Source organism: Podarcis raffonei, chromosome 1 (assembly GCF_027172205.1).
Source record: "Podarcis raffonei isolate rPodRaf1 chromosome 1, rPodRaf1.pri, whole genome shotgun sequence".
NCBI lineage: Eukaryota > Metazoa > Chordata > Lepidosauria > Squamata > Lacertidae > Podarcis > Podarcis raffonei.
Genome location: NC_070602.1, coordinates 83,695,389 through 83,756,336, shown reverse-complemented (window position 1 = coordinate 83,756,336; position 60,948 = coordinate 83,695,389). Strand labels below are relative to the sequence as shown.

Sequence of the window (60,948 nt, the reverse complement as noted above, 5' to 3'; positions counted from 1 at the left end):
TACCTTAGTCTACACTTTCCAATAAAGTTTAGAATTTCCTCCTGCCCTGCTGCTCCAAAGTGCAGAGGTCACTGACAGGTAGGTGGCCCCACCCACCTGTCAAATTTGGCCCTCCAGGAGTGGGAAGATAAGAATCTGGCCCGCCAGCCAGAAAATGTTTCCCACCCCTGCTTTGAACTGTGGAGCAAAAGCTTCATAAACAGAACAAAACCTCTTTTGTTTTTCTTGAATTTCATGACAGCAGCCTGAATATAGACACCTTTAACTTGCTCAGCAATTTGGATCCACAACACATAAGATCGTTTTGGATTGCAGGTCTATGGATTTATCCTCTGAGCCTTTCAAGAGAATATTTGGTCCAGTTGTGACCACTACTACACTACTTCCTATTGATTGAATTGTACTTCCTGTGTCCCATTCTGTGACAGTTAGCTCATTACAACTCTAGATTATGCCCGTGCTTCTTTTGGGAGCTGTTGTCTCTGTGAATAATTTCCTGTACTATTGGGTTTATTACAACATGGTAGAGGTCTGCACATCTAAAGGAAATTAAAATATTGATTTGTATTTTTGTTGTAAATATGGCTTGAGCAAGTACAGGAGACTAAAATGTCTACCTACTTTTTATGCAGACAGCAACACTTAAACAACATGTGTCTAATAAATAATACGGCTATTTCATCCTCAACACAGCGTTTTATTGGAGGAATTTAATGACAAACAATTTATAGTTGGGTAGAAGATAAACAAAAAAGTTGATTTAAATATGATCTTCATGATTTAATGTATCTTAAGTGTACTCCTCACCATCTGTATGAACAAACTTGAACACCATAAGATTTTCCTGGACTGTGCTTATATGTTACATTGAAAAGATAATTCGCACTCTAATACCATTAATCAGTCATATGTGGGGAGGGCTGGATTAGGGATTTTGTTGTAGTAGTTTGTGTTGTATATTTAAAAAACACACTAATTCAAACATTAAAAGAGGAAGTAAATATGTTGATTAAAATGCACCACCTGCTTTTCCATTTCTACTATTCTGCCTTGAAATCCTTGTACATCAATCAGTTTCTCACATGTCTGCAGCTATTTGCTCTGCCTGTTGGACTACAGTTCTGCAGAAGGCTTCAAATTGTTCTGAGGGGGATAATCAAATAGCCCTCTTTCTTTGTTTTGCAGCAACCATGTCTGTGGTCTTTAGCATCTTCTTCAATAACAGCCAAGAGCCTTGTGGCACCTTAAAGACTCACATTTGCATTATGACACAAGCTTTCGTGGAATAGTCACTAGCAGTGCTTCCTGGAGGGACGCAGGGGTATGCATACCCCTAAACATTTTGTGAATCTAAGTTTGACCTCATTGAAGGGCAGTATTTCAATATGAGTAGGAAAAGGAGAGTACCCCTAAAGCATTTTTTAAGAAAAAAAATTACTGTTCACTAGAGAACACTTCATGAGATACATGTAAGCGTTACCCTAAGTTGCAGTTTCCTTCTGAATCTTGGAGAAGCTGGGTTAAACTTATTTTGAAGCAATTTTTAAATTTCTCCACCTCTTTGTTTCTGCATAGGTTCTCCTCCCAGGTTTTCTGAACTGAGAGCTTGATTTGGTGTCTCACACGAACACCTTTATGCGCATCCCATGAAGACTGGTTCATTAGGGCAGATGAGGCACTGTGGTTGTAAAGATTGCCTGTTCATAGAAAAAGGAAAATGCAGCTATTTTAAAACTAATGCTATCACACAAGCTGGCCTGCTCATGTTGAGAAATACAAAAACTTCAGTCCCTTCAGTTTCAGGAGAGGAGAAATTGGAGGCAGATTTTCTTAAACGAGAGAGATGAATGTCAGCCCACACACAATGCGTATTTGGGGTGGGGTGGGGGGCACACACAAAAAGAAACCAAGAACTAGCCTGAAGAAAGAGAACCACTCAGGGCCCTAGGCTCCACTCCAATGAACCCAGGTTGGAACCCTACTCCTTTTGTCTGCCTCAGTTGTTATCAATCAATTTCTCTCCAAGCGCACAATAATTCCCCTTTGTTGAGCAAAATCTCCCCTCCTCCTTACATCTGAATGATCATAGCTAGTTTTAAATACTGGAAATGCAAGATAGGCATAAAAAGGGCAGAGCCATAGCTGGGGGTGGGGTGGGGTTAGCCAGGTTTTTTGTCCCAGGTGAAACCTCCAGAGGGGCACCATTGAGGCTCCCAGCTTGTGATGTGTGTACACAAATGCACATCAGATGTGTGTATGCCAAACTGGGTCTTTGATCTGGGTGAAAATGAGCCTAGTTTCACCCCTGAAAAGGGATTACCGGTATTTAGCACTCTAGCTGGATCCACAACTAATACTGAGCTGTCCAGAGTGGCTGGGGAAACCCTGCCAGATGGGTGGGGTATAAAAAATTATTATTTTTTATTATTATTATTATTATTATTATTATTATTATTATTATTATTATTATTATTACCTGCTGATCTCTGCATTGCTCAAATCTGAATAGAACCTGTGTGTGTGTGTGTGTGTGTGTGTGTGAGAGAGAGAGAGAGAGAGAGAGGGAGGGAGGGAGGGAGGTAGAGAAGGGAAACATAATAAAGTATACTTTTGAAGCCACTACAGCAAGGATGGGGTAACCTGTGACCAGATATTGTTAGGCTCCTATTCCCCATCAGCCCCAGCCAGCGTGCCCAGCGGTAGTGGATAACAGGAGTGCAAAAAACTAGGAGACCACAAGTTCCCTAGGCCTACTGAAGTCGCGAGCAATGCAGCACTCTTAAACCGGCAAGGAGACTGGGAACAAAGCACAGTCATGGTAAGTAGGAGTTCAGTTTTCCATCTGCAGTCACTGGAGAGCAACTCTTCCCACACACCACCTGTCGACGCTGGAAAGGGAGAATTGCCTTACAACAAGCAGCCTGCCTAGAGATTTCCAGGAGCTGTTGTCTGCTCAGCTCACTCACTCGCTAACGCAAGCAAAAGCGGGCTAAAAAGCAGGGCAAGTAACTTGGGAACCCACTTCCCCTTTAAATAAACAGGTCTGTGAAGAGGGAGGGGAACTCCCTTTTCATGCCGCACGGACAGCTCTAGTGCCTGTAGTTAAACTGGTTTGAGGGATCCCTCTTGTGCTTCCTCCAGCCCTTAAGCAGGGCGCATTGCGTCAGAGAGAGAGAGGATTCCCGCCTGGGATCACAGCGTCTAGCAGTCGCTTGCCGCATCTGAGGCACATTATGAGAGCCGAAACTGGCGGGTTAAAATAGGCACCACGTGGGGGCGGCAGTGAGTTACCGACGTTGCCGCCGGCGCTTCCCAGCGCGTTTGGGCGAAGCTGCTACAGTATATAGTACTAGAGCAGCGCGCTCGGACCTTTCTTGCCTTCAGCGAGCCGCCGTAGCCGGGCTTGAGCACACTGCCTCTCGGGCTGCCAGCCTCAGTCGCGCGGGCTGAGCGGCTCTGTGGGATCATGGCGGCCGCCGCTTCTACCCAGCCCGTCGCCGACAGGAGACGCTACCGGCGGGGCAGCACGGAAGCGGGCCGGGAGAGGCTGGAGGACGACGGAGTTCGGACCCTCACTTCAGCTGAGCAGGTGGGGCTGGGAGCCGCCCCCTCTTTCCAGGGAGAGGGACTACAACTCCCAGGGTACACTTCGCGGGCGTGTGGCTTCAGGGGTCCGGTTTGCTTCTCTGCACGGGCGGAGAGAGAACGATGCCCCGGTGGCCGCCCTGTAGATCCATTGTGTTCAGCACAGTGAGAATCTCCAGGGTTGCGGGGTGGGGCTTTTTTGAGGTATATTATCTTGTTAGATTTGGTTTAGCCTCTACTTCTCCATGTGCCGCCTTAAGTCCATTTCAGGTAGTCCATTGCCCATGGAAGCTGATTCATTAATATGCTTAAGACGCTTCTGTTTTTTGCCATTTGTCTGCTTCCCATCACACACGATGGAGTTCCTTGTCTGCACACGTTGGAGAACCGCTTTGCACCTCCTCTTTTGTTGTTTGAAACCTTGTTAGAGAGTAACTGTTTGTGGGGAAACAGGAGAAAAACGGGGGTGTGCTGCTGGTGTTCCTCGCAGTTTGTGAATTTCGACCCCACTTCAAAACTCACCCTACCTTTGGGGAATCTGTAGATTGGGACAAATGGAGATTCAGAGTGGTTTTAATAGTGGTGTTTCCCCATCTCCATCAGCCAAACTTCCCCACTTCCAGCTCACACCTATTTGTGGTTATAATAGGCACACATCCTATTCATATCCAGAGTTTACTGTATCCCTGCAACTTTCAAGTCTGCCTCTTTGTATGGTAACAGAAGTGGTCTTAGAAAAATATATTACTGTACCTATTTTTTAAAAAATACAAGCAAGGTAACAATGGTTATAAAGAGTGCTGGGTTCAAATGATAAGGGGTTGCATCCCACACCAGTTCCCTTTCCACTAGCTGCTATCTCTCACCACCCTTCTTACCCAATTCTGTCATGGACACTTTTATCAGGTTCCCCAATCGTGCAGACAGATCAAGTAATCACAACTAGAATCCCTTTGTGGTTCTTTCCTACGTAAGGTCAGAGACTGAATTGAGAGGTGCACAGTGACAATGATGTGTCCTCCTACACAGTTTGGTGTTCCAGTACTTAAATTTAGAAATTCATTGGTAGTGAAGAACACTGAATTTCTAAATTTAAGTACTGGAACATCAAGCTGTGTAGGAGGACATTGCTTCCATAACCTTAAACAAAAAAGTTGTGAGGACTGATACATTTGGAACCAGGCAAAGCTTTAACATCTTTGGAGATAAAAGGGCTAGAATGTTAGTTCTTCCCAAGCTTTTCTATCTATTCCTTTAACAATTCAGGCATAAGTATTTTTGAGGAAAAGAGAAGTGGGTATTTTATACAACATCAATATTATAAGCCTTAGTGATTAAACATTTATTCCTGCCAGTGCCTAATTACTGTGATGCTTAGTAACTTTATGCCTTTATAAAACCTGTTTGAAATTTGCATGGTAAGCAGTTCCTGACTCGCCTGGCTTCAGGTTTGATTACGGAGCATTGTTTGCAATGTTCAGGGGGAAGGTAGCCTTGGAACTACGTGACCTTTGAAAAGTCAGTGTCATACTGTGGAGGATGATGCTTCTAAAACAGCAGATAATGGGAAGGCATCATCCTGATGTACATGTTTTGAGTGCTCATGAACAACAAGAGGTGAAGAGGCTTGAACTCACGGAGGAGCAAGGACATAGGCTTGGAATTCAGAGGTTGGGGGCAGAAGGGCTGCAATAAACTATCAGGACTCTGAGAAAAGGACTCTTTGGTGATCAACAAGTTACAAGGCTCCATAGGATAACAGTTCAAAGCATGCTAGCCCCACGTCCTCCATTATATAATATGGTGTGTGTGTTTTTTTAAACACTGAACTAAATGTAAGGCTACATCTTTCTCAATATATAGTGGAACATTCAGCAGTTTTGTTGTATGTATGTTGCTGCTGTAGTATTGTATTGAGGAACTGTGTTTAAGAAAGGGCAAGCAACAGACATAGCTGATTCACCAACAAACAAACATGGCTACCCCTGTGGAATCAATCAAAGGCATCCTTTCAATCACATCACAATTTTGTTGTGTTAGTAAAATGTGTGGAGCAATTTACTGATATATTTTAAGCATTCAAGTTACCTGCTGAAAGGTCTCTGTAATTCAGTGATTATATCCTGTGGTTTGTTCTCTGTGGAAGACATCTTAATTATTGACCAGGAGGGGATAAAGGGGGGTTGAGCTTTAGTTAGTAGGGCATATCCATGACATATACAAGTTCTTCTCAGTTTCTGGAATTAATCAGTGAGAGGAAAGACCTCTTCCTGCCCTAAGGGCTGACTGTTCTTCAATGCTGGTTGGACAGCCATCTGACTTTGTGTAAGGTGACCCATATTTCTAAGTGGAAAATGTGATAGGTATTGCTAGACCTGCTTCCTATGGTGATTGTGTGGTAAGACCTGCATATAATTTCCCTCAGAAATATAGATGGCAAAATGGTAGTAATCCAGTAGATTTTTATGTTCTTATGCTGTACACCACCTTGTTGCATATATTTTATGTAGTATTCAGCTCACAATATTCACCAAGTCCACTGGTAGACAGGACAATTAAAAGTATTCCAAAGCTGCAAGTCTCAAACCACTTGTTCTGTTAACTTCATTAGGCTAAAGCCTGTCATTCATATTTCTGACATAATACCACTGGTTTTTTAATTGTCCAAAAGTTGGATGGGCGTGACCAGGTATGCCCCTTCATAAGAATTGAGTTCTTTGGCTCAGGAAGACAGGCTATAGAAGACAGAGATTTAACAAACTTACTTGTGTAAAATCAGAGCATAAATGGATAAGTAGTGTTGGATAGACACGGCTGAGAAGAGCACTAATAGTTATGATTTTCCTTTGGTTTGCTTGGTTGTGTAAAAGAATTATGCAGTAAATCATTTCCAGTTAAATCATGTAAATGACTATCCTAGAGTTTATAGGACTTAAATTATCCTTCTACTGGTTTTAATTAAGTCCTGTTAGTCATGGAAATACTTCATTCTTTGAAGTTCAACTGGCGGGACAATGAACAAATTATGATTATTTATAAATCTTGCTTAACCGATAGTGTTTGACCATCTTTTTCTTGATGGTCATGGTTTCTATAGCTCCAAAGCTGAGCCAAAGGAACTTATGTAAAGTTACTCAGTTGCTTAGTTCATTTGACCCCTTCCCTTCCAAATAGTACTCAATCCTTGAGAGAAGCTCTGAAATTGAGGGGAAGCCAACTGCCTTTCCTAAGGTTCTGGAAAGAAATTTGCTAAAGTCAAAGCATATGTGGCTGGCAAAATAGTTCTTTGTATTAGAAACTGAATGCATTTGATGTGCTATACTAGGCTGCGTTCAGACCATACATTTAAGGCACATGAGTTCCTCCAAATAATCCTGTGAACTGTAGTTAAAAGTGCTGTGAATTGTAGCTCCATGAGAGGTAAATCAGAGTTCCTAGGATTCTTTGCGGAGATGTCATTTGCTTTAAACGTATTGTGTGGATGTAGTCTTGGATTTTGTGGCCTGCTTCTGATTTTAGTTGCACTTGCCGCTTTCCACTGTTCAGACCAAAGCAGCTGAAATTACAGTCATCCAGTAAACATGATTACTAGTTGGACTTTCTTCCTTGCTGGAGGCCCGAGACATCTCTGAGGGGTGATTGCTGCTTATTATCTCTCCCTAGAATCTGACCTTTAATGGAGAAGGCAGCACTTTTCAAATCTGAGACAGTGAGAAAACATTAGATACCAGGGCAAAAGAGCAGGAAAGTGTCAATTGAGGCTTTGTGGCCCCAATTAAGGTGAGCTGTGGAATAAGGATGTGAATGCCAATGTGGATTTCTTTGTTCATGTAGCCATTGAGTAGGAATACAGCATGAGCTGGTCAGAGACCTCACAGATTTCCCTGTTCTGTTGCTGAGCATTTAGTGCCAGCTTAGCCTGGCTGCTTTGATGCTATAGGCAAATTATTAAAACTAAGCGCGTTCATGCACACACCTTGCACTGATTCTGCAACTCCTAGTTCCTAGAACCTTTCCTCACCTATTACACCCAACCTTATGATGCGTTGAGCTTCTTCTTCTCTGTCTCCCCTTGCTATTTCCCCTCCGCCTCTCTCAGTGAGCCTGGTTTCCAATGACTTCCACTCCCCCATGCATGCTTCATAGCCCTTCCCTTTCTTTTGTTGGGAGCTGGAGGAGCAGCAGCCTCTTAAGAGAAGAGGGAGAAATCTGGAACCCTGTGGTTGTGTTTAAATACCCTGCTGCCATGCTTCTCTCCTTCTTGCACTTCTTCCCCATTGTCCGTCTTTTATTAAGCAATTCATTTATTATATTTCTATGCCTCTTTTCACTCATACAAATCACAAAGCGGCTTACAAATACAGTGGTACCTCGGTTTTTGAACGTCTCCGTTGACGAACATTTCGGTTTACAAATGCCATAAACCTTGAAGTAATTGCTTCGGTTTTCGAACACGCCTCAGAAGTCGAACATGCCATGCGGCTTCTGCTGAGTGCAAGAGCCTGAGGCCTAGCTGTCAGCTGTTGCATCCTCGGTTTTCGAACGTTTCAGAACTTGAACAGTCTTCCAGAACAGATTACATTCGAAAACTGAGGTACCACTGTAATAGCATAGTAAAACATCCCAATTACAACATAAATCATACAAAATAATTTAACAAATCATCAGTAAAACAACCACCTTGTATGAAACACTATTAACAAAGCGACTTAAAAAATAGGCTAAACAGCACAACCACAAGAAAAGTTATATTATAAGATTCACAAAGCATTGCAGCACTCACAATCCACAACTCAATGTGAACATTAACAAACTAACAACAAAAAACAAAACTAAGCACTGTTGAATTCACACACACTCTATCTCTATCCCCATGACTCAGACTTCCACTCATCAGAAGACGCATACACATCATGCCCGTGGCAGCAACTGCATTCTGAAGGCTTTTAGGGCTCTGAGGGTTGGAGGGTGGCGCAAGGCAGGTGGAAGAAGTCCTTGCCTTGTCAGCATAAAGTCCCATCACCTTTAAGATGCTCCTTACTGAAGTGGTGGTGTCTCACAAATAATATATCAATTCATGATGTCACTGTGTTGGCAGACAGTTATGGCAAAAGTAGCGGGAAAACTAAGCCAGAGCTTAGCTTAATATATATTAGCATGGCAGCAGTAAGTTATTAGCCTGCAAGTTTCTCATTCCATGGCGAAACACCCTCCCCTCACTGTTGCCAGTTACTCTCTCTTTCTCCATACATATATAGATGGAACAATGTGCTAAAAATGACTCCGTTCTATCCAAATGGAGTGCCTCACAACAAGATTTTGCAAGTGTTGTGTCCTCTGCTGCCTAAATATATATGTGATCTAATCTAATGTTTCCTATCATACCAACTATTGATTTTGCTCCCATGCATTCTGTTTGATGGTACGTTTCACTGAGGAGATGGGTGGAGGTCTTCATTATGTGTCTTGATTCTAGCTATGTGCTCTTACAGGTGCTAAAACCCTCAGTGATTCTTGGAAAGTGCTTGTGGTCAACTCTCCCCCCCCCCAAAGGATCAGCCTCGGTTGTGCATACTGTACAGTGCTACATGGGTGGGATGTCCTGGGAGCAGAAGAGCCTTTTTGATGGTGTGCTGCATCACTGAACCACAGGCACATAGGAAGTTACCTTAGACCAGGTCAAACCACTGACCCATCTATCGCAGTGCTGCCCATCTTAATTTTGGACTAGAAGATGCCAGGGATTGAACTTGGGACATTCTGCCTTTCTTCTGTGGCCTTTCCTCATGGGCAGCAATTGTGTAATGTGATATACTAAAGGAGCTATAGCTTGTTATTTGTTACCATCCACTTCTTTTACGAGCCTCTGTGTTGTTGTTTTTAAACTGGAACAGCAGCAGCCCTCTTGAACTCTGACACCCTTTTAACAATTTCTCACAGCTGCCGTAGACACTTTTCTTCTTGGCATGCCATGCCATATTGCTCCATTTGTGCTGTGATGGTTCTTTCTTAATAGTGCTGTCTTCTGAGTGCAGAGGGGTTCTTGCATTCTGATTTTTTACCTGTTACGTTTTTATGTTTAAGAAAATATTTTGCTTTCCTGTTACATATGCTGCATTAAATGGGTCCATCTCCAATGTTTTATTTTGATATTTTTAAATGTTTTGTCTCGCATGTTAATTTACATAGTAAATTGCTTTGAGACCTTTGAAAAAAATGGTGTAGAAATTATTTTAATAATAATAGTAATAGTAAATGCTAGTATATAGTGTTCTCTGCATCCTCCCCACCCATAGTTATTGTACCTCTTCTTTGTCTCTTTAACTTGTTGCAGACAAAAGTAGAAGATATAGTCCAAGAGGTCTTTGATGCTTATAAGACAAATCATCATGACGCGCAGTAAGTTATGGTATCCATGCAATTTCTACTCACTCCATATTCTTGTTTGACTGCTGATTTATATACCCCATCCCACATTGTTCAGGAGAGCCCTCAACTTTCTGGAGAGGCTTTTGGGGAATGGGGTGTATGTGCAGGTAGCTGCAATAGTGAGGAAGTACTAGATTACTTTCTTGTGAACTGCCTTCCTTTCTCTTAGGATTCAAGCAATGCCTCTATACAGAGTTGTGGTACACTCATGTTTACAACACTTTAGATGGTTCTGGTCATTCCATCACAAAATGGATAGTGCTGAGCTGGCCCCCATGCCTGCTGGTTAGCATTGGAAGGAAAGCCTCGACTGGCACCAATGGGAGCTTTTCTTCCAATAGGGTTCTTCCAAATATGGATAGGGTTGCCATATTTCAAAATCCAGACAGAAAAGTTGTTGAGCTTTTTTTTTTTAGTTTTGCCCAAAGTTGAGCTTTTTTTGGCATATAACAAAAAAGTTTTCCAGACATATGGCAACCCTACCCACAGCAGATGCAGGGGCCTGATCCCCTTGCCAGGGGTCCAGTCCAAATTGGCTCCTTGCTCCTGCTGTTTACCTAATAAAAAATAAATAAAAACCACACAATTGCTGTTGTGTGAATGATGTCACTTCTAGTTTGGCCTTTAATTTTGAAAAAGATGCCTCGAGGGACATGATCACAGGTTTATAAAATTATGAACAGTGGCTTCCTCTCTCTTCTCATCTTTGCTCAAATGTCTTGCGTGTTCTCCCTGGTCCTCTCTGCTCCCATCTTTGTCAGCTCTTCCTGGGGGCCTTTACTCTACAGGTATCATTCTTCTAGGAATAATTTATTTTTATTTTTTTTAAAGATATTTATTGAGTTTTTCCACCTTTATACATTAAAAATTCAAAAAGAAAAAACAAAAAAGTTAAAAACACATAAAGTTTATAATCCTTATTTTCAATAACATATTTCCCTGACTTCCCCACACCTCCCCTTCTTATATTCCAATTCAAATTGTTAATTCAACAAGTTCTTGTCCCCAATTTTTGACCTTTTTATATTTAATTCATTTAAAAAACAAACAAACCAATTTTAACTTATAAACATCAGTATTTAAACATCAGTGCTCATTCTTAAAACTTTTTTCTAAAGTCGACCCAAATTCCCTTCCACGAATTCCCCAATTTTCATACTAGTAACAAAACAAAATAAAAAAAACAGATTATTATTCTGCACCCTTTGGATTCCCAACCCCCCCCTTTCCCGGTTTCAATCCCCAACAAATGTCCATCAGTCTTAGTCTACTATCAGCCTGGAGACCTCACGTCCCAGGCTCTTAATTCTCTCTCAATTCCTCTCTGCCGGTTTTTTTGGTAGTCCTTAATATTAAACACCAGATCTCGGAGAAGCTCTGTCCCAATAGGGTCCATATTTCTTCCAGTCAGACCTCCATACTTAAAAGTGGAGTCTGAATCTTGTTTCTTACGCCTTTTAAGTCCAAATGTCCCAAAAGCTCCAACTTTCACCTTAATCAAATTTGTAATCCGTAGGTCTTCAGATCTCCACATAAGGAGATCTCTCCATTCTTCAATCTTCAATTCAAAACAGATTTTCATCATCCAGTACTTATTTTCCTTTGTAGCCATCGTGTCAGGCCTCTGGCTCTCCTTTGTCATCTGCAACATTACATCTCCTCCTTCCTTTTCCTCAGAAACAACATATATCTCTTTCTCCACACTCTCAAATCTTTCAAGTTTCTCTTCTTGTCCAACTGCATGGACTTCATGAGTCAAGTCCTTATCAAATTCAATGGATTTGTTTACTGTTAAGTCCAGAGTTGCAACATTTGTAGCCAAAACATCAATTTGGCCTTGTAACTTTCCCAAGAGAAGAAACACTCTGTCCAATTTAGCTTGAATTTTTCCTCCTTCAGCCATTCTTGTAATGTCCCAAAATCCCCTCTAGAAGGATTTTGGTTACTTTATCTTCCTTCCAGTTCAAATCCAATAATCAAGTTAGTTTGTATCAGTTCTTCCTTGTTTTCAACAAAATGTAACCAAATTGTAGCAAATATATCCAGCAGAGATAGCAGAAACAAAGTTCTCTTTTTCCTTCTTGACAGCTAATTTGACAGCTGTCAAACTCTTCTATATCTCCTCAACAGGCTCTCTCACGGATCACTCCCGGGTCCGGGGGGGGGTGGCACTTCAGCTCTCAAAATTAGCTCTTATCCTCCAGTGAAATTACGTATACTGCCAAATCGTGAAATTAATGTCTTTTACCCAATAAAGAAGAAGAAATTCTCTCGACCTTAGTTAGCTAGTCCTTGCTTTAGATTATTTATAAGACGGGGAGACGGACTTCCTGTTTGCGCCTTCCCCGATCGTGCCTAATTCAAAAAAAAATTTTTCTTTACAAATCCAATTTCCGTATTACTCACGGGTTGTTGCTTTTAGAGTCCAATTGTTCACAACAAGAAGTCAGCGCTCTCCGACCATGGCATGCGGCTTCACTCCGCAGGAGAAGCAGTCGACTCTCAGCACCGCGCCGCTCACCCCGTCCCCCGTTCCAAAGCCTTTAAAAAGGCTCCTTCGCGGGTCGGGGGGCGCAAATGGTGCCCGCCGAGTCACCAGGTTCACAGGCTTCAGCGCCTGTGATTTCTGAGGGTCCCCGCGTCGCCGCAGCGGCAAGACCCGGATCCTGCGGAGCCGATTCCCTCCGGAGCTCGGAGGGAATCCGCCATTAGCCGATGGCGCTAACCCGGAAGTCCCTTCTAGGAATAATTTAAGAATACTTCCTCTGTCAATCCCATCTGCACTGTTTCCCTCCTGTCTCTCTCTGCACTATTACCATATGGACTTCAGATGAGATGCCCACTATCCTGGATGGTTTTAAAGGAGGGTTAAACAAACACACATGGCTGTAGAGCACTTACGTGGCTTTATGACTCTCTGATCATTTGTATGTCTTTTGGTCTATCCTTCAGGTTTGTTTTGCAGCGAGAGAAACACTTCCACTACCTGAAGAGAGGGCTGAGACAACTGACAGATGCTTATGAGGTAATCCCTTCTGGCTGAAGGAGTTTGTACTGTTTCCTTCCTGCTTATATTCTGTTAGTGGAAGAATATTTGATGGTGGTTTAACATGATTATGGCTCATTATCCTCCTTGCTTTTTCTACAGCTGAGGTTTCTTTAACTTTTCTCTGGAATCTGAGGTATCAAGGGACTTCCTTTTCCTGTCTCACTGAGGGGCACTTTTGTAGGCCATAGAAACACTGGCTGTGTTCCCGTTGACCTTGCTAAATCCATTATCTAGGAGCCACTTCAGTTGTAGTGCTGGCTCCTCTGGGGTTGAAAGCTAAATATTTGTTACCCGTGTCTTTTGCTCTGTCCATTTGGTGATTAATAAAAAGAGGTTCTCATGTTAGCTTGGGATTGTGCGAATAATGAAGCTATTCTTAAAGAGGTATGTAAATTCCCCTCATAAATTGGTGTCCTTTATCCTTCTAAACCTCTTACTTTCCAGTTCTGATTCGCCTTCTTTGCCCTCCTTTTGTTGGGGTGTAACAAATGCAGCTGTGTCAGTCATGGATTTTAACAGCTGTCGTTTTCTCTTCCAAGTGTCTAGATGCCAGCCGCCCATGGTTGTGCTACTGGATCTTGCACAGCCTTGAACTCCTTGAGGAACCCATCCCAGAATCTGTAACTTCAGAGTAAGATTTGTTTTATATTTCACTTCCGTTCCTGCAAAACACTTTGCCATTTATTCCGAGCATTGTCATTACATAACTGCTGTGAGTCGTTGTTGAGAAGCTCAGAAATTATGCAGGCGGCTTCTGTTGATGTCTCAGAAACCAAAGATGATCTTTGGGCAGAGCTTTGAATTATGTGTTTTCAGAGTTTCTCTTTTGTTAGCAAGCTATTTAGCAAAGTTGCCTTTCTAGACATTTGGAGGTAAATTCAGAACTCAAAATTTAGAGAAATAAGGACTAAATATAACCTGAAAAACTTTCTGCTCAACTTTGGCTTATAAATTATAGGAGAAATTAACTTCCAGAAGTTTTCCTTATCTTTGCACAGTGTGTGCCTCTCTGGGCTAACCTCCCAATGTCCCTGCATGATGCATAAGAGCATTTTTTGAAATACAACAGTGCATTGTCTTTGCTCCAACAATGACCTCTCAATAGCTTTTTCCTCCAGTAGAAGCTTTTGGTGCATCTTGTGATCAGCAAAGATGGTGGTGGTAAGAGATCAGCTTCAGCCACTAGGAGAAAGAAACCCATTCCCTGTAGGGTTTGAAAATCTGTGTCTGCAGAAAGGGTTGTGGTGGTTAGGAGAGAGAAGTTTTTTTTGCATTTGAAAGAAGTATGGGTTGCAAATTGTTTTTCAAAGAAGAGAAGTTTTGCAATTTGTAAGGAGAAAGAGGGAAAATTAGTAAGCTTGAGTTGCTTTCACCCAGGAAGAATTGGGTTGAGCAGAATTTGAGTTGCAAAATTTTGGGAAATGTTGAAAAGAACCTTGTTTTTGTGAAAAAAAAATTTTTTTTGGGGGGGAAATTGTAATATTTGTAATACTTTTTAACACCCTTTACAGATTTCAAGTCGCTTTGTTACTTTAGGAACATACAATGTGTTCTGTATAACTTGGTTATACATTAAATTATCCTGATTGATGTTTCAAAAGTTCAGATCCGTATCCGGGAGCTACTGTTGCTGCGAAATATAACCATTAGGGAAAGGAGTTTCGTTCCTTTAACCAGCATGTCCAGAAGGCACTCTGGATGCTGCTTTGCAGTGTTGTTGCCACCTACAACAAGATTTGTTGTAGATGAGTAGATTTGCACTTTGTGTGGCCTGCCCCCCCTTGGTCTGGGGCTGGATGTGTTGCATTTCAATGTGTGACTACTGCAGTTGCATTGCAAACATTTCCATATACACATATATTGTGTGTACATTGATCTTAAATTAAAAGACTTGTTGTGTGTGGGGGGGGTTGTTCTCAGTGTTTCTTGTTTCTTAATAAGTAAAATGTAAATTACAGGAGGTCATTAAAATGATGCCCCAAATCAATATTTTAAGGGTGGGAAGAGACAAACCCTTCTTTGATCGCAAAGACCTTCCATGTACACAGCTTCTGTCCCAAAATAGATCAGGGGGAGAGCCTGGGAAAGGGCGCCTGCAACAGACCTTTGTGTATATTGGGATTAAAACAATAACAAACAATGGAATAGCATGGCAAAAACGGAGGAGAATGCTTGTTCTGCTGTTGAGATTCAGCTAGATGGCTCTGGTGAGAGAGAACCTTCCATAGAGTCCAGGGGATCCTTCGTTTGAGTGCAAGGCCTTCCTCGCTTTCTGCTGATATTTTCCTCTCCCGCTGCAGTTCTCCTGTACCTCATCCCATTTGTGATTATTGGGTGTAACTTCTGGTGTGTTGGGGGATGTATGTGGACACGGCTGCCAAGGGAAGTGCGAGAGCCTCATTATTTGACTGGAGTCCAGCTTCTCCAGATCCAACCCAATTCATTTAGTGTCCGAGTTGTACATTTGCTTCAATTTCCCCCTTCCTTCTGCGCAATGTGGCAATGGACTGTAGTGCCACTGGCGCGGTCAAACACTGCTGCTAGTATAAGAGGTGCAGTCCTTATTTCTTAGCCCGGGAAGGCCCAGTGCTGCTTGTTTTGTGTTTAAATGCTTCTTACTTATAAAAACTAAGCTTGTCCTTGGTCTTTCCTCTGTGCTTAGTGTGTGCCAGTTCCTGAGCCGCTGTCAGAGCCCCAGCGGAGGCTTTGGAGGGGGACCAAACCAGTACCCACATCTTGCTCCAACGTACGCAGCCGTCAATGCTCTCTGCATTATTGGGACTGAAGAGGCATACAGTGTTATCAACAGGTAAAATCGTAGGAGGGACCCCCTCCCCTCTGCTCAGATCCAAGATATTAGGTGAAGCCTGAAGCATTCTTGACCAATGTCTGCCAGTACAGTCCCCCTCTTCAGCCTTCCTACTTGCTAAAGAAGAAAGGTTAGCTGGTAAGCTGGGCTGGTGGCCCTTTCCCAACACAGCCTTTGCCACAATGTGCTGCTTGGTGTCTACATCCACCACACTGCCTCCCGTCCACTTGTTGGTAGCTTCCTTTGCTTGGAATCAAGGAGAGCAAAGCTCTTCTTGGTGCTTAGGCCTCTCTTGCACTCCAGGGCTACAGAAGGGTTAGCTCCATATTTAGAAAAAATGAATCTAGGTGGTTAGTCCGGGTTCATATTTTTAACCAGGGTTCTGCGGAACCTTTGGAGTCCACTTTCATTGCTAGGCATTCCAACGTACACGTGAGGCACATCACTTTCCCATCCTGCACCAGCCAGGCGTCCCCACTCAAAGAGTGGGAGTGACCACAAGTCACACACAGCCTGATCTAGTCCCATAGTGCATCATGTGACACCAGTGGTGAAATGGTCAAAATCAGTCTCTCTCTGGGAGCTGTGGGTCCAAACAGGCAGGTTGTGTGAGATGATGTATTTCTTTTATTTAGGCTTGTACAGCAGGGCAATGGAGTAGCAGGTTTTACCTTAACATGAAAACACCGTGGTGGGGACAAAGTCAGAAGAAGTTGTGGAACCTGCCTTTTTGGAGGGAAAGTTGGCGGGGGGCTCTTATTGGTAGGGAGAGGGGGCTGGGTTGCCATAGGATATCATGACATGTTGGAGGGGTTCCTCAGCCAGCGAAGAACTGAAAATGATCCTGAAGCGCATTTTCACTCATGTGGGTTGACTCTTCCAGCATCTCAGTTGTTTCCCCCCTCTTAATAGTGATTAATGTTCTCTATTGTTTTTTCAGAGAGAAGCTTCTGGACTATTTGTATTCCCTGAAGCAGCCTGATGGCTCCTTCATCATGCACATAGGGGGAGAGGTGGATGTCAGGTGTGTTGGAAATGTTTCAAGTATTTCTTTCATGCGATGCTCAGCAGCAGCTTTGGGTTCTGATGAAAGTTTTGTAGCAATGGTGTTCGTAGAGAGTTTTGTCTTAGCACAGCAAGCATTAATCCTGTTTTGTAATAGTGTAGCTAAACTTCAGTGGAGGAATAAGAACCTGGCTTCTAATGTTAGGAAGATTATGGGAGCCATTATTTGCTTCTTTCAGCTGTAAGTGATGTTAAATATTCCTGGCTTGTCCCTCTAGGGGGCAGGAAAAGGCAGTCCTTGGCTGCAGTTCAAGAGAAGTGCTTGCATGTGGAAAGAATGGCAGACATGGCCAGAGTTTATTTTGATGCAGCAGATTCTAAAGCTGAAGAAGAAAAAAAATTTCAACTTGTACAGTGGCTTGCTGTGACAAACCATTTTAAATGAAGCTCTGGCTCTTCTTTCAGGGAAGAATGTAACCTTTATTTTTCTTCCCCTGGGATTTCAATGAATAATGTTGTGAGCAAGGCTTTTTCTGTCTTAATTAACAATATTGAAATCTGCTCAGTATCTTTGCGTGGCTACTAATATAAATCTAGGATACCGGTCCCTTGGCGCATCAAGGAAGGAAAGAAATGGATGCACTGGGGTAAACTCTTCTGAATTTAGCTCCTGGTGTAGCTTCCATTCTAATAGCCTCATCCAGAGTAATTTTATTTTAAAACAAACAAAACATGGTCTCTCTCTCTCTCTTTCTCTCCCTCCCTCGCCTCCCACCCTCACCAACAAGCTGATTGAGTACATTGAGCAAATGCCTTCTCAGGGTTGCTCAGATATTAAAACCAAGTCTGGAGTATACAATGGCTTACCATATTTTTTGCCCTATAGGACGCACTTTTTCCCCTCCAAAAATGACGGGGAAATGTGTGTGTGTCCTATGGGGCGAATGCAGGTGCGCACCGACCCCTCTCGCTCTCCAGGCTTCAGGAAGCTATCCGCAAGCCTTGGGAGCCCGACGGGAGTTCCTGCCGGGCTCCCAAGGCTTGCGGACAGCAGCCTGCAGCCCGAACCCCGGGGAACGCAGCGGGGCGCGCCCCAGGCTTCAGGCAGATATCTGCAAGCCTGGAGAGCCCGGCGGGAGTTCTCGCCGGGCTCCCTAGGCTTGCAGATCGCAGCCTGTTCTGGGGGCTGGGGTTGGGGAAAGCTCGGGCTGGGCAGTGCGCCCCGGGCTTCAGGCAGATATCCCCAAGCCTGGAGAGCCCACGGGAGTTCCCGCCGGGCTCCCAAGGCTTGCGGATAGCAGCCTGTTCTGGGGGCTGGGGTCGGGGGAAGCTCGGGCTTCCCTCGCCCCAGCCCTGCAAGCTCCGCAACCTCGCCTTCGCTCCCGGACCCCCAGCCCCAAGGCTAAAAACAAAGCCAGGACAGCTAGCAGGATCCATCCCGCTCGCTGTCATGGCTTCTTTGCTCTTTGGGGCTTGGGGGAAAAATAATTTCCCCCCCTTTATTCCCCCCCTTTATTCCCCCCCTCAAAAATAAGTGTGCCCTATGGGCCGGTGCGCCCTATAGGGCGAAAAATACGGTAACTTCCAAGTACTCTCTTTGTGGGTGGATTGTGCAGTTTAATATGACTGGTGTCTCCCTGACAGCAGTAGCTCGGCTTGCATCATTCTTCAGCCATGTGTAGAAGTTAAATAGTCTCATATTTAAATCTCAGGAGTGCGTATTGTGCTGCATCAGTGGCCTCGCTTACCAACATCATCACACCAACTCTCTTTGAAGGGACAGCAGACTGGATAGCAAGGTAGGAAAACACTTAGCTCTTGTTTGGCCTTGGACACCCAGTGCTTCTTTGGTTGCCAAGTTTGAGTGTAGTTACCTGCCCAGCAGCAGGAGTCTAGAGAACGAGCAGGAAGATAATTGTTGTATTGCGGACAAGAAAACATATCCTGTTTTTTTCTTCTTCCTGTTTTTGTGTTTTGCTTTTTGAATTAGATGTCAGAACTGGGAGGGTGGGATCGGTGGCGTCCCTGGCATGGAGGCCCACGGAGGGTACACTTTCTGTGGACTGGCAGCACTGGTCATTCTGAAAAGTGAGCACGTCTTGAATCTGAAAAGCTTATTGGTAAGTAACCATTTGCCAGCCTGGTTCTAATTCTCTCTGTGCTGCTGTTTCAACATTCACTATGGCTCAGATCCAGAGCTCCCATGAGCAGACCACTGTTCATGGGTGGAGAAGTGAGTTTTAGCATTCCCCGTAAAGCTGCTCCAGAGCGTCAGGGGACCCTTCAGAGCAGAACTGCGGGTGGCACAGAGTAACCAGTGAAAATCCCTTGCCGCCTCTTCTACAAACGAAGGAACCCTTTTCCTTTGTGGAAGAGGCACTCTAAATGGAGCCTTATCAGTGCAGAAGGCACTGTCATAGCCATCACAATGCCAAAACATAGGATCCCACTGAATTTCAGTATCTGGGATTGGGATTCTCCTTTTGCCCTGCCCCTTCCATTCTTATGCCCTCCTTAAAAGTGTCTGTCTGTACATTCACAGTACATACAGTGGTACCTCGGGTTACATACGCTTCAGGTTACAGACTCCGCTAACCCAGAAATAGTACCTCAGGTTAAGAACTTTGCTTCAGGATGAGAACAGAAATCGTGCTCTGGTGGTGCGGCAGCAGCAGGAGGCCCCATTAGCTAAAGTGGTGCTTCAGGTTAAGAACAGTTTCAGGTTAAGAACGGACCTCCGGAATGAATTAAGTACTTAACCCAAGGTACCACTGTATTCATAATCATTCCCTTGCGCTCTGAATTAATTGATTAAAAGGAAACATGTACCATTTCTAACATTATTTCATAATATCGTGAAACCCCATTTTGTCTGTAACTGTGTTTAAACACGGGCACCCCCCACTGATGCATGATTAGCTGGCATGTAACCGTGCATACGTGCAGCACCGGGAAATAAAGAAATAATTTGATTCAAACCTGAAATGGCAGGATCTCAGGGCCATTCATAAGATAGAAACATGATCTCTTGATGTTCACCACCATGCAGTAATTTTTCATTTCCAGTTTTATTGGTTTGCTTCGTTGCTTGTTTCCTCGTTTAGTTTAATTATCAAAAACCCCTTCCTATTTTCCGTGGCAACCTGGGTATGTTAGATTTTGCTGCAGGAAGCACATGGAGCATGAAGGGGACAGGGGGACGGGTGTGTGCCCTCAGACTGTGCTAGGGGACTGCAGTTGTCTGTGGCTCCCTCCATTGATATACCCGCTGGGTGTAGCAGGCCCTGTGGCTGCACTGAGCAATAGTGATGTTTGCTTTCTCTTCCTGCTAGCACTGGGTTACAAGCCGCCAGATGCGTTTTGAAGGAGGGTTTCAGGGCCGTTGTAACAAGCTGGTAGATGGCTGCTACTCATTCTGGCAGGCTGGCTTGCTGCCTCTCTTACATCGAGCCCTGCATGCCAAAGGTGAGTCTGAGCACTGCAAGCTTGTCCACCATTCCCCAGGTATGCTGCCCCTCTCACTTGCTTCCTCTCACCCCCAAACTAGATGTGGAGTGTTTCGTTTGAGGAGCCTAGTGTGAGCAAAAGACATGAGGACACAAGATGTGCTTCACTGCAGCATTTGTATTCTCTGTCCTTGTGGAAACTAAAAAAAACAACACACCTTTCTTTCAATGTTACAGTAGAACCGGCATCAACATGTCATAGGATTGAAAATAACAAAGCTGTTGGGGGACCCATGAAAAATGTCATTGTATCAAAGAGTGCCAGCGCCATTCTTCCTCAGTATTTGCCCTCCACTCCCCCCCCAATGTCCCTCATTCACCTGCTTTTTCCATGCTTACCTCCCTGCACTTTCACAGCCAAACTTTCCAACTCCCCTTCACTTAACTGCTGCCCTTGCAGAGATTTTGCGAAGCTGATGGGCAGCTGATGTGACAGTCACACTCTGAGAGGAAAAAGGGACCCAAGCAATAGCTGCACTTTAATGCACAACCATCACCCTAAACTGGGGTGGGTTTTTTTGGGGAGGGGGGTTCCTGGGAGGGTGATTTATGAGCAAAAGGGGTGGATGCCCTCCTTTCTTGCCTCTCTCTCCACTAGATGCAAGAGGGCAATATAATAGGTAAGATATATAACACATAACAACACATAACACATAATATATAATATATATATTATAATGCACAGTTGCTCCACAGAACTCTCTGCTTACAGATGTATCAGGGTATAATTTAATTTTAAAAGGACCTACTCATCTATGGAAAAATAGGGCTGTGGTTAGTTACTAAGCAGTATAGTCATGGCATCCATACATACAAGGAAATCTCCAACGCTTTCCTCGCTTATTGAACATACAGTGCTAGCTTGATGCTCTGTGATTTTAAAACTTCCTGAAATCTCTGGATGTGGCCAGTGTCAGAGGACCAATCTGAAGCGATGTGGGGCATGATGGTTTGTTTATAAGCATATCTGCACAGGGTTACCGGTTCCTTTGGCATACCAGCCCAGCATGTACCTAAATATCCCTGTTGTGCTAACACTGTAGGAGTTGGCAACGGTTTAAAAGTGACAATAGCAGGGAGCAGGGGTTATGTTGCTTTTAAAAGCAAAATGAAAGCACACTCTGCAGCCTTCTGTCGGACCTCAGAGATGGAATACTAGCCAGATGAACCATTTTGCACCGATGTAGGAGACAGTTTCAACACGCAGAGAGGAGAGTTCTATTCGCAGGATGCAGTGAATTTCTATTATTAGGTTAACTGCCTCAGATGAACTCTGTCAGCACATGCTCCTTGCATGCTTCCCTTCCACCTTTCCTTGTCCCATCCCCTGCACAAGCTGCTGCTTGTTATCTGCTTGCTGTCCTTGCTTTCATTAGATTAAGGAACAAGGAAATGACTGCCCGATAGCAAAAATGGGAGGCTTCTGTGAGGACAAGGCCCGGAAGTGGGTGGCCATAGCTCCGCCCTTGCGAAGCGGAAGAAGTGAGGGAGGGAGGGAGTGCAGTCTTCCTTTTGGTGTCTTCCTATTGGCCTGCTCTTTCTCCAGTGGAAGTGTTAGCTTCTTACTGGGGTTTTTGTTCCTTTTAGGTGACTCTGCCCTCAGTATGACACACTGGATGTTTGACCAGGAAGCGCTTCAAGAGTACATCCTACTATGCTGCCAGTGCCCTGCAGGGGGCCTCTTGGACAAGCCGGGCAAGTGAGTGTTGGTCACCCCAACTGAGAAAATTTCAACTTGTGGCTCAAGCATACAGAAGGAATACCCATGACTGGGATTAAATTTACAAGCAGTTTTTTAAACAACAGAAGTACAGGGGTACCTTGGTTCCCAAACTCAATCTGTTCTGGAAGTCCTTTCGACTTCCAAAACATTCGCAAACCAAGGAGCGGCTTCTGATTGGCTGATTGGCCCCGGAAACAATGCCGACAGCTGAAATGGATGTTCGGCTTCCAAAAAAAGTTCACACGCCGGAACACTTACTTCCAGGTTTGCGGCGTTTGGGAGCCAATTTGTTTGGGAGCCAAGCCGTTCAGGAACAAAGTACCACTGTACTATAAGGTGAAAGAATATCACAAAGAAGACGACTACGGGAAACTAATCTGGCACCCAACTTGGGGCTTTGCGTACCCTGCACTGAAACAAATGGAGATTTTGCCCCAGAGGGTGGCTAAGTGGAACAGTTGGGCTTCCAGTTTCTCACTCACCTCAACCTTGTGTATGTTTCTACCGCCAGGTTCCGGGATTTTTACCATACCTGCTATTGTCTCAGTGGGCTGTCGATAGCACAGCATTTTGGCAGCGGGGACCTTCTCCATGAAGTAGTGCTAGGAGTGCCAGAGAACCGCCTGGTAAGCTGTGCCAGAATGTGGCTGTGTGTGTGCATGTGTTTTGTGTGTGTCTTAGGAATGAACCCAAGTGAATGTGACACAGACCAGGAAGGTGCCACTCCGATCCATCCCAAGTCTGTTCTATCACATTTCCCATATTTCATCAATTTTTTTTTAAGGAAATCTAATGAAAATTGCATTTATCTACATATTTAAATATGGAAATTGCCACAAAATTTGTTATTTCTGACCATATTTTCTCTCAAAATGCACACCTTTGAACAATTTTCTCCTAAAACACAAATGCTTTTATATTTCTTATTAAGCAGAGACGTGCATAACAAAACTGGGAGAACTGCTGAATCCAAAGGATAACTATGTTCTGATCTGCATCTTAGTCCAAGTGGTGCAGAACAAGTTAGTTCTGCAGTTAGTGATGCAGAACAAGTTAGTTTAGAACAAGTGTGTTACAGCGGTGAATTGATTTCACTTTTTTGCCATCTCACTGTGCACTGGTAATGGCAGCCTTCATTGGCGCCATGCCTTGGCATGAAGGCTGCTTTCAGACACTCTGGCTAGTGAGATAGGGCAGGGACTCTGAATCCCCTCCCTTCCCTTTTCACAGCCATGTTAAAAAGGTCTTCGGACAGGGCTGCCCTTGCTACTGAGGAAGGCAGGTGGTGACATTCCACAGCCAACAGGCCTCAAGATCCTGTTGCCTCTGCACCTTCATAGGCCTGCTTCTTAAAGATTAGGGTAGAAACATCTCAGATTTGGTGTGTGGTAGTTTCGGGTTTCCTTTATATTTTAACTCTTCTCATCAGGAAAGTGTGCCAGAAATTTGGCATAAACCTTCCCTCTCTGTGACAGCCCCTGCTCCATAGCCAAAGGCAGAAAAGGATACCACACAGCAGTTAGATTGTGAACCACCCTGAGACCTCCGGGTATAGGGCAGTATATAAATTCAATAAATAATAATAATCAGGCAGGACCAGAAATGGTGTTTACAGGGTGTGTGGGTGGTGGATTTGAGCAGCGCACTTGCCACACCAAATAGTTTGTTGTTGTTGCAAGTTGCATGGGGGCTATGGATGCTTAATTTCATAGGGTTTGAGATAACAGGGCTTGACGGGTTAGGAGGAAGGAGTGAGGTTTGGGATAGAGAGCAATGTGTATAAGGTAGAATAGGAAGTATAATGAAAGAGGGGTGCTTGCTGAGGCTCTTGTGTCTTTCTGCGTAGGCATTGTGAGCTCCAGATATGATTTCCTTTGGTCTGTGAGCTTTCAACAGGCATAGCCTTCCCGTTCTCTTCTATGACCCTCCCTCCCAAGCCAGATTCTCCTGCTGTGTGGTATGCGTCAAGTATGATTACAGCCTTCAACTATGAACTTTGCTTCTCATTGTGCATTCCTTATTCCTCTCATGGGGACATGTCCCTCTTGCACTGGGATCATTTCGAAGAGAAGCATTTTCTTGTGAGATTGCCCCAGTGCTGCTATGATGCTGCTGCTGCTGCAGTGAATGTCTCCTCAGAGAGGCTTGAAGAAGGCCAGCTCCAGGTTTGGGAGGCGGGGCTTGGCAAGATGCCCTTTCTGTGGAACCACCCCTTTCCTTTGTTGTGTCACTGCAACAGCTGGTAGGCAGGCAGTGATAAGGAACAATCCTTACCTCCAGCTAGAGTGGAGGGCAGGGAGCCAGGGTTTTTGTGGTCCCTTGCTGCTGCTGTTGCTGCTTGCCCACTTGAGAGGCAGCTGGGCTGGCAAGCAAGTGGTGGCACAATGGGAAAGAGCCCGGGGTTGGTGCTGAGGCCTTGGCAACTGCTCAAGGATAATGACCCCTTCAAAGCTGAAAATATGTGGATAACGTCTAGTAAACTCTCAAAAGCTACAGCGGAGCTGATAAAAACTTCTTTTGGTGGTCAGGATGCTGGGCTTCAGACTCCTGTAGCTCCATACATAGTGCCATGAAATATATCCTTAAATAACTTGCTTTCATTAACTTACCTAAGTTGACAGACTTGGCTTCTCTTGCTATGGAACTGGTGAGAGTAGACAGAGTTTCACCTTTAATTCCTGTTTGTTTCCTTCCCTCCAACAGCAGCCTACGCACCCTGTGTACAACATCTCCCCTGACAAAGTGGTGCAAGCCGTGATGCACTTCCTGAAGAAGCCTGTTCCAAGTACAAAGGAGGAGCCTGTTGCTAACTGAGAGGGGCTGCTGCCCGGGTAGACACTGTGCAGTGCCTTGTCCTGCCGTTCAACGCATGGCACTGCAAGTCGTCTTGGCCATTGTGGGGGGCCCTGGCCCTGGAGCTAACTTTTTGATTATTTTCAAACTGGGCTCAACTTTTGTGTGTGCATCTTTTGAGAGAGTTCTGCTAGCCATACCAAAACCTGATCAGTTTTCAGGACCTAGTAGCAGATTGGCTGTGTGGTGGCATACGGTTAGACATGCTGGCTGCTCATTTGCGTGGGACGCTCTCTCACCTTGCAAGCAGGAGCAGTTTTGGTTCTGAAACAATGCAGCATGTTAGTATCTTAAGCATCTGGCAAACCAGTTCTGTTGTTTCATTTGCACTATGCTAAGTATCTTGGGGGGGGTGGGACCAGCTTCCTAATAGGCTGATTACTGGCCTAGCCAGAGTTGGTGCCCTGATCCCATACCCTTACAGGCAATATATTCTGTCCATTTATACTCCCCGAAGCTATTCCAAGTACTGCTAACCAAGACATGGGACTCTGGCTTTAAAATGTAAGCATATTCTGAGTCAATAGTGTGCACATCAACACTGTATTAGTTGTGTGTCGGCTGCTGGAGCACATCCCAGGGGTGCTGTCTTGGATACCCCCCTTGTGTTAAGTTCTTTTCCATTATATAAAGTGGTGTTGAAGGTCTCACTCTGCATCAAGCAAAAAAGAGGCCACTGGCAAGATTCTGTGCAAAATTCTTCCCTTCCCTTGCATATTGGTACTAGCCTGCCTAGTGGCAGGACTGACAATGTAATAATGTTTGTGCGTTTTATTAAACATAAACTAATTCCTTTCTTATTATCTGTCCAGTTGTGACCATTCATAAAACTTTTTGATGCAATTGTATTTAAGGTTTTAATTTGTATTTCTGCTAGGAGGGCCCTTTGGTGCTCATCTGCATGTTTGGGAAGGAAATCACAACATTTTCCTTTCGGGACTGTACAGTTTGCAATGCTTTCTCAAGACATGCTTATTAGCGCTTACTTCTAACCAGTGTCTTAAAGCCGCACAACACTTCTGTTGAAGCTAAGCAGCCCTGATATTGAACCCTTCCTGGAAACTATATGTAAACTGAACTCTTGGAGGAATTACGGCGTCAAAGAGGTAAACAATCCTAGCCTTTCGTAAGCAGAGCAGACTAATACATAACCTGTAGAACCACTGTTATCCTTAATGAGTACCATGGTAGCCTCAGCAACAGGGCTTGAGATTTTAGCTCCATGCAAGTAACCATGTGCGGTGAGAGTGAGGCTGTGTGCTTGCCCTGTGGTTGTCCCCTTGCATGGAGGGAAAGTCTGAAGCAGGGAAGGAAGCTTGTTGAATGGTCACAGGCTGTTCCTCTCAACTGGAACCCTGAATACCCAGGGCGGCAGCTCTCACCAAGACAACCTATATGTGATCAAACATGCTTCAAACCTCCCCACAACATGTAGATAGCATGGGGCAGGGTGATATTGCTTGGAGATATAACGGCTGGAAATTATAATTTACTTTACAAGCCGCTGCTATTTGTCTCTTAATCTTGGGATGAATATAGATAACTGTTAAGTTGTATCGCCACTGGAGGAAGGCGGGAACAACATATTGGAAGGTATTTTTCCTTTGTTTGCTCCCGGCTCCTCTTTCTGCTCTCTTCCTCTCCCGGCTCCTTTCCCCTCCTCCTGGCTTCCATTTTCAGCCTTTGGGAGGCTGGTACATTCCACTGACATTTCTCTTTTTCTTTGGCACACCTGTACCTTGAGCTGCCAAGCCAGGCCAGGCCCTGCTAAAAAAACACAACTTTGCAACCATCCTAAGCACATGTATAAAAGCAGCTTTGTGGGCCAAACTGGTACTTTGGGAGAATTAAAGTGTGTTTAAACTGCTGAATGAAAATTGCCAGTAGCTTGCAAAATTGCTAGTAGGATTGTGTGTTATGTGCTTTGATTCCATGCAAACACAGAAAAGCTTTAGAATTTGGTATTGGGTGCACACGTGAAGGCTGCAAGGATAGGTGTAAAATGGCTGGGCAATGCTTGGTGATATTTCTTAAGGCAGAGGGATACTAAGAGAATTTCAGGACATCAAGTGAATTTAAAGCTTTAGCAGCACGTGTTCCTCCCTCTGATGCCTGAAAGTGGCATAAATTACAGCTGGAGGTGTTAGACGCATTGATTTGAGCAATACACTACAAGAGTGTTCACAATCCAGCTTTCTGGACTCTGAATTTGAGTTTCTTTGGTGCAAAACTCAGCCCTGCCTACCTCTTCTCTTGAAGGGATCATGGCTTCTTCATTAAGTCTTCAAAATTTTGACCAATCTGAAGAGAAGACACGCTGCAAGCTGCTTCCATGAGGGTGGGGGGAAGGCACTGAACAATGTAACTTCCTAGGTAGTAGTGAAAAGGGTGCTTAGGAGGCAGGGTTGTTAAAAGCAACTTCATTCCCCTTGTGGGAAATGTGATTTCCAGGGAGATGTTTATGCATATATAGCAAAGGTATGCTCTTATTGAAGAACTGCTGACTAGATAGCAATTACTAGAGCAGTGTTGCCATCCACTGCAAATTAGGGTAATAATAGGTTTAATTGGTAGAAAGCTGTAGAACAGGAATGGGAAACCTGTATGTATCCTCCCAAATGTTGAACTACAGCTCCCATTATCCTTAACCATTGGCTGTGCTGGCTGGGGCTGATGGGAGCCCAACAACAGGAGCAAGTCACAAATTCCCCATCCCTGTTGCAAATGTGACAAAGGGCAACTGGCTGCTGTATAGGTAGCTTTGCACAATCAGCAATAGTGGGGTGGACTATAACCACAGCCATAAAGCAGCACTGATCTTTCTGTTCAGCAAAACTGAACAGCGGTGTCTTCTTACCATTCCTTAATGAAGAAAATTGTAACATATTTTCATTGCATCTCAAGATGGCTAAACTTACATGCAAGATGCTGTTGTCACAGGAACTTTTAAAATGGGATTGTCCCCATCTGCACTTTGAAAAAGTACAGCCTCCTCTCTAGTGTAGCTTTTGGTCAGAGACTAGCCTGCATTCTAGGTTAGAACCTAAAGGACTTTTTGAGAGCCTTGAGTTCTACATGGTTTAAAGGGGGGGGGGAGCTTAAAACCAAGTCAAGAGCGAGCCAGAGAATTCTGCCTGTAAAAAAAAACATTAACCTTCCTTGTATGGCTGAGGTCACAGGGCGTTAAAGCTGGTGTTCTGCTGATCTGATTGTTACAGATCAAGGCCAGCTTCCAGCTACCAATGAGTTGAGCTGCAAGAGGAAGTGCTTCCTGGATCCCTCTTCCTGCTTAACTATTGTTCTAGATGCCCCACCTCCACCCCTCTTGCATACGCCATCAGTTGTGTGTGCAGAGGTGGTGACACTGCTGCCCTGCAGCCAAAAGCCTGTCACCTTCTGAATTTCAAGAGGTGAGAAACTGCTAGCACCCATTTTGTGGCTTTTAGAACTGCACCAACAAGCCAGATGCTGTGCCTCGTACAAAGCTTGTGTATGTCCACAAACTGAGCAAAATCCTAGTGGTGCCTCCTGCACTCCCTGTGCATGTGGGGCTGTTGCTGAGAGTGCTGCCGCCCAAGAGGAGGAAGCACACAGGACCAGAAATGTTGCAATATTTCATACTGAAACTAGGAAGCAACTATTGCCATTTCCTGTTACATATGTGTGTGTGACACAGGACCACTTTAGCCACCTGCTTGTTTTTCTATCAGCATCTTTCTGCAAAGGTGTCTACTTGTTTGGCCCAAAGAACCATTCTGAGATAGCACCACTCACAAATAAGACCTCCATCTTTCTTAATTGTAGAAAGATATTTCTCACCATTATGTGACAAGCTGCAGCTGCATAGCTGGAGATACACGCTGCCCTCAAAACAAAGGAAAACAGCCATTCTCTCCCCACCCCATTGGTTTTGGGGTAGTATGTGCAATTGAAAACATGTAGCAGAGGCAATCTTTCTTATCCTACTAGAAGAGATATACATGCAAAGCTCTTCCTTTATTTGATCAACTTACTAAAAGTACAGAAGCACTTTACGGTAACTCCCCTGTATCAGCATTTTGGAGAAGTGCAAGATTTGGAGATCTTAAATAAATGTTGAGTTTGCCTGTGAAGCCTTGCTCATAATTCTATTTCAACAGGTTAAGCCTTTTCTCACGTGGGAATAGAAATTCTTCTGTCTCTAACGTCAGAAAAGTGGAAGCAAAACTGCCAAGAGGCAAACCCGCCCCTATCGGTTTCCACAAAGACGCCAGTACCACTCAAAAGGATAAAATACTTTTTTTATTTATAGTCTTATAGTAAAGGGAAGCCTTAACTTGCAAGACAATTCTTGGGCAGTATGTACAACATACTTCAGTTCATGGAATAGACTCACACCTGGACAGAGACCAAGCTACACTTGTATACACTAAATTCAGAAAACGTCACAAACAAGAGTGGGAAGAAGACAAAAATATAAGGTCACACACACCGACACACACACACGCATATGCACACTCATGCACATGTGCGTGCACATGCACACATACACACAGTGGCCTTTGCTCACTCACAGCCTGTGCCCATTTAAGTCGTTATGGGGTAACTGGCCCATTTGCCAGAGGGCAGGAGGTCCACGCTTTGATGCAGTTATTAGTACCAAGTAACAAAGCTTGTGGTGTGTATTTACATTATAAAAGCTGGCTCTAATTCTGAGAAATTCATTAAGAGGGAAGAACTGATCATGGTATGAATCTGTAGCTTCACGTCACCAATGTCCGCAGCAAGAGGAGGAATCTGATCGGATTGAGTTTCCATAGTAGGAAATAAATACCAATTAATCATTTGCCAAAGTACAAAAAGGAAATCCATCTCCCTGCTTCACCCTGAATCCTGCACCATCCCTTCAGGAAACTAGGGACATGCACTCACATGGATCTGCATGATTCCCTTCCCCCACCAAGATCCTTCAGGGGACATTTGGCTTGGTTGTCATAAATAAACATATTTTGATGAGACAGTGACTGGTACGGCTCTAGTGAAAGGATGGAGGGGTCATTGTCACCACAGAGTCCAGGCAACCATAGCCTCATGAGTTCATCGAATGGCCTGGGCATTCCTGACACTAGAACTTGCAGCCATGAGGCAGGACAAGACAAAACTACATCCTGCTCCAAGCTATGGCCGGTGTCTTCCAGAAGGTAAGCTGCCAAGCCAAGGGGTTGGGTTAACTCAAAAGGGGCCACATAGGGGCAAGGAACAGGGGAAGCTGCAGTCCGAGAGCCTCTACTAAAGAAAAAAAAAGGAAAGTCCTTAAGCAGCCAGCGAGTGTCTAATGGCAGCGGGAACAGGGGCCTCTTCTAGCTGGCCTCCATACGAAGCTTCTTCCGGCTCTGTGGCTCTTCCAGCTCAGACTCTGAACTGGAGTCGGAGCCTCCATCAAAGGCGGAGATGGTACTGCCCTTGGGATTGGTGTAGAGGCTGTTGTCTGAAGAGGAATAGTTGGCCTGCAGCTGAGCACTTGACCTTGCCTTCTCCAGGGCACGAACTAAAAGGCAAGAACAAGCATATGGAAATAGGCTGGGGAAAAGTAGGCAGTGCACATAACATGAACATGCTCTCATGTTGGTGATCTTAACACTTGGCTGACAGAATGTTATGGATTGCCATACCCGGCTTTTTAAAAACTAAATGTAGTTAAGATAGTATAAATACAATTTTAAAAATCAAAATTAAGAAGATTCCCAAGTATTTTTCAGTGCTATAACTAAGATTGGTACCTCTAAAGATGTTAAGGCCCAAACTGGGGGAAGATTGAGGAAGTTTTGGAAATATAGCACTTTTTCCTAAGGTCTGATAAAAAAACAGTCATAAGTTTGGGGAATATTATGTGAAATAATTTTTTTCAGAAAGATTAGTGAACGTATGTTATGGGGAAATTCATCCCTCTCTTTTCTGTTTGTATCATAGGACTGAACCCAACTAAGTTCTACTCAGAGTAAACCCACTGAAATTAATGGACCTAAGTTAGCCATGTACAGTAATTCCAGTTTTTGCCATACTGTTGACAGCTCAGCCCATGGCCCATATGTGTGTCCTAGCCAGGACATTCTGGCACTTTAAGTCATCAATGCACAAGAGAGAGCCTTCTGGTTACACACAGAATGTAGAACTCTCTGTCTTGGGAAGTTTGGTTCCATTTTTAAAATTATTCTGCTGCCCATCAAAGCATTCATTTTTTTAGCAAGCTTTCAACTTGCCTGCAAATTAGCAATGGCTGTTGGTTCACTGGCTCTTTAATTGTTTGTCTGTTGCTCTTTTACTCAACTGTTTCCATAACTGAATTTTGATTGTATATTTAGTTTTAGTTATGTAAGCTGCCTTGTGTTTCCTTTTGGAACAGGAGAAGTGGAGTAAAAAAAATCTAACAAATGCCTGCTGCACTCTGAAATGAACCAGTGTAGTTCAGTGCTAGACTATGAATCTTCCATCAATACACCTTTGCAATTAACTATTATTGGGTTGTTTTATGCCCCCTGTTCCCAGTGTCAGAAGCAGAGGGGCAGGGAAGTTGGGCTTTAAGGTTTGATAAATCCTCTCTCTCTCTCTCTGTGTGTGTGTGTGTGTGTGTGTGTGTGTGTGTGTATACGCATGCGCGCGCGCACACACACACACCCCAGCACTGTGAAACTTACTACTTATACTTCTGCCTAGTGGCAACCATTAGTCCTCCCTTGTGAGCAGCAACTTATCAGTCTGCTTTAAATATGTCGTAATTATTTGGCTTGAGAAAATCTTGAAGGCACCAGGTTGGGGAAGCTTCCCTGGCAGAGAAACATGGATAGCAGAGGGTTTTGTTGAGAGGTGGCACAGTATCCTTACCCATAAGATGGCATATGGAGTGCCCTAACGCGGCCTCACTCACCTTGCTGCTCCAGCAGGGCGTTCTGGCGCTTTAAGTCATCAATGTCCTGCTGGTGTGTGTGGTTTTTCCGACGCATGTACTGGATGTACTCTGTGGCTTTATCTAGGATTTGGGCCCGGGATGCCTGTTGCAATAGTAGGAAAAAACACACACCAGATAAAGTCCTAGTTCACGTAGGTAGCAAGTCTGATATTCCCTTCTGCAGGGAGGCTAGAGAACTGATTCCTCAACCCAGTCCACATTTGACTTAGGTTCAATCTTGAAGTCCATGTAATACTTGCAAAAAGTTCAGCACTAGAGAAAGCAGCTTTGAGACTCAGAATATGTTAACTGTTTTCCAATCCCACTATACTGAGCTCCTGAATCAATTGTACTAATGACACCTGTTCCCAGTACTAAAGCAACAGCAGATGGAGCAATCAATGAAACTCCTACAGGGAGCTGCTATAGACTTGGATCATTCCCCATGCCAGCAATTCTGCAAACAAATCCTTCTGCTCACAAGAACTCTTTCAGCAAAGTAGAGTCTTCCAACTGCTATTCAGTATCTGCTGTTTTCCTCCATAGAGATAAAGCAACATGCAAATTATTCCCACATTATTGGCATTTGAGCATAATGTTCCCTGACCATCAAAACAGACACTCAGATCACTTAACAGCAAAATTCAACACTGTGCTACCAAATCTTTGCTCACATTGTGGGACCCCTTGTCCTCCATCCTCTGAATGGATTTAGAGGGTCCTCCCCCAGCCCCCAAAGAAGATTTTGGGGCATGTAGGTGGAAGGAGAGGAACAGGAACGGGAAGGCCCATTGCATGAGCAAAAGTCCTCTCTACTCTTGTATGGACACCACTGGATACCATCCTAAAACAAGAATGCAGTGCTCTGCTGCACCTATACTTCTCCTGGCTTACGTTTTCGCTCAGCAACTGGGACTGCAAAATGCTGGCCATCTAACTCAGCAGCAGCCTGAAGCGATACAAGGCAATTGCTTACCTGCTCTCATAAGAACTCAGGTTCGTAAAATGTTCTTGGAAAGTTTTTCAAAGCTGCTTGTAGACTATATATGCATGTATATTTTTAATGCAGTACTCGTATTTATACTGGAGTTACTGATTAGAAGACTCAAGTGGGATGAGAAATAAGAAAAAGGGCTTCAACTGCAGAATGGAAAGAAAAGGAAGGAAGGAGAACCTAGTCTGAAGGCATTTTTGAGGGAAGGCTCTCTCCATTACTGGATGCTGCTGGATCAGACAAACCTGCTCTATGGAAGGTCAAGGAGGCAGGCTGTACTGTCCAAAGGACTGGTTGGAACTGCTTTGTTTTGATGGGCTTCAATTTCCCCTTGTAAGCAGGACTAAAATTATATCATGTGCGCTTTATCTGAAGATGTTTTATGAAAGACATCATGGCTCTCATTAAAATATGTGAAGCTCAAACCTGAATAAGCAGCTATGACAGATTTTAGAGGGCCAGGGTCCCTTGCACAGAAAGTTGCATCTATTTTACGAGATTTGTATACTGCTTAATTGTAATAACCTCTAAGTGGTCTACAGATCTGGACAGCAATACTTGAGCTCGGTTACGTATTCAGTAGCTTCCCACTGTTCCTAAATGGAAGCAGCAAGGCTGGCAAAGCACACCCCCATCACCTGTAAAAAACTGTTTATTAAAGAAAGAAAACACAAAGCAGGCCTATTTTAAAGCATCATTGTTAGCTAAACAGCTGCATAACACAAAAACAATGCTGATATGCAGTTAAGTTTTAGTTTCATTTTCAAATTGCAAACATTTAAAGAAGGAGGATATTTATGGTGTTGCAATAAGATGGCAGACAAGAGGCAATAATACACATATTTGTATTTAAGTTTTGAATAGTCACATTTGTATCTGCCAACAGATATTCCTGTTTTTAACATTTTCTTCTGGTTTTTATAACAGGAACACACAGCTCTAAGCTAAAGAATAATGCAATCACAGAGAAACATAGTTAGGCAGGCATAAGCTCTGTGGTTGTTGTTTTTTTAAAAAGGTTTCATTTCTGATGTGGTAACAATGCCAACATCCTTTCTCAGTTTAAAAAAGGATCTGTTCTAAAAGGTTGAAAGTATTCTACATTGCCATCGTGGCTGAACAGTGTTGTATGCCAAAACAAAAACCACTAGTTCTACACTGTCCACATAACTTTGTTGTCAATTTAGCTATAGTCTACTTTTCAGAATTAAACCTGGTACTTGCCACTGTCAAACTATTTCCCCTCTGGGACTTTCATCGTGTGAGTTCTGTTAACAACCCTGCTTATATGTAGATCTTGCCCAGCTTCACTATGTTCTCATCCTGCCACTAAATGTACTGTCCCTCTCTACCAGTGCTCCAGGAACATTTGGTCGTACATGAATGTATCATAAAATGTGCAGCATATATAGACCCACATCTATCATTTTCTTTCTTAATATTTCCTGACACTGTGTATAACCTGACAAAAGTTATGTCCCACTGAGTTTGGTGGACAAGTTAAGTGTGTCCTTAACCCTCTCATTAAAGTTAATGGGACTTGGAAATACCTTTTTTTACTGGAATTTGCCCATTTCTTCTTCTATTGATGGCTGCAGCATTTCTTCAGAATGCAATTAAGGTTGGGCAAGACAGTCTCTACAATTAGCAAATGAGAAACAGCAGCAAATATGTCACTTTTAGTAATTAATCCAAGTGACTCTACTTCCCCCAGCACCTGCATGCATCAACTTGGTACTTTATGGTTCATGGTCCCAGTATAATGAAACATTTCTTCATTGTCCAGCCTGCCCTACTAAGTTAATTTTGCTTGCAAAGAAGCCAGTCAGAAGATCTTGGTTTGACTTTCACTATGTGGCTCTGTCTCATCCCCCGTATTGCAGAGGTGGGGTTGGGTGGTGGGGGACATACCAACTGTTGTAAATATGAAATTTTGATAATGCATATGAAGTGTTTTAAACACTTGAAAGCAATATGTAAATGTTATTTATTATTATTGCTACACAGTACAAATTTTAATGCAATTTGCTTTTTAATTCTCAACATTGGGGGGGGGGACACACTGCATGTGCCATTTTCTCATTTCTTTCTAATGCACTCCAGTTGTCAACATGAAAAGCATATTCTGCTATTGGTGTTTATGAATTCTAACCTGGGAGACAATAAGCTCCCATTATTGTTTATTTGATTGCTCTTAGCGTTTTGGAGGCAATTTACCACAAGCTTATACAGCAGTGGCATATTTTCACTTAGTTCATAGCTGGTTTTCAGCTAACCTGGTTGCTGAATCTCCTGTTTGCTTCCAGATTGTCCATTAAACTTGAATTGCTTACATCTTCTACAGTAATCTGCTTTTTTGCTTTCTAAAAAATGAATAGAAGTGTAATACAGATTTTCATCAAATTGCATTCCAGTGAAGTATCCTCCCACTGGAGTCAAGCGGGAATAAAGAAAGATTTAAACACAGACAGGCTACCCTTTCAGATCCCAGTCACAGAATATGGATTTGAGGGTTATTTATTTTAATGCAAAGTTTCAGAGCCTTGCCTTATTAGCAGCAAGAGCTTTTCTGCTCTTGAAAACAGAAGCTTGCCAAAAGCTAGGCTTCAGGTTCAACATAGTAGGCTGTCCTCAGCTAGAGACAGTCAACTCCTCTGCTCCTTCTTTGATCAGTGGTGGGACCTTTTTTAATTATATCTGTGTGTCAAGTTGAAACAGCAAAGGTGCAGACAGAAATCCATAATGTTAAACCCTGAACAGTTTATCAAAAGCAATGTAGGACCCCAAGCTAGACTTACTTTTAGAGGTTGGGTTAAGCTGGCAGGCAGACCATTAGCCCTTACTGAAATCTAACCAGGCCTTAAAATGATTATTTATGCCCAACTAGTTACACTAGACACCCACAGGGCTCCTTTGTTTCCCCCCTTCCCACACTGGAAATAGGCTTGAAAGAAGAATCCTACTGTGGTCAACAGTATAGGTTCCAACATATGTACAGTGCGAGAGATATTCCCTTCAACAGTTTATAGAATTTGCAAATAAACTCAAACCCCAAATGTTTAGTAGGCTTTGTACTAGAATGCGGATGTGCATTAGAAAATGCAGTCAGATGTTCATCAAATAAATTGTAACTAAAGTGTTTAAATGGTAAAATACCAGTGCTAGGGTTCAACAATAGGTTTACGTCATTTTTATGTATTAAACAGAAACTGGTGTTGACCCCATGCTGTCACTGCATCCCAGATACGCAGAACAATATAAGCATAATGGCTTTCAAATATTTTGAACTCCAATGGAGTTGACATCACCATAAAGAAACCCTGCCAATCAATCTCCCCAAACAGGGCATAAAATTCCAGGTGCTTTACTCAGAAGCTTGCACTAACCTCAAAGGAGAATTCAAAAAGCAGAAAAGCAGGCCACATATTTTAACTAACATTCATTTATTTATTATTTAGAAACATTTATAGGCCACCTTTATGAGTCAATGTCACAACAATTTAGGCTGTATACATGTCATACATTTGAAGCACATGACTTTGAATCCCCAAAGAATGCTGGCAACTGTAGTTTGTTAAGGGTGCTGGGAATTGTAACTCGGGGGGGGGGGTGTAAACTACAGTTCCCAGCAATTGGGCGGGGAACCCTGTACTTTAAATTTACAGTGTGTACATAGCCTTATAGAGTAACACATTAAATACAGAAATGTATCCAACATTAGTCATACTTAAGAGTAAACCCACTGAAATTCACGAACATGACCAATAGGGCTGAGAGATGTCTGATTAAGCATTGCTATACACCATGGGTAGATAAACTAAGGCCCGGGGTCCGGATCCGGCCCAATCGCCTTCTAAATCCAGCCTGTGGATGGTCCGGGAATCAGCATGCTTTTACATGAGTAGAATGTGCCCTTTAATTTAAAATGCATCTCTGGGTTATTTGTGGGGCCTGACTGGTGTTTTTACATGAGTAGAATGCATGCTTTTGTTTAAAATGCATCTCTGGGTTATTTGTGAGGCATAGGAATTAGTTCATTTCCCCCAAAAAAATATAGTCCGGCCCCCCACAAGGTCTGAGGGAAGGTCTGCTGAAAATGATTGCTGACCCCTGTGATACCCAGATATATCACAATGTCTGAAATAAGGATGGAACTATGTAGAAGCGAATGGGGTAGTGTCCTGGGAACTGCTACTAATGGATACATTTAGTTACCTTTAACATACTGTTGCAACTGTTATTTTATAGTACAAAGCAACAAGGGGCGGCAGACCTCATAAGAGAAGCAATGACAGGCTTCACAATTTCCCCCACATCACAATTTTTTACATAGCATGCACATGCATCGTGATTTGTGATATATCGCCAAGTCCAATATTATGAAACTTTTAACATAATGTGGACTTCCAACCAATTTTGGACAATGTATCGATAAATCACCCAGCCCTAACAACCAATGTAGACCAATTAATTTCAGTGGGTCTCCTCCAAGTAAAAGTTAAGTTGGATACTACAGTAAAATAATAAAATACCATAAAAACAGACTATACCACAGCATTAATAAAAACCTGAGTTCTGGCAGCTTTGTCTACATGACCTGAGTACTAAGTGGGTGTGTCTTGACAATGTCTAGGACAGTGTCATCAGAGGTGACTGCACATAAAAAATGTTGCCTATCAAGCTCAGTACCTTGTACTGAGCTTCTGCAGAAAACCCTGTAGGTATTGTAACCACTGGTGATTAACAGAGCACAATTTCCTCATTCCTTTTTAGAACAGCCACTTTAGCACTAAGGAAAGCTAAAAGTTACCTGCTAGCGTTATTTATTCATTACCTGCAAGTATAGAGAAGAAAGGCAAGGAAGCCAACCTTCACACATTCTCTGCACACCTAGGGCTAATTCACACAAAAACTCTACTCATGGGTGTTTGCTCCTTCTCAAGACTGAAGGATACCCGTCTCAACTGTTTGCCACAAGCCTAAACTCAAATTCTACATGCCAATATTTCTAAGTGCAAATTGAGGGGCGGTCATGTGCTCATGGCAAATAACTGAAAACACCCCTACAACAAAAGCAAATTTTCAATGTGGGTAAAGCAAACACAGATGACTAATCACAAGCTGAGATCCAATGAAATGTTCCTATATCACCCTCATCAAGGAAGAGCTGGATGGATCAGGAAGAAGCACCATCTCTCTTCAGGCCTGTGAAGCCACGTGGTAAAAGACTTTCCATTATTTAGAAATGCTGGATGGAAGGGTAAGTTACTTCTCACAACAATATTTCATCTTCATTTTACTGTTAGCTTTCTGAAGCAGCAGAAGCATTTCTATATGCAAACTCTTTGGGACTTTCGCAGAAGTACCTTCTAAGCTGTATTGGCACTGGCTCCTTCCTGCTCAGAAACTTAAGGCAAAATGGGACTGGGATGCAATTCCTTTGTGATTAACAGACAGAACCCAGGGGAAGATCATCACTTCTCTCAATAAACTCACCTTCTCTCCCTGAAGTGATGGCACAGAGTCCCGCAGGCTGTGGAAACTGTCCTTTATGTGGTCCCTACGTTTGCGCTCCAGTGCATTGTGGTGAGCACGTTTGTCAGCCTAAGACAGACAAAACAGAGAACAAGTATTAGAATCATCACTGTCCCACTGGGCAACAAGGTATGTGGCTGCCGCTGAACACCAGCCCCCTAGATTACTGTGCACAGAACAAAAAGGAATGCTCTTTTGAATCAAAACTCTGCTGAGAGGGAAAGAAACAAAGGGCCAGCAAAAGAAGCATTCAAGGCTGTTCAAGTCCAGAGCAAGCACACAAAACAAGTATGATTAGTAAAGAGGAGGGTGGGCTTTTGCCCTGCAGCAAGTTCCTTGATCAAACTCATCTGCACATGATTGTTCAGAAAGACTTTTGTGACGCCTCCTGGACTAGAGATTATCTGTCTCCAAAGAGAGCACTAAGATTTCAAAATATGCTCCATGATTTGCTAAGGACGGGAGTCAGAAGACCGTTCCCAGTAATAAGAATTTCTGGGGACTGCACTACAGAGAGACTTCAAGTGCAATTGCCAAAGCACTGCAGGAAACATGGAATATCACCTTATCTGTTCATAGTAAAAAAGAAAAGATAGGACTACTTTGTTTCACTATAGCACCGCAGCTGAACATTTAAAATTCAATGCCATTCAAAATCCAAAGCTAGGTCCTTGATTGAATAAACTGACTTCAACACCTGGATTATTTTTATGTAGGAGCTCCATGGTGATAGAATGCCATTCAAATTTCATAGTAGAAGCAGCCGAAGGATGTGAACACAGCTGCAACTCTATCAAAGACTGCTCAGAGGATTTATGGGAGAAAATATATTTCCAGAGTAGCACCACCATCTACTGACACATGCAAGATCAGCTACCCTAGTCCTCAACTCCCACCATGTACCTAGGACTCACTTATTACAACCCAGATCCAATAATTCCCAATAGCCATTCTCTACCATAAAATAGAAGATCATTGTCATTAAGCCCTTTGAAGTGAACTGTTTGTCAAAAAAACACCCCCAAACCCCACCCTTCTTTCCTATCCCTCACCAGAATGGACACCACACCACTAATGGTCTATGCCATTTAAAGTCAAATATAGTGCAACAGAAGATGCTGCTTTAAGTGTCACACCTGAATTTATCATTAAAATCTCACACCTTTAAGTCATTTTTTTCCTTCAGGAAAAAGACTCATTTCTGTTTAATTTAATCCCTCTCTAATTATGAAGACCGATCACAGAAAAATATGGTGTGTCGGGAAATGCAGTGTTTTCACAGTGTGCTTTTCGGATAGCTTTTTGAAGCAGCTTTAAAATACATTTAAATTATTTTTGAAGCACATCACATTTACACCATCTCTGGCTTCCTCTTCCTCTTTTCTGGACTGACTGATACCCTTTTGTTGTCATTGCCTTTTAAAGGCAATTCCGGTGGCACACTGAACTCAAACTATGATTAATGGAACCCCACCTTTCAAATGTCAAGGCAGTCTCCAGTCACACAGGTTTGGCAATGATCCCACACCCAGCTCCAGACGCAGAAATTGTCTGCCAGATGTAAACAGGCACTCTGGGTGTGGCTGGACCCCAAATCCAAAGCACAAAGAACTTATTTCTGTCTGTCATAGTTCCCTTTAGGTCACCTTGTTAGAGGAAGAGCTTGACTAACAAGGAGTGGTCCAATCTTTTCCTCTGACACAGGTCACTACAAGGTTCAGAACTTTGTGGTGGCAAAGTAGGAGACACACAGGTCACTTGGATCTGCCAGACAGTTACTACTTTAAAAAGGAAAGGAAAAACAAGTTCGAGGGATACCGATGATATTTGTTGTCAGCCCATCTACAGTTATTAAGCTGTGTGCATCAAGAGTGCATGTGGCAAGCTAGCTATGGTGAAAAGGCAGACTAAATTCCAAGTTCACATACACTATCTTCAGAGATCTCAAGCCAAGAACTGACCAGCAGCAAAATGCTTCAAGGTTAGCCAAAGAAGAAAGTGACTCAAATCATACCAACACGTAGAAAGAAAGAAAAATAATCATCCTGAAAAAGGACTAGGACCCAAACTCACTAGTGTCCTATGGTGTTACTTAAGGACACGCCAGAAAAGAAAATGTGCAATTTAGTTAAGGTATTGAGTAATGTGAAAAAAACACCAAATTGTTATAAATGTAAGTCCCTATGTTAATAATGTGCCAAATGATGCAATTTAAGGAGATGATCTTCCATAGCTTCTAGCTTTGTAGGCATTTGAAAAGTTGATGCAAAGCAGTTGCATATGTATAAAGTGCTGCCCAAATGACTTTAAGGAGATCAGGAAAGTAGAGGAAACTAGAAGAGCCTCAAATCTGCTCACACTAGTTGCCAAGTGGCTGCACTGGTCTCTAAGATTACATAAGAAGCCATGAATATGACCATGGTAAAAATAGGGTAAAGAAAAATATACTGGTGATATTATCTGTATCCAGAGAAATAAAATAGAGAAGGTATAACTCTACCTGACACACTGCACTGTAGTCAAGTTACCACAGAATGACCAAAGTGCTAGTTGCAGACACTTTCCCATACAGGAGTTAATTTTGAGATAGTGTGATAATGATTACTGGTTGCATCTATAACACCACTTTCTTACAACCAGTTCAGCAAATAGCCACAGAATCTTCCCATGGACCACAGTAGTTGTAACTATTTCCAGTTACCCTTTAATACTTGGCCATGTGTGTGCTTATAAGAAGAATCTACTTCAGTGTAAAAACTAGGATTCTATTTATTTTAAAGAATTTTATAGAAGCCTAAACGAATAGACATAAAAAAGGTTGCAAAATAGCTGGAGAGTGCTCAACAAATATGTCATAAACAAATATGATAGAAGGCCACTGCCTAATTGTCCACAGTTCATGGGGTAGTACTGCTAAAATTATTAGTGCCACTAACAAATGTTAATGCCAGTCACAGCAGCGCCGAGATATTCTAAAATTTATGTTATCACATGTCCATTCAGGCAATTTTATTGCATGCTGAGCAGTGTTAGAAATTAGGCAGCTGCATTTTGCTACTGGTGCAGGTCCAATTGTGACCATGTGGAGATCTCCAGATGCCAGGTTGGTGACTGACATCTCCATCTGGTTGGCCTCTCCAGCTTTCTCAAGCAGGTAAGCAAAAGAGCTTATTTATTGCATTTACATCCCACCTTTTTCTCCAAGGAGTACATGATTCACCCCTCTCATCAATTCATGCCTACAACAACCCTGTGAGAATCATAGAATTGTAGAGTTGGAAGCGATCCTGAGAATCATCTAGTCCAACCCCCTGCAATGCAGGAATAAACAGCTGCCCCATATGGGGATCAAACCTGCAACTCTGGTATTATCAGCACCATCCTCTAACCAACTGGTGAGGTAGGTTAGGAGGCTGTGACTGGTCCAAGGTTACATAGTGAGCTTTACGACTGAGTGGCGATTTGAACCCTGATCTCCCAGGTCCTAGTCCGACATTCCAACCATTACACCTAGGGTACTTCTACTATGGGGCAGCTATATAAATTAAGTAGGTAAATAAATATGCAAAAAGCAAAATGTCACTTAGAGGAGGATCCAAAATATTTTTCTTGAAGCTTGAATTTGTTTTATTCTGGATTGTTGTATTTGATGTTTTAGTGTGCTGTAAACTGCTTTGAGATTTTTTCTTTAAAATATAAAGCGGTATAGAAATGAAATGAAGAAGAAGAAATTCCGGGGGGGGGCGGGGCGGGGGGAAATGGTGCCTAGACATTGAGTTGTGGCAACTGTAACCTAAGTTTAATGTGCCATCTGGCTTATATATGTGAGTTTCTAACACTGATGCTGATCTCAAAAGCCAGTTCAACTAGCTAATTTCACCAAGCAGGTATGTATTGCCATATTTAGGAGTGTTATAATAATTTAAAGGCAAACTATAAAAACATTGACCATTGAAAATATAACCCGTTTCATAGCTGGTACATTTCATTGTTAGTTCTAGGGAATTCTAAGGAACCTAGAAAACCAAGGTAATGCAGGTGAGCTATGCTTTTTCTATTAAGAGAAGCTCAATATCACAACTATGGCCAAGGTGACACAGATACCATTGGTTGTGGTATGCTAAACATCACGTTTCCTCAAATCGCTTCGTAACAACGGGCCCAGTTAACAGTGGATATAGCACCTGGCCCTACTGTAACGTATTACTGGCAATAATTCAAAGCAAGTGAATTGCATTTAGGAAAGACTGCCAAATCTAATCCAATGAGTTCTGGTTGGCACATGCCAGACTAAATGCCGAATAAGGATAGCAAGAAAACACTAGCCTCCATTCATCAGAGTACGGTGGCCCACTGCCATGCCACTCTCCATTACTACCTCATCAGCTACTTTCAAAACCATTGGACTGTCCAGGAAAATATCAGCTCCTGGCAAGGAAAGAGGGCTGAGAAGAGGGAGGAAACCAATATCCTTCTGTCTTAATAGAGTCTGACAGTTAGAACTGTGTGTAATGTACATGAACTCATGGATATGAACCCATTCAGACCAGAAAAGAAACAGTGGAATTTAGCTCTGAAAACCCCATCTTGGTTTTATAACTTGCCAGGAGTCGGGCAGCTGAATATAAAGGAGGGATCTTAGTCTTTTATTCAGGTAGGTATGTTAAGACATATCATGAGTTTGACAGCAACTAGGCCTACATTGAACCAAATGCTGGGGAAAGTCCTTTGAAATCTAGCCCTAATGCTGCACATTGAAGGCTCCGTCTTTGGCAGCTGAAAATATGTATTTATCATATCACAATGGGCATTTGGTAGCCTCGCAACATTCTGCTTTATCTCAACCTGAAGAGACAGTTCTCAAAAGAAGCAACTCTTACAGCATCCACAGCAGCACAATAGGCTTTGAACCACATGTGACAATTGTGGCACACAGTAATTTTACCCTAGTCTTATAATTACACAAGACTCAAACCATGGGTAGGCAAACTAAGGCCCGGGGGCGGGATCCAGCCCAATCGCCTTCTAAATCCGGCCCGCAGACGGTCTGGGGATCAGCGTGTTTTTACATGAGTAGAATGTGTCCTTGTATTTAAAATGCAGCTCTGGGTTATTTGTGAGGCATAGGAATTCATTCATTTATTTTTTTCAAAATATAGTCCGGCTCCCCACAAGGTCTGAGGGACAGTGGACCGGCCTCCTGCATCAAACAGTCACCCATCCAAAAACTTACAGATTAACATAGCAAGCTGGATGTGACTTCAGTTTGTATTCCATATTGCCCTAAAACAGAACTCTTTGGTCTTTACAACAGGGTGGGCTAGCCTATGGCCTTTGAGATGTTGTTTAAATCCAACCCACATCAGCCAGAGCAAGCGTAACCAATGCTCAGGAATGATGGGAGAGGAGATACTGTGCAACAACAGTGGAGGTCTACTTCTGCTTTCTAGTGCCCCAGTTACCCCCATAAAATATAAAATGCTAGAGGCAATATAGGTAGCCACTAGGGCTGGGCGATGTATCAATACATGGTCCAAAATCAGTTTAAAGTACTCAGATAATGCAGGCAAAGCTGCAAGAACTCAGGTTTTTATGAATGCTGTGGTATAGTCAGTTTTTTATGGTATTTTATTATTTCACTGTTGCATCCAACTTAACTTTTACTTAGAGTAGCCCCACTGAAATTAATTGGCCTAAGTTGATCGCCTAAGGCGATGCATCAATAAATTGTCCAAAATTGGTTGGAAGTCCACATTGTGGTAACAGTTTCATAATATTCGGCATGGTGATATATCACGAATTATGATGTGTGCAAGTGCTCCTGCAGGAAGCTCCTGCAGCCAATCAAAAGCAGCGTAAGCCCTGCCAGTTGTCCGGGTTCCAAAAGAACGTTCGCAAACCGGAACAATCACTTTCAGGTTTGCGGCGCTTGGGAGCCAAAATGCCTGAGTCCCAGGGTGTTTGGGATCCAAGGTACAACTGTACTATAAAATAACAGTTGTAACAATATGTTAAAAGTAAATAAAAATGTATCTGTTTTAGACTCCTGAGTAGTAGCAGTTGCCAGAGCATTAACCCATTCACCTCTACAATAGTTCAATCCTTATTTCAGACATCGCTCAGCCCTACTGGCTACTGAAAGCATGATGTTTCTCAGAAACATGACCTTTTGGGACAATATTCCCAAATTTCTATATGGAATGGCAGCCACAAGCCTATGCTCATCTCACGCAATTGGCAAATATTTAGTACTCTCCTTCACATACTGGTATTCACCAATACAACAGAGAAGTGCCTTTGAATTTGTAGTCATCACAAATTAAATTATGTAGCTATGTTACAAAACTCAAATAAAAGTTGTTCTCCTAAAATATAATGAGTAATCCAAGTACACTGAGTGAATTCTATCATGGTGCTCACCCACCATAAGAATCAAAAGGATGTTCAGTATCTCACAGGAACATTGCTGCCATATACCAAGTTAGACCATTGTTCCATCTAACTCAATATTGTCTATACTGACTGGCAGTGGCTCCCCAGTATTTCAGAGAGTGGTCTATCCCATTCCTACATGGTGATGCTGGGGATTGAACCTGGAACACTCTGCATGTAAAGTACATTCTCTACTCCTAAGCTACAGCCTCTTTCCCCTCAAAAAATGTGCCACAGTTAGAAAGTCAATTTGCAAAAATGGGAGGACTTGAAACAAAACAATCCAACTACAGGTAGCCGGAGGGGTTCCAGCACACACACCACACCATAAACGCAACCCACATCATTGAGGTATATGAAGTGCTTTTAATGCAAGTGAAGTGCTACCTGTTAGTTGCCCCCCCACACACAACTGGTTTCTCAACACCTGCAACTGCACATTGCGAACATGAATTTGCCAGAATAAAACAAAATAGACATTTTCATTAATGATCAATAAATTTAATGTAACTATTCACACAAAATTTGGAAAACATAATGCTGATTTTTCTCACCTATTCAGCTTTAGTCAACTTCCTAGCAGCTCTCTGTGAAACATCACCCACTGGCCTTCAACCCGGTCATATTTTAAAGAAAATGTCAATAGCTTAAAATTCTTCTGGAGACCTACTGTTCCTAGGAATACCCACCAGAAAGTAAGTAGAAATAATTTTGCTTCTTTCTTTAGCTACATGAATTTCAGTGGTTGCATATTTCAGCATGGAAACAGAATTCTTTTTCTAAGGTTTTCCTGTTTAGCACAACAAGGAGGAAAAGCATCTTACACCTTGATTTGTTAAACTGAGTAAATATTAAGCTGGACCTCTGTACATTCTCTAAAGCCAGGCAATTTGAACTGGACAGGCATGTACAACAGCAACTAAGTTAGTTTTTCTCAAGGTGGATCAGTATTCATTATTAAAAACCAGATTTTATATAACATCCTTTAAAATGGAATCCTAATTTAATACAAATGTTAAGCTCTATACTTACAATCTCTTAAAACTAAATCATGGCAATCTCTTAAACACATTTACTGTTAAAAAGAATGCTTTTTAAAGATGCATAGAAGAATACATATAAGGGGAAATATGTATTTTGGCAAAAAACAAAGAAACCTGATACCAATCAATATAAATACACGACTTTTTTGTGGCATCCTAAGGGGCACAGGTTTGTATGGTTCCAGCATAGGAGTTACTCCTGTTTGTGGAAGGAACTGAGATTTACTGGATGCTCCTGCTGGAAGGTGGGGTCACAAAGCCCCGTCCCACTCTGGAGATGCTTTTCAGGGGAACAGAGGAAGTTGCAGGAAGCAAGAGCCTCCCCATCCTTCTTCTAATGGGAGTTTTCAAATTATTGATATTTTTGACAATCAGCATGGACATTCACTTTTTAGTGAAGTCTCCTTTCCCCCCAATAACTAATGTTTAATGGAGCAGGTGCAAATTTGCAGCCAACCTGCACTGCATGGCTGAAGGTTTTGGATTATACTGCTGGTTTGTATAAAAGCTGTGTTTAGCTGCAAGTCAATATTCTTTGCTATAGAAACTAGTCAGTATGTATGTATGTGCAGTAGACATGTGGTTTTCAAATAGGAAACTTGACTTAAGTTTGACATTTTTTCTTTACACTTTAATTAGAAATCAATCCACCCTTTTTCTAAAATGCTGACTATACATTAAACACTACTCTCCATTGCACTTTTATCCACACTCAACAAGCAAAGTTACTTAATTAAATTCTTATAGAGGCTGTAGTATACCAGCATCCACAAGTTTCTAGTGGTACAATACACTACAAGAAACTTTCCAACAAGCAAAGGCAATGCAGAAAAACCCTATTACTGGCTGTTCTGCATGGTCACAAACAAAGCTGTGCATCATAGTGTAGATTTCAAGAATAAGAAGGCTTTAAACCTGAAATTCGCTTTTACTATAAATTGCTAGGGATGCTAGAAAGCACATCCAAGTAGCATACACACACACACATATAAAAATTAAATATTCAACAACTGAGTCAGAGTAAGCTGCTTTGTGGAAGTTTTCTGTAGAAGCCAGCATTTCCACTATAATCCACTAAGGAGATTAAACACCAAAATAAGAGAATTCCCAGCTTCTCGCTCATTAAATCCCCTGGCAGCAGCAGCAGCAGGAGGGGGGCTCTTCCACAACCCTCTTGGAACCTTCAGCATGCAGCATCCTGCAAGCAGAAAACCCTTCGAAGCCCCAAAGAGGCCTTTCAAAGACAGTGCACTTTGCTGCCCTGAAAGATAAGGCTACAGACCAGGGATATACATTTTAAAACACCCACTCCCGATTATTTGTGGCTGTCTTTTCTCTAAAGCCTCTGTTCCTCCAGACAGCGTGTCTTCGTCTCTTCCAGACTCCCAAGGAAATAAATAGTGCTATATGGTTTCTGCCAATGTAGGCAATTCCCCTCTGCAGTATATGATTCCATCACATGCCCGGCCTGAGGGGCGCGATGCAGCTCAAGGGTGAAACTGCCAGGGCTCCCATCACAGCCAACCCTCCTCACCCCACTGCAAAATTGTGGTTTCGGCCTTTGCTGCGAACCATCTATATTCAACACGACAATGGCTGCTCCCTGCCCCAGATTTTCGACTCTCCACTCTTGGCCTTCAGCCCACAGTCGCCCCCCCCCCCACAAAAACCTCTGAGCACCTCGTCCTTTGCTTCCCCCTCTAATCCCTTCGCCTCCCCCCACCTCCAACCACCACCATCACTACCCAGCCAAGCTGCACGAGGCCTAGATAAAAGTCTCCTCCCCTGGAGCCCAGCCCGGGAGCAGCTCCAGCCTCGCCACCGCCACAATCTCTCCCAAACAGGTGTCTGTCTGTCTCTCCGACCCCAGACGCAGCCGCCCCCCGCCCCTCTTCCTCCCCCTTCAGGCGAGACTGCGGGCCAGGACGAGGCGCCTGCCAACAACACACACAAACACCGCTGCTGCTCCTCCCCCTCCCCGCCAACCCGGGCAGGGGCTCCGGCCGCCGGGCCTCTCTCTCTGCCCGAGGAGCCGGGTGGGGAGAAAGGCCGCGGGTGGGGGCCGGGAAGCGAGGCCTGTGAAGAGATAAGCACCGGGGGCTGAGATCTCGGGAGACCCGCGCGGGTGTCCCTGTCGGCGCACCGACTGGCCGACCGAGCAAAGGCCGGGAAGGGGAGCGGGGAGGAAGCGCCACGAGAGACTCACGTCGCTCTCCACCTCGATGTCATCGTTGTCGCTCATGCTGCCGATGGTGCTGCCGTCGCCCGGCCGAGCGGCTCGGGGGCTTCCCTGGCGCGCGCTGCGGGCCCAGCCGCGGAGAGCGACGAAAACAGCCCCCGCGCAGCGCAGCCAGAGCAACAGCGGCGGAAACAGCGGCGGCGGCGGCAGCAGCAGCGGCAGCCTCCGCCTCCACCGTCGTCGTCTTCTTCGTCGTCGTCGTCTCCGTCTCCTCCTCCTCTAGCATCAACGGCACACGCACCTCGTACTGCACGTGACTGGCTGACCCCGCGCCGTCGGCTCGCCCTCACGACGTCGCCTCCTCCCCGCAAAGCATGCTGGGGGATGGAGTCCGCCGCGACGTACTGCGCCGCAGACGCCGAGCAGCTCCGAACTATACTTCCCGGAAGCCTCTAGGCAGCGGAGGGCCTTTGAGGTCACACCATGCGCTTGCGCAGTGCCTACCGAAGTGCATTGTGGAGGTCGTAGTCCTCAGCAAAAGAGGAAGGACTCTGCTTCCCGGCAGCCTAAGGAGGGGACACGTGGATGGGAGGAAAGCGAGCACGGTCTATTTAAGCATCATCTGTCTCCTCCCTCCCCCCCGCCTCCTATTGACTTTTTTTTTTTTTTTTACTTTAAAGAGCGAATAGCGTTATTCTTAGGAAGAGGAAACACAGCAGAAGGCCGCTTCTGGCAGTTATCTACATAAGCCAAACTGGGTTATTTCAATGCAAGATATCAGTCAATACATGGAAGGAAACGAACCAAACGTTAAAAAAATGGTGACACTCAGAAACCACCAAGGGAGAATTTTGGTCTCCCTGGATATTCTGTAACAAACTGGAAAGTTGTCTTACTTCAAAAAGGAGATTCTAACAGAATGGCTGAGTTTGAATTCATTTGTAGATCTGACACTCCGGTCCAATCGTCTAAGAATGGCCATTTCATTGCCGAAAGTGTCTGCTGTTTCTAAGTGTTTATGATTTTTGTTTTCAGTTGTGTGTTTTGGTTTTTTTTTCATATTGTTTAGGAAGGCTCTTCTACTCCATTACATTTGTGTAGCTGAGATTACTACATTGGCAGGATCTGGGCTGCCCAGATGTAGAATGTTACCTGTAGTACTAGAAACCTCACACAAAACATAGTAGACAAATGTACACTCAGACATTTGTTGGCAAACCCTAAGCCACCATACTGTGATAAGAATTTTGAGGTCTTAGATATAGGTTAAATGTTCATAAGTGTACCAACCAAGCACATACATAGATCAGCATAGGAAGACAGACCTGGAACCATTTTTGATCCCAAACTCTCCCAAACTGACCAAATGTTTTCTCTGCAAGGTCAAAGGAAAGTGGAAAAGCCTCCCGATTGTCTTTTCCTTCACAAATCCTGTCTTAAGGGTATGTCTGTGTTTGAATAGGGTGAGCCTGTGACCTGACTTAGGAACTAAGTATTTATCATTACAAAAGACTGGCCAGGCTCCCCAGGGTATCTAATCAAGTAAGCAGGCAATCCAATCAAGTGACCCTTAAACAGATAACCTGTCAGAGGAGATAAACAAGTCATTCAGATTTCTGTTTCAGACCACCTTTTCTGTGATGTAGGTACGTGGGGGGTGGTCTTGGGTTACACCCCTTCTGTGATGTATGTATGATGTATGGAGGGGTGGTCTTGAGCTCCAGGGCAGGGAATTTAAAATGTCTATATAAAGGCCTTGCGCGCCATTGTTCTGGGTTCCTCCGCCTTTCCCGTGTGTGAGGGGAGCACCCTGTTGCAACAGTTAATAAAGATCAGGCTTACTAGCTGCTCTGCTTCTCAATATTCTCTGGTTGGCCTCTGCTATTTTCTCCTACCAATAGGAAACCTACGTAAGGACTCTATATGGGATCTTGGATACCCCATAAGGGAAAAAGGGCAGATTTTGTTTACACAATACAAAAGTGTTTCATACGGTTAGTCTTCATAACCAGACTTCCCAACTGTCGTAGAAAATTTAGGGTTGGCTTTTGCACAAAAATATGAGTCACATTGCTCCACTCCACTCTGACCCTTAACTACCACTGCCATGCAACACCCTTCAGGGAGATGTGGCCTCTGTGCTGAAAAAGATCCCCTACAACAATTTTAAGGTTTGTTCCCACATGGTATCAGTACAAGTGAAGGCTGGTCTATAAATATTTTAAATAATAAACAAGCACATAGATAAGTTGCTGCTGAGCTGCCTTTATAATTGTGAGGTCTGAGATTATGATGCAGCATCCTCAGCTGTTGCCATTGGCTACAGACTATATGTGACATCACAAAAGAACATGGCAACCTAGTGAATATAAATGTGGGCCTTTTACTCTTTCCCAACAGAACGCAGAAAGCGACAGCTGTGACATTCAGCATTGCCTGGTCTTTTTCCACATGGAGGATGTGAATTGGCAGATGGACAAATGTGATCATCTGGCTGTGGGATGCTATGGAGTGATAAGGCAGATATTGGTGGATGTAAGCTGGTGGAGTTCACATTCGGAAACCCATGGGTGTCGGAAGGCTGAAGCAGGCTGATATTTGGGAATGTAAGTTGGTTGAAATTCACCTTCAGAAGCTGGTCAGCTGAAGCTGGTGGATGTTTGTGGATTAAAGGCAGGGCATGAACGTGAATGAATACAGAGTGAAATATGAATGAATGTGTCTGCTGGAATTATTCATGGATGTTGGTTAGCTTATGCCTCTGTGTGTGTGTGTGTGTGTGTGTGTGTGTGTGTGTGTGTATGGAAGGTTTCAAATATGGTCATGTGAGTGTACGCATTGAAAAGAAACTGGTGGATATTCACGAACACATGAAACCTGTGGAAGTTAGCAGGTAAATATTTTTCTATATACCTCAACCTGTAGTGTCTATTCTATCTTTTTATTCAAAGACAGATAATGGAAGATCAAATACCTGAGTTTATTATGAGACCTGCCTCACCCATATCAGCAAATATGAAGAGTGGGCTGTAAATATTTTTAATAGTTGAAAAAAATTACCGGTACTGCTGAGGTGTCCCCAGAATTTTCAGGCTCAGGGAGGCTGTGCTGATGCTGTTATCTACAGACTGCCTCTGATGTCACAAAAGGACAAGGGGCAGTCAATAGGGGAGCGGAGGGACAAGAGAATGCGGCTGAAGGAAAGCTGGGGTAGGACCAGCTGGAGGCACAGAAGAGAAATCAGGGTTGGCTCCTGTCTACTTGAGTTGCCAACTTTTTGGTCTCTCGAGATTCCCATGCCTGTCACACCTACACAGATGTAAAACATAGATGTGCCTTTCAATGAGAATTCCTCAATCCAAATAATTTTATAAGGATCCCTAGGTTTGGAAAAGTTCTCCTTTCATTGAAATCTCTTAAGGCTGCATCTCTTAAGGCGTTTGCTTCAAGTGAACCTTTATTAATGTATTTTATTTAAAATCATTTAGAAACAGTTCCACCATTAAAAAAATATATACAGTGTTGAATTATACAATGTAGAAACACTATAAACTACTAAAACAAAAATACAAAACCAGTAAAACAGTAGTATAAAGGCATATTAAAAATAATAAAAACAGGTTTTGAGGGAACTGGAGCATATAAAATAGGGTCCAATCTTAAGGATCAGGGAAAGTGGGGGGGGGATCCTTTACAATAAAGAATATTCCTGATGCTCACAGTGGCTTACTGTCTGAGGCACGATGAGCAATGAAGGTTTGCGTTTGAACCTCACCTCTGCACACTCAAGAGATTGCCTTGGGGAGGATGTTCTTTCCACAGTGCCCCTACTTCTTCCCTGCCCCAAATATTTACAGTATTGCCTGATTTCTTTTCAGCTGCCAGTGTTATGCTGAGGATTAAACTTGGGTCCTTGCACCAAGAAGACAGGACACTGTCTTGCATCCCGTCAGGCCACTGGACTACCTAGCTCAGTGTTGCCTTCATCCAGCTTTGCCAACATGGTCCCTGCAGATGCCATGGTGCCCACAATGCCCTGCCAAGCTCCCCTTTGCCCCCCAGTTCAGGATTCAGAGTCTAAGCTTGAGGAAGCTAACCAAGATTCTCTCCTTACTAGGGTTGTCAAACCCAGAAGGCAGCCTGAAATCTCCAGATGACTGACACCTGTCAAAGCCTCCTTGCACATCACTTCTCGGGCACCTGGCAGCCAGTCAGTGATGTGCAAAGTGTTTCCCGTGTCCTGCACTCAGCACTTCCCAAGCACTACACACGGAGCTGGAAAAGCTGCCCTCTGAAGCGTGTGACTGTATAAGTTCCTCATGGAGAACCCAAGTCATACAGCCAATCACGTTGCATCTTTACCTGCCCTGCAGGTGACATCAGGTGTGGGGCAGGTGAATGTAGTTTGGGGAAAATTGACCTCATGGGCAGAATTGGGCCCTGGCTTACAACCAAAGAGCAATCACTGCATAGTGCTCAGGAACTGTGCAGTTGGAAGTTCCTGCTAAGTAAGACAGCTGACACACAGCTGCTGCCAGTCAACTTTTATGCTGAGTACAAGTTATCAACAGTTGAAGACAAGGTTCTTTATTGGTTTATCATGTGAGCACTGGGTGTCAAATGAGCAGGATCAATTTTGTTGCAAGGTCTTTAGTGGATAAACTTGCATATTATCAGAGAGAGAGAGAGAATACCCACCAGCAATAGGGCCAACTGTGATAGGTCACAGAAACACCTTCAGGAGCCAACCTACACAGTAAAAGAACTTTTGAAAATGTACCAAGACTTTACTGCCATTTGTTTCTAAAGACTAAGAAAAGTTTGACGTAATTCACCTTCTCCCAACCTTCAGGGGCTTACGCAGCTAAAGCGTTGACATTTCGTACCTTGTACTTATTTCTCACAATCCACCTAAACTTTTCCATGGGGAGATGCCTGGATATATTGTACCACCCACAGTCTGAAGTTGGAGATCACGAATCCTGCCACATATTAGGCAGGGGAGGCGTGAAGAACTTTTGTCAGGAAGTGTGCCTTTGAAGCTTCATTCTCTTCCAACTGTAGCTGAAGTGTCAGGAGCGAGGTAAGGAAATGGCACAAACACAGCCTGTGGTCCCGACAAAGTTGAAACATGGCAGAAAGAGGATTCAAGCGATGGAGAGAGGCTGATGCCAAAGGCACCTGAGAGTCATGTCCCAACCCAGACAGGTGAGAAAAGGGCAGGCACTAGCCCACATTCTCTCCCCCTTCCCCCCCCAAGGCCTGCTCATAGGAACATCTGTTCCTTCGGCGAGGTCGATCACGGAGGCCACTGGGTTCCTCCCCTTCTGCCTCTTCCTCAGAGGAGTCGCTCTCCTTATCCTCTTCCTTCTCAGAGCCAGTCTCGTCAGAGTTGTCATCGTCCATGTAGCGGTAGCCCCGCACCTTGTGACGGGGCTTGGGAATTTTGGGGAGGCGATGAGGGATCATCTGGGCTACTTTACGCTCCATCCACAGGTAAGATATTACTGCAGCTACCAGAGTAGCGAGCACGATGGATAACTTGGCCTAGAAGGAAGAGAGACTCCATCAGTTAACACAAAGGTCAGTTCTTGCAAATATGACCTAGGCAAAGGAGAACTGTCGCCTAGGCTCCTAGGTGCCATTCCATTAACCCTTTCTGCTCATTCCTTCAAGTTCCTTCACAATACTACTGGCTTTAGATTTATTCTCTTATTATCGCCAGGCCAGAGGAACTCTCCTCCTTTCAAAGTCATCTTCATACGCCACCAAGAGCCAGAGAGGTCAAAGAATTCATGCAATGCCAGACTTCCCACTCACCTTCATGGGCAGTCCAGACCAGAGATAAACAACGAAGATGGCTATGGCTTGCCACCAGTGATATATGGTGAAGACGAAGTCCTGACGCTCCTTGTCTTCATAAAGTATCCCCAGGAGTGCTGTAGGGAAAGGGCGGGGGACAGGGATACAGCAAATAGATTCAGAGACTATTAGCTTTCATTGCCTATCTTATTCTTCACAATCATCACAATCATCCTTCACCCATATGTTTGTGTGTGTGTATGTATGTATGTATGCACGCGTGCGTGCATGCGCGCACACACACGGACCTGATAACCCTTCATGATTCTGAAGAAGTAGACTGTAATCCAAGAAATCTTATGCCATAATAAATGTGTGAAGCCTTCTAAGGTGCTACAAGACACCAATGCATTATTTCCGCTGTTCTCAGTATAGACTAGTATGAAAGGTTAGGAAAATAATGCATCTTATAAAATGCTCCCCTCCAAAATGTGTAACAAACCATGGAAAAATATCTTGGGGGCAGTTACTAGGGGTGCTCACGCATGACCAGTCTATAATGCATGTAAACAAAGGAGCTGTACACTCACACAGTTGTGGACATGTATTGTTCAGCTGTGTACACAATAGATCAACAAGCATACAATGTTTCACATAGACACTTGTACAGATGGAGAAACCACTTGCATCTGTGTTGAGTGCCATGTGTGAACAAGCCCATTATTTTGCTTTACTAGTGATCAATGACGCCGTCAAGGGAGACTGAAGTTCACGGAAGACACTACCTGCCATTCAAGCAGTTAGAATTGAGCCTCTTCCAGGTAACCAGCATCTATCACACCATTTCAGAGAGTTGTTGTTACCGTGGTATTGTCCAGCTCAGCTTGCTGTACCTCCTAGTCCAGAGGAAGCCAAGGTGATGTCTTCCAGATGTTGTTGGACTCCCAACTCCTATCATCCCTAGCAATTGACCATGCTAGCTGGGGATGATGGGAGTTGAGAGTCCAAAAGCAGGGCACAGCATTGGCTACTCCTGTCCTAGTCTATGGAAGGTACAACAGCTACTACACCAAGTGCAGGCACTGTTTGCAGCCTCTGCTTCGCATGCAGAAGTTCCCAGGTTCAATCCCAAGCATCTCCAGGTAGGATGGGAGAGAACTGTGGCTGAAAGCCTTGGTAAATTGCTGCCAGTCACTGTAGGCCAGGGTTTCCCAAACTTGGTTCTCCAGCTACTTTTGGACTACAACTCCCATCATCCCTAGCTAGCAGGACCAGTGGTCAGGGATGGTGGGAATTGCAGTTTTTTAAAAAAACAGCTGGTGACCCAAGTTTGGGAAACACTGCCATAGACAATAGTGAGGTAGACAGACTGATGATCTGACTTGGTATAAGGCTCCGACACAAAAGGGGTATTGTTTTACTCACAGCTGAGGCCTGTCTTGTTGAGGGCACTGCCAAGACCCCAGAGTGCAGCTACCAGATAGAGCAGGGCTTCTTCGCCTAAGCTACGGGCCTGAGGTGCCCAACAGAAGAGGCCGATCAAGAGGATGGCATGGACTGATGCTCCGGCAAGCAGGGGAACTTGGCGAGGCAGACACAGCATAGAGAGACCCAGGGTGGAGCAGACAGCAGAGGAGAGTCCATAAGCGGTGAGGATGTACGCCATGCGCTCCAGGCCGATGGAGCAGACACCATAGTTCTGGGAAGTAGAGAGGAAGGACCTTTTGGTTAGCACAGAGGTACTTGGGTGCCCAGCCCTTCCTGTCTCCAAACCTGAGAGGACTTCGCATTACCAGGGTGAAGCCAGTGCAGAAGAAGACCACCTCAAATCCACTGTAGATGAAGAAGACAATGAGGTGGCGCAGGCGGTAGTCCCGCATGTGCTTGAAAGGCAGCTGGAAGATGTTGCCCCAGCCAATGCTGCGCAAATCTATCTCCTCTGTGGGGCGATAGGCTGAGCCACACAGAAGCAACACCTGTGGAAACAGAAAGGTGCGGCACTGAGATATCAGAAGCTGGGCAAAAATGACCAGGGCTCTCCCTGTACTCTCCTTGTTAAAAGGAGGAATGGGGGCACCTGTGACCTTCCACACAATAGCAGAACTCAGCCCCAGCCAGCATGGCCAATGGTCAGGGATGATGGAAGCTGCAGTCCACAAATTCTTATAATTTATAGGGCCACAGATTCCCCATCTCTGCTGGGAATGTTTAAGCATAATTTCCTGCATTGTCCCATCATCTCCCCTGCCAAACATACACATCGGCGGCAGCCAATGATGTGAGGCAGAGAAATATGAAACAAGATGACATCAGAAGTGTGTCTAAGTATTACAGATGGGGCAAAGAGAACTCGTAATGGGGCTGCTGTTTTCAATGGCAACCCAGTATCCATATTAATTCTGCCCCTTGCACAGTAAAATAAAGAAATGGATCACATTTACATAGACCAGAGATTTTGTTCATTCATCTCATTTAACCTCATTTCCACCTATGTTAAGGGACAGTTTTGATATGGCTATATCTTTGAGTAGTACCACTTGAAAGCTCTTACCTGGGTCCACAATTCATGTGGCAACAGCAGCAACAACTCTTACCCTATGCTCCAGCCCATACAGGTGGAGCACCCATACCCAGCTAGGTAAAGACAGAGGCAATCCTAGTGTGTGGCTGCTGCAAGATATACAGGTCAATGCACTGATCCATAGTTATGTTTCCAGCTGGGACGTATTCCTCAACTTGCCTAGAATGCAGCCACACAACCTTTACTGTCAAGAGACAATATCCTTCTGAATACCAGGTGCTAGAAACAGCAGGAGGGGACCGTGCTGTTATGTCCATGTCCTGCTTGCAGGCTTCCCATAAGCATCTGGTTAGCCTATGTGAGAACAGGATGCTGGACTAGATAGGCCACTGGCCTGATCCAGCAGGCTCTTCTTATGCACGTAGGGGGTTCAAGAGGATTGCACTATCACGTGCACAATGAACACATTTGCTTTGTATGTGATTTACCTGCCAACTGTGTTACACATTTTAGGGGCAGAGGAATCTGGGTTGCCGAATGTATTGCTTTTACTACTGATTTCATGATGACCATAAGCATGGTGAGTTAATCCATGCCTTTGCCCTTGTGCTTTTTTGTCCCTAGCTTCATACCAGGAGCATGGAGAGGAAGGCCACTCCCATGAGCACACTCTCCACCGTGATGAGCTCATTGCTGCGTGGCAGCTTCTGCAGAACTGTGGTGTTGAACCCTGTGAGAATCCCATGGCTCTTGGTCCCTGCAAGGAAAAAAACCAGCACTTTCAGAGACCACAGGCCTAGTTAGGAAAGGGTCCCAAAAGATTAGGATCATGGGTATAAAGGGCAGGGGTGGGAACACTTATTGCCCAGAGGTGGCCATGTATGGACAGTAGGAAGTTGCATGCCAATGGATGAGGCTGGAGCCAGCAGTTGGGAAGGCCTAGACTCACTGACTCACTTGCTCCAAGACACTCCCAAACAAATTTCTCCAAATCCCTCCATCCCCCTATTTTCCCCATTCATTTTTTTCATTAACTGCACAGGTGATTTTGTTTGGTAACCCAACCTCCTCCCAATACATAGTCAGGTAACTTTACAACAAAGTCCTCCTTCAATCTGCTCCACCCCCAAGATCTCAGAGAGGCAACTTACATTAAGCTCCATTTGCTCAAGGAATGGAGGGTGGGGGTGGAGGTAAATGGCTACCTTACAGCAAGTCAGCCAGCAAAACACCTCTTCTGCATGCAAGACAGATGCTCTACCCACTGAGCTACAGCCCCTCAGCCAGGATACTCACCGCAGTGCTGTACGCTGAAGAGAGTGTGGTTCAAATCAGAGAGGTGCCCCTTTATGAAGAAAAACATGGGAAACTGGGCACAGACAAAGCTCAGCTGGAAAACAGGGCGAGAGAGAATGCAAGATAAACCAACTGTGGGCAGGAGAGAGAGAGAAACCCAACAAGTGCAGAGAATGAGAGGGTGTCCCCTCACTGAACTATATCACCGATGGCTGCCATTTCCCAACAGACAAGGAGAGACAATGGGGAATACACACACATCCCACTCCACCCCAAAGGGGCATGAAAAAAACCCTTTTAATAGAGCTCTCACATAGAAGATGGCATAAAAGACAGTCTGGAAGCCAACAATGTAGGAGTTGTAGGCCCCACGTGGTGCCCTTTGCTGCTCCTGGACATGTTCCAACTTGTAGTTCGCATATTCATAGTACTTCTGTGCCATCCTGTTGAGGCAAGTCGAACATATCAGATGACCAGGTGAGTGCAACCAGCTGCCCACCTGCTCTCTCCAGGGCACACTCTGGGCCAGGGTAGAGAGCCTGTGGCACTCCAGATTTATGTGTTTTATTCATTTATTTTTTAAAAAATGTATACACTGCTACATCACAAAAATGCATCAAAGCACGACCGAATGAAAACCATACAATAAAAGCATAGGTCAAAAATGAAGGTCAGTACAGTCGTACTTCAGAAGTCAAATGGAATCCGTTCCGGAAATCCGTTCGACTTTCAAAACGTTTGGGAACCAAGGCACGGCTTCCAACTGGATGCAGCAAATCGGAAGCTGCAGAAACCACAATGGACATTCGGGTTCCAAAGAACGTTCGCAAACTGGAACAATCACTTCTGGGTTTGCAGCACTGGGGAGCCAAAACATTCGTCTCGCAAGGCGTTCAACTTCTGAGGTACGACTGTATGTTTATTTATGCTGTGAGATGCTCCCACCACCCCTATGCTGGCTGTGGATGATGGGAGCAAGAGTCTAAGGACATTTGGAGGGCCACATGCTCCTTATACCTGCTGTAACATTCCTCCTCCCATAGAAGCTCCCAAGAAATGCTTCTGCAGGTTGGTGCAACCAGAACACCCAAAACCCATTTACCACACTGACAATGGAACATCTCAATGCCAACACCGGTCAGGAATTCACAATTTTGTTAAGGAGAGTCGCTAAGTGACCAGTATGGTACTTATGTATGGTAAGGGCCATGCAAAGACACTCAGGGAGGTCTTTCAATCTAGTGTCTTTCCCTTCTGCAACAGGCTCACCGGGTGACATAATTGCCCATGGAGGCCCAGAGAGGTATAATGGCAGCCCCGATGGCCACGGCTGATGGTACCAAGGTATAGTAGCGTTCCCAGTAGTTGGTGGAGACAAAGAGTGTGTAGACACCCACGGCTAAGAACAGCATCCATTTGGTGCCAAAGAATCTGGAAAGACAGAAAAAAATAGGTCTGTGTTCTGGGCAGGGCGAAATGTTTTAACAGTTGTGAGATTACTTGTGTTCTAGCTACCTCAGGACACAGGATTCAGGTTTTTTCCCCCCTTCCAAAAGAATGGTGCGTCCACACTGAGGGTTTTTAGCACTGCCCACTGATTGTTCTCCCACTATAAACTACATAATCTTCCATGCTTCAGAAGGTGCATTCCCCCCATCTCTTGTCATGTTTTCGCTCACTTTTGGCAGGGTAAAGTGTGAGAAGTCTACGAGAAAACCCCTAGCATGGGCGCACCCAAAATTTGTATTCCAGGCACAGCTCCACCACGCAACAAAAAAAGTATGAGTAGCATGAAAAGTATTCAGAGGGGGTGATCAAGAAGTCAGAGCAGAGGAATACCTGATGAGCATTGGAGTGTAGAACAGAGCAACAATAGGTGTGACATTGATGCCCATCAGCATCTTGCTGTCAATGTTTTGTAGTTCCAGGTTGCTGTATTTCACCTCTCGGTACGTCTCGTCATAGTGCAGGATGAGCTGCATCTGCAGCAAGCCTAGGGGAGATGACAGGGGCACATAAGAGTTGGCACAACCTTGTTCAGTACAGATACCACACTGCTAAACTAGCTCCCCGCCCACCCAAGGGGAAAAAAGCTAACAGTGGCAGATGAAGGCTCTTTTCTCCAAGTGGCAGGGAATATTCAGAGATTGCACCAGGGCTGCAAGATACAGTCATGTTCAGAAACAGAGCTGACTTGTCCAGGATCCCTCTGCTTGCTTCCTCAGTGAGTTCAACACCACACTGAGACCCACACTATCCAACAGGACCAAGTGGGTGAAATTGTTAAAAAGACACCCGTTTTAATATACTCTTGGAAGCTGAGGCAGAGGCCCAGGTTTCATCAGGATGTCAAGCATCATAAGCTGCTTCTCCTCCCTGCCACTGGATCTGCTCCTTCTAGATTGGCAGGATGATGCCATTCTGTTATTCTGCTGCAGAGGAATAGTAGGATGCAACTTGCATATCCTGCTCCTTCACAACAAGGTAAGGTCCAAAACCTTTTGATCTGAATCAAATGTGCAAAATGAAAATGAAAATAGATAGTGCTCCCTCTGGGACTTTGCCACCAGAATGCCCTTGTGAGGAAGGCAGCATATTTTTAGTGCTCCCACATAAAGATACACATGCAGTTCCCTAAACAGTGTTGCCTCCATTAATTACCATGTACAAGGACCATGGAAATGAAGAGAGGTTTCAAAACAGTGTTGTTTGGTAGATTGAGCCCCTAAAAACCAAGCAAATCAACACCTTTAATCCCAAAGGTTCTTTATGAACTACAAAGTAGCACTTTCCTCCATTTTATGAAGTAACGGGTGTGCTACATGCAACGAATGACTAGAGATTTAAGTTTGCAACAGGTCACCACTTCGGATTTAATTTTATTACAGCAAACCAACACTTTTCTGTTGGGTTGCAACTTCAGCTTCAATTGAAAGAGGAAATAAAGGTTTCACCCAAGCAGATGTTGCAATCCTGGCTTAGAGACCAGAAATATTGCAATCGTAACAATTGTGGCACTATGTAAGGAACCCATGTCCTAGGCTGGAATAAAATAGCTGTGGTCAGAACCACAGGAAAAGCACTGAGCTGTCACAGGACTGGATCAGCTGCTGAAAACAATGATAGGGAACTGAACCACAAGAAACAGACAGGCAAGAACACAAAAAGAGCTCATCCAGATCAGACCAAAGGCTCATCTAGTCCAGCATCCCCTTTCCTGTAGCGGCCTCTGGGAAGGCCATGAGCAGAACATGAGCACAAC

General features: G+C 44.0%; 3 protein-coding genes across 6 annotated transcripts in view; 1 reads left to right on the top strand and 2 right to left on the bottom strand.

The window, feature by feature from the left end:
* Positions 1–3,376: 3,376 nt before the first annotated feature.
* On the top strand, positions 3,377–25,759 carry FNTB (farnesyltransferase, CAAX box, beta). Of its 3 annotated transcripts, none has more exons than XM_053400205.1 (12): positions 3,377–3,589; positions 9,920–9,984; positions 12,967–13,039; positions 13,603–13,694; positions 15,726–15,872; positions 16,813–16,896; positions 18,590–18,676; positions 18,868–18,997; positions 20,210–20,342; positions 21,971–22,082; positions 22,618–22,732; positions 24,810–25,759. In XM_053400205.1, exons 1-12 carry the CDS (start codon positions 3,467–3,469, stop codon positions 24,918–24,920), a joined length of 1,272 nt encoding a protein of 423 aa, XP_053256180.1. In that variant the 5' UTR covers positions 3,377–3,466; the 3' UTR covers positions 24,921–25,759. The 3 variants fall into 3 exon arrangements, with proteins under 3 accessions (XP_053256180.1, XP_053256170.1, XP_053256187.1); XM_053400195.1 differs by lacking the exon at positions 3,377–3,589 and adding an exon at positions 3,694–3,855; XM_053400212.1 differs by lacking the exons at positions 3,377–3,589; positions 18,590–18,676 and adding an exon at positions 3,694–3,855.
* A 3,459-nt stretch (positions 25,760–29,218) lies between these two features.
* Positions 29,219–48,390, bottom strand: MAX (MYC associated factor X). 2 transcript variants are annotated; one of them, XM_053400244.1, is made up of 4 exons: positions 48,095–48,390; positions 38,375–38,482; positions 31,864–31,987; positions 29,219–30,486 (listed from the first exon to the last, which is right to left on the bottom strand). In XM_053400244.1, the coding sequence occupies exons 1-4, from the start codon at positions 48,128–48,130 to the stop codon at positions 30,299–30,301; spliced, it is 456 nt and encodes a 151-aa protein (XP_053256219.1). In that variant the 5' UTR covers positions 48,131–48,390; the 3' UTR covers positions 29,219–30,298. The 2 variants fall into 2 exon arrangements, with proteins under 2 accessions (XP_053256219.1, XP_053256211.1); XM_053400236.1 differs by having other exon boundaries at positions 31,864–31,994; positions 38,376–38,482.
* Positions 48,391–51,506: 3,116 nt separating this feature from the next.
* UNC93B1 (unc-93 homolog B1, TLR signaling regulator) overlaps positions 51,507–60,948 on the bottom strand; it is a 12,499-nt gene continuing 3,057 nt past the window's right edge. The window contains exons 4-12 of the mRNA XM_053400185.1: positions 59,526–59,679; positions 58,956–59,117; positions 58,000–58,129; positions 57,687–57,780; positions 57,023–57,147; positions 55,663–55,845; positions 55,295–55,568; positions 53,888–54,006; positions 51,507–53,614 (exon numbers count right to left, since the gene is read on the bottom strand). Of these exons, the coding sequence (XP_053256160.1) occupies positions 53,294–53,614; positions 53,888–54,006; positions 55,295–55,568; positions 55,663–55,845; positions 57,023–57,147; positions 57,687–57,780; positions 58,000–58,129; positions 58,956–59,117; positions 59,526–59,679 (1,562 nt within the window). The 3' untranslated portion in view covers positions 51,507–53,293. The remainder of the gene's footprint in view (positions 53,615–53,887; positions 54,007–55,294; positions 55,569–55,662; positions 55,846–57,022; positions 57,148–57,686; positions 57,781–57,999; positions 58,130–58,955; positions 59,118–59,525; positions 59,680–60,948) is intronic.

Coding starts and splice junctions, on each gene's coding strand:
- FNTB (XM_053400195.1), top strand. CDS start 3,709: ATGCCCCGGTGGCCGCCCTGTAGATCCATTGTGTTCAGCACAGTGAGA. Junction 13,040..13,602: donor AACTGACAGATGCTTATGAG/GTAATCCCTTCT, acceptor TTCTCTTCCAAG/TGTCTAGATGCCAGCCGCCC. Junction 20,343..21,970: donor TCGAGCCCTGCATGCCAAAG/GTGAGTCTGAGC, acceptor TGTTCCTTTTAG/GTGACTCTGCCCTCAGTATG.
- MAX (XM_053400236.1), bottom strand. CDS start 48,130: ATGAGCGACAACGATGACATCGAGGTGGAGAGCGAC. Junction 38,483..48,094: donor ACATCGAGGTGGAGAGCGAC/GTGAGTCTCTCG, acceptor TGTCTGTCTTAG/GCTGACAAACGTGCTCACCA. Junction 31,995..38,375: donor CCATCACTTCAGGGAGAGAA/GGTGAGTTTATT, acceptor TTTCCTACTATT/GCAACAGGCATCCCGGGCCC.